Here is a 72,089-nt window from a genome sequence, read left to right on the forward strand (position 1 = left end):
ACCTCAATACAAATGTCGACACAACTATCATGGTTGATAATAATGTGTATCCAAATGTTGAAGAACTTCAGTTGGATAGAGAGGAGTTGTTTGGCTATGTAGATATATTGATGAATAGTCCTCCTGCTACTTTGAGTAAGACAACACAGTTGATAGGTTTGGTTAAAAACATGATGGATGATTCCAATGATCTTGATATTATGGAATATGACTTCACCCTTAGGCTGGGTGCTTATGAGTCATCTTTGAAGAGAAAGAAGAGTTTCCTTAGCCCTAAAAAGAAAAACAAAAGAGGAAAACAAAGTGGAAGCTTGGAAATTGATTTGAATGTCCCTGCATCTAATTATGAACCATTTTAGTTTCAACATCTCAACAAGCAAGGCCATCCTTGTTCCAACAATGCATCCTCTATTGTCCCGGGTAAGTTCCATAAAGTGATGAGATAAACATGTTTATATTAGTTTATATAGACATAACCATTTCTTAATGAAGTAGTATGCAAATGTTTGTAGTGGCACAACATCCCACTAGTGTGTTTGATCCTATGGATCATCCTTCATTGGAGTATGCTTCATTGGTTGACAACTATCCAATTGGTGATTTTCTAGGTTTGTTGCGATATCATTCCTCTTAATTTCTTCTTAAATGTGTGTATTGGATGTTATTGATGTTGCTAATGTAGTGTATGAATGTTTGCAGAGGTGTGACATCCCACCAGTGTGCCTTCAATTCAAGCACATAGATGGATGCACCATCGATCTAGTTATCACATCATTCAAGATGCATTGATGGGATTCCTAATTCATGTAGTCAATATTATGATGTGTGTATTACTTTACATGCCATTATTTTCTTTGATGAAAATTGCATTGTTATCTTACAGATGCAAGAGCTTCTCCTATGGATCATCCCCCACTAGAGCATGCTTCGTTGGTTGATAACTATCCAATTGGTGATTTGCTAGGTTTTTTGCTATATCTTTCCTCTTAATTATCTCTTAAATGTGTGTAATGGATGTTATTGATGTTGTTAATGTAGTGTCTAAATTTTTGCAGAGGTGTGACATCCCACCAATGTGCCTTCAATTCAAGCACATGGATGAATGCACCATAGATCTAGTTATCACATCATTCAAGGTGCATTGGATGGGATTCATAATTCATGTAGTCAATATTATGATGTGTGTATTACTTTACATGCCATTATTTTCTTTGATGGAAATTGCATTATTATCTGTTAGGTCCCTATACTACTAGTGTAGGCGCTTATTGTTATTAGTGCAACCCCCTTATTTTATTGTTGTTCCCATGTAGTCCCCATATTGTTATTATTATTCCCCATAGAAGCCCACTATTTTTATTGTTGTGCCCTTACAATATTATTGTTATGTAGTCCCTGATTACATTGTGAACCCTTAGACTCCTATATATAGAAAGGAGGTCTTGTCATTTGTATCATCTAAGAATTATGCATTTTTGTCATGTAAAGGAGGTTTCCCACTTGAAGAGGCTAATTTTTAAGTCATTGATCTTTCTCTTCTCTATTTTGTGAGCTAGTTGCATAACATTATCTTACAGATGCAAGATTTTTTTCTATGGATCATCCTCCACTGGAGCATGCTTCGTTGCTTGACAACTTTCCAATTTGTGATATTCTGATTTTTTTGTTATATCTTTCCTCTTAATTTTCTCTTAAATGTGTGTACTGGATGCTATTGATGTTGTTAATGCAGTGTCTAAATGTTTGCAGAGGTGCGACATCCCACTAGTGTGCCTTCAATTCAAGCACATACATGGATGCACCATCAATCTAGTTATCACATCATTCAAGGTGCATCAGATATGATTCCTAATTCATGTAGTCAATATTATGATGTGTGTATTAACTTACAGGTCATTATTTTCTTTGATGAAAATTGCATTATTATCTTACAGATGCAAGAGCTTCTCCTATGGATCATCATCCACTGGATCATATTTCGTTGGTTGACAACTGTCCAATTGGTGATTTTCCAAGTTTGTTGTTATATCTTTCCTCTTAATTTGGTCTTAAATGTGTGTACTAGATGTTAGTGATATTGTTAATGTAGTGTTTGAATGTTTTCAGAGATGCGACATCCCACCAGTGTGCATTCAATTCAAGCACATCCACAGATGCACCATTGATCTAATTATCACATTATTCAAGGTGCATTTGATGGGATTCCTAATGTAGGTGGTCAATATTATGATGTATGTATTACTTTACATGCGCTTATTTTCTTTGATGAAAATTGAATTGCTATCTTACATATGCGAGAGATTATCCTATGGATCATCCTCCACTGGAGCATGCTTCATTGGTTGACAATTGTCCAATTGGTGATTTTCCAGGTTTGTTGCTATATCTTCCCTCTTAATTTTCTCTTAATCTCACTAGAAATCAATGGTGGAGATTTATCTCCCTCTCCTAATGAAGTAAAGCACAAGGGGTGTATGAATATAACACAAGGGGTGTCAGAAAGTTATAATGGTTGGTTTCCAAAATTACAGCCAACACAACATAATGGATGTCATGTGTTTATTTTGTTCATCAATTTTTGTTCATTGAAGCTTTAATCTAGATATTGAGCTCGCAAAAGGTTTATGTTTCACGTGATTCCAAATTCTCATATTGGGAGCATTGTTCCTAGTATAATATTGACATGCATTATTGAAAACTTGTGACGTGTCTCAAGAGTTGGTTATGTTGTGCATGTCATTTTCCTGACAAACAAACAACATGCCAAAGATAAAGGTTTGGAAATCCAAAGAAATGATTTGGAGACAACTTGTAAAAAAACATTCATCTATTTTGATTCCTAGTTTGAGATCTCAACATGGAATACACATAATTTTGTCATAGGGATGACATTTGTTTAGTAACTTGTATCATAAAAATATTGTAATATTTTTTGGTTTCTTTCTCGAATATTATGGATATTAAAGTTTTGTACATTTTGATATATAATGTATGAAAAATAAAATCTAAAGGGTTCATAACTCTCTAGGAAAAACCTTGTGTGTATTGTAGGATTTTCAAGATCAGTATAGTCTGCTCTCTGCATAAGTTTGAAAGGTTTCAAAGATTCATGTGTTACTAGTTTTTTTTTTTTTTTTTTTTTTTCTGTCCTTCTTCTATGTGCTTGTTCTCCTTTTTGCTGCTCATATGTTCATATCTTCAGTATTGGAATATAGTTGTAATGAACTAGAATCCATGTTTCATTTCTCACTCTCATAATATTCAACTGTTCTAAGCATTTTTCCATCTAAAGGTTACAAAAATAACTGTGTGGTGATCTGCTTTGTTTTTAGATCAATAGGCTATTCTTCTATTACATCCTGATTTTTTCAATATGAACAAAGAAGCCAATACTCGTCTTGCCTCTACCAAAGTTTTGAAGGATTTGCAACTATTACTCATTTTTGTAAGCATAAGCACACATATGAGTACAAACATGAGTGGGGATGTTTGTCCCCTATTTTCAAAATTGTTTCCTTGTATATGCTAATAAAAACTTTAGAATATGTTTAATCCAAAGTTTGTAACATGTATTTTATTAAACATGAAACATGACCTTATCACTCTTTAATCTTTCATGAAAAAGAATTTTCCAATGCTTAATAACTCAATTCATACAAACTTTCTCAGTTTTATGATTTTGCAGCTTTCCTATAGGCACTGGAAAATGATTTTCCAATGCTCCCATAGGCACTGGAAATGATTTTCCAGCTCTCCCGTAAGCACTGGAAATGATTTTCCAGCACTCCTGTAGGCAATGAAAAATGATTTCCCAACACTTTTCTAAAGGATATTTTGAATACTTTTGACTAAAAAATTACCATTGGTCCAACATTACTAGAAAAGGTGGATGATTGCTTGCTATGAAAAGAAATAAATAACCCACCACCTTGCTACATTGCAATTGGTGACCGACCATAGAAAAAATATTTCTGATTCAATAAATACAACAGTATACCTGGAGGGAATTCTTGATACAAGGGATAATCATGAAGTTCTTAGGGGATCAAAGCATAACCATAAAACTCAATGCAAGGACAAATTACAAACACATACCACTTTTAGCAAGCATACAAGATAGAGCATTTTGAAAAGGGATACTCCCTCGAAGACAAGGCATTTGGATAACATGTCCATACTCATATGTGTGCTTAAACTCTAGTGGAAGGAAGCCATCATTAAAATGATTTTTATTTTAAACTTGTATTTTAATTTAAGCCCCCTTTTCCCATTAAAACACCTCACCATCCCAAAACCCTAAAAGCATGGTATAAAAAGTCATAACATTTAGTTGAGTTCCTTATAAATTCCCCCTCAGTCATCCCCTGCCTTTTTTGCCTTGAAACTTTGCTGAATAAATGCTTGGTTGTATTTGGTATTTTGTTTTCATGTTGTTGAAGTGTTAGCAATGTCATTTGCAGTCAATTCTTTCTAAAGATCAAAGTTTCTTCCAACCAACCCTGTAGGAAATGTATGTATCCTTCTCAACTATATGTTGTTTGAAGATAACATGTCCGAGTTCAAGCCATTCCCTGTAAAAGAATGGTTTGTAGGATCATGTTTAGATGACCTCATCTTTATGCCTCTTAAAGGAATGTCTAGGTATCTGAGGGGGTTTTTTCTTGTACAACCTCTCAAGAATTGTCTATATCATGTCTAATATGTTAAGGGATGTTCCAATGGCCTTTGAATTTGTAATTTTGTTTAAGTAAAGGATACTGGACATGGAATTATGCATGTTAGAATTTCATGTGTCTAAGTTGTTAAAATAGAACCCCATAATGTAAAATGTAAAGATCAAACCAGTTTAACTCAGAAGGGAATGGATGTGTTAAAGAAACAAAAAAGAGAGGATATACTTAAGATTTTTTCACAATAGTCATCATGTTAAGAATTGATATGTATTACAATGGATTACTTTTATTGAAATCAACCAAATAAAGGAAAGGAATATCCATGATATGGAACAAAAGGATTTGTGTTACATAACTAATTTTACAAAGGTATTCCCGTTCTCAAAAGATGGCCTAGAGTTTGCAAAAAATCACCTATAAACATTCTCCTATAAAAGTCGAGTTTTACGCTTAGGCATAGAAATCTACAATTATGTCCAACAAAAGAGTCCCATACATCAAGTCAACAAAGAGAATTTCAATAATAAACCGAGCGAAGAAAAATAGATACTATGACCTTGAATGGTACATATGGTGGGTTTCAGATTATCAACTGATTTATTTTTTTTCCAGTACTGTTTTTTCGCAAATTATTTACACTAATTGGTTTTTGGAAGGGGATGGTAACTTATGCACCCCTTTACAGTAGTTTTCCTCTAACAAGGGCCTTTTGCAAAATTTTAGTATATTTTCTTTTATGCATTGGGTGCTATCTTTGTATCAGTTCCTATGGTGGTTAATTTTTGCTTTATTTATTGTGCAATTTGTATTTCACATTGCTCTACTTTTCCTACAATATCCTCTCTTTTTGAGAATATTTTAAATTCCAGTTTTTTGGCATTCATACTGATGGTAAGTAATGCTTCTAATAAATAGTGCTTAGGTAGTTGTATGTTGTTGACCACTGATAGGTGATGTAAAGAAGGTATTGTTGTGATTCTTTCAGATTTAATACTTGGTTTGTTGCTTTTGATTTTCTGATTATTAAACAACCATCTTAGACTTTTTGAATTGCAAGCAATACATTTCTTGTTTTTGAATTTATCATTGTATACAATTTTTTCGTAGTAAAGTAAGTTTAATGAGGATTCTATTTTAAAAATATTTGTTTTATTACAGTTTGTTTTTTCTACATGTAAAATATAATCCTTGGCTGAAGAGGGACCATGTTGGTTAGGCCAAGTAGTTATGCAGTTGTCAAGTTGAAATTTTGTAGCGGTCATAATGAGCCATTCTATTCCTCATGTAATGAGATGGGCATCTAGAAAACATCTTTATTGGTTAATTTGAACTGCAATTTGTAATTCATTGAAATCTGCAAGCAAATATGAAAAGACTAATATGGATGTTTTGAATAATACATAACATTTGGATAGACTTATCATAATATTACTTACATTGACAAATTAATCCTGTTTGTGATTGAGACAACATGAGTTATATATTTCCAGGGTCACTTTCTTACATTTCACTTGTTTTAGTGTTTTTTGGAAAAAAAGATAAATCAAATTCTAAAAGAAACCCACTAAAACAATAGATAAAAACATTTTAAGCCATATTTCCTGCAATTTGCAAATGCCAAGGAAACATAACACACTGCAATGTGCAAATTGAGACTAAACCTGGATTTTGAGGCTCAACCTGTACTTCATAGATAAATTTACTATATTGAAAGCTTGAAGGTAAGACTACCTCTATACTCTATGGATAAAATTTTGGATTGTCAACTTGAAGGTGAGTATAAGGCTATATTTGATAGATAAAATTATGGTTTGCAGAATGCAAAAGTTGTGCACAATTTATATAGAAGGTTTAAATGTATAGCGTAATCCACATATTCTATTCAATTTTATGGATCTAAAAGTCATTGGATTTAATGTTTTCAATATTGTTTTCTTGCTTATAATTTAAGCGTAATTTTCCAATTCCAATAAAAAACATGAAATAGGGCAATGGATATTGCCAAGTGTTGTGTTTAACTCACAAAAATAAAACATTTTCACATTAATGTTGTGAACAGTTTTAGGCCCCTTGTAATAGACCCGGTGTGTTAATTGTTTCAACTTTATTTTGCTGGAAAACCAAACATTCCGCCACAAACTTTTGAATATCTGATTTAAGGCCATCCCAAAAAAATTCCTTCTTAACCCTGTGGTAAGTTTTTAAAAATCCTGAGTGCCCTCCTAAAGGAGAAGTGTGCAATTCCATAAGAATCTTTTGTTTTAGCTGGGAATTCTTACAGAGTTATAAGCGATCTTTGTACCATAACGAATCATTTTGCCAGCTAAATGTATCAGAAGTACTGGAATCTTGTTGTAGCTTTCGAATAAGTGCCCACACTTCTTCGTCATTCTTCCATTCCTCCCTTGCTTCATTTATCCAATCTGGTTGGATAATAGAAATGGCACACAACAATGCTTCCACATCCTCATCCTTTCTTGAGAGTGCATCTGCCACCACATTTTGCTTCCCTTTTTTGTAGATGATTTCAAAGTCATAACCCAACATCTTTGTGACCCACTTTTGTTGCTCTTCAGAGGATAATCTTTGTTCTAAAAAGTATTTAAGGCTATCATGATCCGTTTTTACCTTGAAGTGTCTTCCCATTAGGTAGGGTCGCCATTTCTTAAGTGCATGGAGTATTGCCAACATTTCCTTCTCATAAATAGCTTTGCTTAAAAACTTTCCCTTGATTGGACGACTTTCAAAAGCAATGGGTCTTTCATCTTGCATTAGAACAGCACCAATTCCATTTCCTGAAGCATCACATTCCACAATAAAGGTTTTTGTGAAGTCCGGTGTAGCTAAGACCGGTGCTTGGCACATTGCCTCTTTAAGATGTTCAAAGGCCTTTGTTGCTTCCGAAGTCCATGAAAATGAATCTTTCTTCAATAATGTTGTTAGAGGTGCTGCTATTCTCCCATAATTCTTAACAAACTTGCGATAATACCCTGTCAACCCAAGAAATCCTCGCAGATGCTTTATGGATGTGGGGATTTTCCATTCCTTAATGGCTTTAATTTTGCTAGGGTCTACCTTAACTCCTTCATGAGATACAATATGACCCAAATATTCCACCTCCTGGACTCCAAAGAAACATTTGGATCTTTTTGCATATAATTGTTTCTCCTCCAATAGTTGTAGCACCTTGTCAACATGTTCAACATGATCCTTCCAAGACTTGCTGTAGATTAGTATATCATCAAAAAATACTAACACAAATTTTCTAAGGAATGGTTTGAAAATTGAATTCATCAAACCTTGAAATGTTGAAGGTGCATTGGTAAGGCCAAAAGGCATGACCAAAAATTCATAATGACCCTCATGAGTTCTAAATGCTGTTTTTGGAATGTCTTCAATCTTCATTCTGATTTGATGATATCCCGAACGAAGATCCAACTTGGTGAAGTAAATTGATCCATGCAATTCATCCAGTAATTCATCAATAACAGGAATGGGGAACTTATCTTTAATAGTGAGCTTGTTGAGCTCCCTATAATCTGGACACATGCGCCATGATCCATCCTTCTTGTGCACCAATACTACTGGAGCTGAGAAAGAACTTTGACTTGGTTGAATTATACCAGCCTCTAGCATTTCTGCAACCATACGTTCAATTTCACTTTTTTGGACATAGGGATATCTGTACGGCCTGATGTTTGGAGGAACACTTCCTGGAATCAGATGAATAGCATGATCATGATCACGCATAGGTGGGAGACCCTTGGGAGTCTCAAATACCTTGGAATGATTGTCCAAGACTTTTTGGAGATCTGGAGAAATAGATGATTCCAATGTGGAAACATCTAGCGAGCATAATTGTGCAATTACACCTCTTTGCTCCTTTTTTAGAAGCTTTGTCATACCATTAGAGCTGATTATCTTTCCTGGTTTCCCTGCAATACCCCTTAATTCAACTTCCTTTCCTTCCGAAGAAAATTTGATGAAAAGTTCTTGAAAATTAAAAGCTATTGTACCCAAGGATTGTAGCCATTGGACTCCTAGTACAACATCAGCACCTCCCATTGGAATGGAAAGCATTGGGCTAGTCAATACATATTCTCCCATGGATAGCTTGATATTATGGCACTTTCCAGAGCAATTTATTGTTCCTCCATTTGCAATCATCACTTGACACTCTGGTGCTGGATATAGGAAGCAATTCAATTCTTTTGCTACCCTACAATGAATAAAATTGTGGGTGCTTCCTGAATCAATCAACACTATTACCTTTTTCTTCTTGATTTGTCCTTCTATCTTGATGGTTTGAGGAGTGGTAATTCCCGCCAATGCATTACAAGATATGGTCGGATTTATTTGTTCTTCATCTAGGCTTTGTTCCTGGAATATATCCTCTTCTTTTGACCTTTCTTGCTCCTTTTCTTCTTCCTCTTCACAATCTATGTAGAATAATTTCTTCTCAGCACACTTATGACCTTTTGTGTATTTGCTATCACAATTGTAACAAAGCCCTTTTGCTCTTTTTTCTTCCAATTGTTGTGGTGTCAACCTTGTAGGTTGTGGAAGACTATGGGCAACAACACTTCCATCTTTATAGTTGTGAATGGTATGCTTCCTAGTTGCCATAATTTTGCTTTCCATTTTTCTTGCTAACCTGAATGCCTTCTCTAATGAATCAGGTTCCCAAAGGCGCACATCATGTTGGATATTATCCTTTAAAGACCCTATGAACACATCAATCCTATGCTCCTCTGGAATATCTTTTACCCTTATGTTCAATTTTTGGAACTCCTCAATGTGCTCCATTATTGAACCCTTTTGTTTGAGACTTATCAATTGGCTAAAAAAAGTGTTGCTTTTTGTATCCTCATAATGTGCTATCAATTCTTCCGTAAAAATTGCCCAAGTGATAAATTTTTTACGAGAAAAAAGCCATTGATACCATACAAACTGATTTGGTTCCAAATATAAAGTTGCCATACGTACCTTTTGTGTGTTTTGCACATTATTGAGATCGAAGAATTGCTCCATCTGTAATATCCATGTGGCGGGATCCTTGCCATCAAACTTCCTCATATCGATTTTTGGAACATGGTGAGTCTTCGATCCAACATTAGAGTCTATGGAATCATGATTAACATTTATTTTTTTCTCATCATGAGTTTCCTTTACTACCTTTTCACCATTAGTGACCCTTTCTTATAGCAAGTTCTTCAATTCTTCCATGTCTGTCTTCAAATCTATCTTCAAATTTACCATCGAATCCTCCATCTTAGCTTCCATGCCCTTTATCTTAGATTCCATGCCATTTATCTTAGATTCCACGCCACTTATCTTAGCTTCTGTTAGCTTTTGTGAGCGTGACATTTGTTGCACTTGTTCTTGTAATTTTGATATATCATGTAGCATTTCTTCCTCTTCTTCATGAGTCATGCTAGAGCTTTCAGGTTCCTTACTAGGTGTTTGCATTTTCTTTCCTCGGGGCATCAGTTACCGATAATAATGCTTTACTATGCCCTTTGAATTCCGTTAAACCAAGCTTAGATAAAAAATTAAAAAAAAACTACACACCTTTTTTCACTTTATAGAAGCCTGATATTGAATCTGATGTATCTCTGTAATTTCAGATCATCCAGTTCTGAAATTGCTACCTGTAGTAGCCTTCTGTGTCCTCTTTCCAATGCCACAAGTCTGAGCCAAATTGGATTCTCCAAGTAAGAGTTATGTGAAATCTCCCACAGTGACTTGCTTTTAGACTGGTTCAGTAGAGCGAACTTGTACGACGTGCCACGAGTCACTGTTTCAACCTTTGAATCTGAAACACACATAAAAGAAACGAAATTCTATCCTCTTTCTGTACCTTTTTACGAAATTTCAATCCGATCCTCAGAGAGAGAGTTATGACGATTTTCCCCAGGTCATCTATTTTGAATGTAATTCAGGAGTCTGCAAAAAGGCCAACTTCCTCAGATCATATCTCTGAAAATATCGTGCGAAAAGCTCTGAAATTCGGACCCAAGATTCAACGCCAATTCTTCTCAAATGGGTTTTTTTTGAGACTTCTGAAACGTCACAAAAAAAAAGTTATAGCGAAAATGCCACGATGACCTGTTTGGAGCAGCGAAACCCTAGAATCCAAAGCTCCGATACCAAATGTTATGAAACCAGCTCAAGAAAAGATAGAAAAGATAGATCAACGCCTTATAATTCAGCCTCTTCGAGGGGTAAACCTCCTTTACATTACATAAATGAACAATTCTTGGATGATACAAATGACACAACCTCCTTTCTATATATAGGAGTCTAAGGAGTCACAATATAATCCAGCCGACCTAACAATAATAATATAAAGCCACAAAAATAACAATAGAGGGATTCTATGGGGCACAGAAATAACAATATGGGGTAATAGGGGAACAACAATATAAATAAGGGGTATAACTACAATAGTAATGGGGTAATCACTAGTATTATAGGGACCCAACAGGATTACTAGGCACAATTATTAGACATTCTTAATATTAAAAAATTCTAAACTAGATTTCTACTAAGATTGGTCCCTTGACCAGGTAATGCAGAATAATGTAAACCCTCTACTAACAGTTACAACAAACAGATAAGAAAATTTACTCAGGAGGAGATACAACTTCCCAACAAGTAAATGTATACAACTTATCTCGGACTTAAATGGAACATGTCAAAATTCACAATATAAATGATGTAAACTCATGCCATTGATAGTGGTCTCAATGCCAAGTTCTACAACAAAGAATTTCCACATCATATCATATGCATGAAAATAAACCAAAGAAGGAAAAACTAATGATGAGCTAGGGACAACAAAAATGAATATAGCATTATGTAGTGAATGGGAGATAAATTTCATTTTGGGGGTTTACATATCACATCCGCAAGGGATTGGTATCACAATAACTTAAGGATTTGAGTCCAAAAATAAAGATGAAATGCACAATTAATGGTGCCCTTAAAGTCAATCTTGCAAGAGAAAACTAAAAATCAACAGAGTGTTGCATGTGTTGGGATAGCGAAGGAAAAGACAAGAGTTTGTGTTTGTCCTCCTCCTGTGCCTTCAAATGGGAAATCCAAAAATGATAATAGAAAAGTAGTTTGAACAAGAGTCTCCTACTATGGACTGCTAGAAGAATCTGCAATGGAACACTTATTTCACCATTTTATCTATCTCTTTATAAAGACTGAACTACAGGACAAAACCAACACACCCATCACTATTTTGCCTTGCTCTGCACTTCTCATACCAATGAGAATAAGATACTTGTTCTTCTCTTTTCTAGTATGATGCATCTTTTAAAAACTGGACTATCTCATTCTTGGTAGTTTCCAAAGATATATAGCTTTTCTTTTCTTTCCTATGGTTTGATGATAATGCTATTTGAAAGTATATTGGGTTCTCATTCTATTAAATTTCTCCATTTCATTTCTTGCTTCTATCATTCTTGTGATATTTTATCGTTCATGTGTTTATTTGGATATGGAGTTTTCCCTTATATAATTCAACCAATCTTAATTACATTGAAAACTAATGTGTTAGTGGAGAGAACCAAAAGCCTAAAACTCTATTAATTTGGGCTTTGATGTCTTGACCCTAGCTCCCAGTCATATGGATTGCTAATTGCCATGATAGAGGGATAGTAGAGAAAAGGGGCTAAAGGGTGGAATCTTGATAAAGAATAAATGTTCTCATTATCTGGATACTCAAATAACCATAGATTTGGGAGTTTCTTAAGTGTAATACTGTTATAGACATTTTTGGGCCCTACAACCCCAAGCATGAAATGTCCATAAACCAAGGGCTCCTAAGTCCCTAAAAGTGTTGTTCTAACCCCTAAAGGAACAAGGTCAACAGATTATAGCTTCTCCCATAAGTTCTCCATGAAAAACTGCTCAGAATTGGTCAAAACAGGATCATTTCAGTTGCTCCACTAGCCAGGTGCGTTGCATCTCACCTAAATACACTATGTGGGTGCATTGCATTTCAAAAATCCCTTCTGTGGGGTGTGATGGGTGAGAAATGACAAATGGCAGTGTCATTCCACGAGGTGGAGAGGCAATGGAAGCTTCCAGAATCTTCTCCTGGGACACTTGCCTCACTGAATTCGACCAAGGATGAGTAAGAGACCATCAATGTCCAAGTGGAAGCAAGAACTATCAGAGGGAAGACACTAATCAAACCATGAGCTGACTCATCTCCATTAAAGACATCTATATATGGATCCCTCATCCCAGAGATCCAGAGGCTGGAATTTTTCATATTGTAAGGAATTGCTGTTGGTTTCTTGAGAAAAACATCAGATTGTTGGGTGATCTAAGCTTTGTTTGAGGTGAAGAGGGGCTTCTTTGCTGGGAGGTTGATGCTGGGTCAGAACAACTAGTTGTAACTCCTCTTGGCTCTTTCTTGTTTTATCAATAAAAGCTATTCAGGTTTTCCTCCATGCTCTTGTGTCATTGATGCTTGTTACATTTGTATGGTCAATTTACATCTGATCCTAGATTGTTTATGATTATAGATCCATGTCTTTGTATAGTACTATGCTTCTGTGATCTTACAGGTACTTTGTGAAGCTGGGCGTGCAAGGGAGCAGGTAGCTAAAGACTATCAAAGAAGAGGGGAATCAAATCAGGAGATTAGTGCAAGACAGAGGTTGGCCTTTCTGTTCCTCTCTATCTATAATTCAAAAGGAAAAACGAAAGTAGCTTTTCTCTGTTTGTTTCTAAGGTAGCTGTCACACCTTAGTGGGATAGAGTAGTTCTATATAGACACTTTTCCCTGTAACAAAATGGCGACTCCGCTGGGGAGATAATTAGTTTGTTTGTTTATCATTTTTTGTTGTTTGTTTCATAAACTTACAAGTAGCAGTCGAACTGCATTTGCCATAACAAATGCAAAGTAGATAACTACTATTTCAATCCATCTACTGGATCTATTTATGAGTTAAACAACTGATTCACAAACTATCTGATTGCCCTTGTGATAGCTCTTAGATCCTCCTTAGATCTATCCCTGATTGTTGCATTACTGATTGCTTTTTGCTCGGCCAAAACCCAAGAACTGAACTACAAACTGTGACTCGGAACCCAAACAGAGTCTCATTTCTGGCCCAGCGCAGGTACTGTTCAGAGAACCTGAACTTCAGCACACTTCTCGAGTGGACAAGGTGCGCTGCATTTAAAATTCTCTGTGTTACAGGTGCGCTGATCAGGCTAGGCTCTGTGCAGTTTTGGTTTCTGTGATTCATTTTTTCCAGTTCTATTCCTGAATTTTACTGCCTATGATCAGTATATGTCTTTTTGAAACCCCTTTTCCTTGTTGTTATTCCGCCTCCTTTTTACAAAAGAACTGTAGATGTTCTTGTGTGTTTGTTGAGTCATTTACAGTTCTCCTTTGCAAAAGTAGCATAATCGTACTGTCGTCCTTTGATTTGAAACTGTCGCAAGTGTCGATTTTAATCGTAGGAAAGAGTTTGATTGCTGTTGATGGTCGATTATCCTGTTGCTATTGTTTTTGGTCTGAATTTGTAATTTTCTATTGTCAAGAACAAGTATTCATTTTAAAATCGTAAGGTGTTGTGATTGTCTCCATTTTTAATTTCGGAAAGAAACTTGTTGATATTTGTCGCTTGAAAAGAAATTCAGATTTGTGCATCAACTTTATTTTTAGCATTCATATACTAAGAAAGTCGAAAACAAATACATGCATGTGCATTTGCATATAGACAGTCTGATTGGCTTGATTTAGGAAAGTGCATTTAGAGTGTGCTCTTTGCTCTTTGTGAAAAGATTCTGTCTTTCTTTTCCTTAGTAGCTAGGATTTTCATTGCACAAAGAAGATAAAAATTTTGTTTATCATCTTAGATTGCATTTTAGGAATTACATCTACATCTCGCGGTGAACCTGAAAGGCAAACTTCATAAACAAGATCAACTTAAAATAAATTCAATGAATCTAACAACGCTTTGGAACTTAACGCACAACATTTAGAAGTCTAGGCTAGAGACGTATTCCGGCGTCGTAAAGCCTGGTAACTGTTGTTCTCACTGATGGTTGGGTGATTCCTCCACTTTGAGACGATAAGTGCCAGTACGGACTTGTGCTCCCACGTATGGTCGAGTATATTTTGGGAGACCCCAATAGGTTTAATCCTTTATCCATAGGAAGCCGTGTCTGCCGCCCTATCGATCGCAATGCACTGAACACAACATTCGAGAAGATTGACTGCCGTACTGTAAAAAGTATTTTGCAGTTTTGTGATTGGTTTGGTAATCCCTCTACCTAGATTTCCATAGCAGTCCCTTTCGTTCCTTTTTAGACTCCTTAACAAAAAAGGTCCATCTGAGCACTTGTCACTTCAAGCTCATTAAAAATCGAAGGAGACTAGAGTCATCTTTTGTTTTTTCTCGACTCTTAAAAATTGAAAAATCAAGTTGTGTCAAAGCGTCTAAAATTTATTTTAAACGGAATACTCATTACCCCTTTCCTACATTGATCTTGGGTTGAGAAAATGGAGTCCACCAACCAAGGAATTTCCCTTGGAGGAGATCCTAGTCCCTTCTCCTCTTGGGTAGATGTTGGTGCACCCCATAGGGCCACATTGTCGCTTCGAAGACTGACAATTGGTTTGCCTGTATGGCTCTTCTCAACCTCTGTCGTTCAGAACACCACAATTCCTGAACAATCGAATCAGCAACTAGACGAGTCTAGAGTTACCCACCAACCTTCTACTTCCTCTAATTCTTCCTCTCCTCCTTCCTCTTCGCTTGATGGGGCTGGTAAAACCAAAAGTCAAGTACCTAAGGAGAAGAAGGAAAAGAAGAAGAAAGAGAAGAAGAAGAAGGAGCCAAAAGCGAATGAGGGCAAACGAGTGTCGTCTAGCGAAAATCCACACACTGCATCGACCAGGCCTAAATCACCATGTGTCATTTGCAAAGGAGACCACTATCACAGAGATTGTCCTTGCATCCCTCGGATCTTAAGGGACTGGTCTCCTCGTTTGCACAACCCGGTGTCATCAACCTCTGATGGTCATGTTGAAAACACACCGTCAACTAGTGAAAGTGAAGCCCCAAGACAAAAAGGAAAATATAGATTTCCTTGTAAACTGTGCGAAGGCAATCATGTCGTCCACCGTTGTCCCTTCTTTGACGAAGCTAAAAGAGTTTTGGACGATCGTCCAATTTCACCGTTACGACTTCCTCCTGGATATAAAAAACTCTTGCCGAGTCCGTCACCGGTTGAAAATCCAGCTGGCCCGCTCAAGTGGTCGGCTGAAGCATCTATCATTGAAGATAAACCATCTGAACCCATACCAAACGAAAGTCAAAAGGTCAATGCGGCAGTTGACCCGGTCTTGCCTTCAGAGGTTCCATCTTTAGATGATACAGTCACTGAAGAGAACAAGGATGACACTGTCCAAATTCTTTTCATAAGCACAGACTCCAACGAACATGGGGGAAATTTACCCGTTCCTTTACCGCAGGAAGGAAGTTCGTCAAAGTCGTACCCGGCCATCTATTCAGTCCCACCTCCAAGCAACCTAGTTGTCTCCTTTGACTGGAATCAACTAGGCAGACCCCGTTTACCAGCTAGTGTACCATTCCGAATCATTGTTCAAATATATAGAATGGTTATGGCTAGTACCATCATAGATGAGGGGGCTTCTGTGAGTATCCTTTCCTCAATTGCTTGGAAAGCGCTTGGTTCACCATCGCTTTTGCCTGAGATGAGAAATCTAACAGGTTTTGATAAAGGAACCAGTCGACCGTTAGGGATCCTTCCCAATGTGCCCATAACATTGAGAGGGAAAACAGTTCACATGAACATAATGGTAGTTCAAGGACCCCTGGATTACAATCTACTCCTTGGACAAGACTATATTTATTGCATGGGAACAATTGTCTCCTCACTCTTTAGAGTAATGTGTTTTCCGCATGAAGGAAGAGTGGTCAAGCTCATAGACCAGATTTCATTCCCCGGATCATACAGAGCAAATAGTCATATACCATCCCTAAATGGTCTTTTCACGCAAGAAATGTCTCAATCCCCGGTCCGTCCACCTGATGAGTGTGAGTGATTCGGGGGACATGACTGAAACCCAGGGGGCATGCACCCTGGTCTGCTTCGACAGGAAAACTTCGGGTATAGGGTAGGTTTCCGCGAGAAAATATGACTAGTATGTACTCACGTCCGTGATTGGAAGAGGGGGTTATTCTAGAACAAGATTCTCTTGTCAAAGTTATGTGAGTGGAGTACCCTCCTTCACTCACCTTTGTCTATTTCGGTAAACATCGCCGAAGAAGTGTTTTGTTTGCGCTGTGAATAGAACAATCTTTGGGTAACCTGTAAGAGGTAGGCCTCTCTCGGTAAAACAAATGTTTTAATGGACTAAAGAAGGGGTAACCTTGAAACTCTGTTTTATACCTGGGGGCATGCAAACCTTTTGGAGTGCAAGCGAAGAACGACTATTTATTTTTTAAATTTGTAGGTCCTCTAACCCTTTAAACTCGTAGGATTGGTCGTTTCCTAACTTGCATAAAGAAATGATGTGGGGCAAAAATCTAAAAGTTGTTGTTTTTATATGAGACATTCTTATCACATGACAGGATTAATCGAGCAATGTTACCGCAAGGTTCAAGCTCGTTAAAAAATAAACCTGCATCGAGCAGTTTTAGCACATAGTTCAAGCTCGTTAAAAAATAAACATAATCCATGAGCAAATGTTTCCCCCTGCGTTTAAGCTCGTTAAAAAATGAACTATTCCCCGGTAAATAACCATCGTGAATGTAGTACTTCAGCCATTAAAACCTTGGTCGTGTTTGCACCATCACCTCCACTTTTGCATTGGCCGATCATTCACCTCCATTTGATTGTTTACCCATTTTGAGGAACAGCTACGAAGAGTGATTTCACTAGCCATCCTTGTAACACTGTTGTGATTGGAAAATTCCAACCTTACCTGCAATCAGTTGCTACCCATTTTATCACTCGTTCCTCAAAAGACGAGTCTCCTTTAAGATCTTTTCAACTGACTCGTAAAATATGAAAAGATTTCTGAGCCATTGGCCTCTCCAGCTCGTTAAAGGGACAGGAAGTGCTATCCCTCCTCTAAATTTTAATCTTTTTGGACCTGAGGGATTATTACACAAAAAGATCGAGCGCTTGTTTTGTTCGGCTCGTTAAAAGTATCGAAAATTCATCCCTTTTGTAATGTTTTATACTTTTTCGGACTTAAGGGATTAGATGACGAAAAAGGAATTTTGGAGTTACCTTTACGTTCCTTTTCAAACTCTCTAAAATTGAAAAGGATCGAGTTATATTTGTCGTTAAACTCGTTAAAAAAAATAATAGCGACAAACTTGTCTATAGACGAGAACGAGTTTCACTATCGCTAGGCTCGTTAAAACATAGCGATGGGTTTGATCGAAGGGAAAATTATAGAACAAGAATATGTTATCCTCCTCAAGCTTGACAAAAATAAAGAGGTACTGGTCAGCAATGACTGGGGAAAAATTGGGAAGAAAACTTGAAGAAACTTTGTTGGTAGCAAGTCGCTCTTGAACATGACACTTCCACTCTGTGTCCGAGTCGGGTTGGGTTGTTTCATTCACTGGTCACATCACCATGGTCCCATCATACCATCCACATTTGGGGTTAATGCTAGCAATCCATCACATCAGTGTCGCCGATATGTTCAAGAGAAGTCATTCAGAGAATTCACCGGTGTCTCACCCACTACCATACATTTATACTCCATTCTTTCATGACCGCCACCCTGAACCTTATATCACTAGATCGTTTTCACCTCCATTAAAATCATTTGCTCCGTTCCATGTCATTGATGTGGGATTCATTAAGGCCCTCCTGTGACGGATCACTTCTTGTCGACATCAGCTCATTATCCAAGAAGTTGATCTAGGAACACCCCATTCAGTACTTTGAAGCTTGCATGCCTCAATGGCAAGTTTATCACTTCCGGCGACAGGTTTACATCAATGGCCTTCGACCGAAAGATTTTGCGTGGTTTTCGACGCCAAGTCCTTTATTCACACCACATGAATTGTACTGCAGTACCTTGAGGGTCATTATCATTATCGGTGATTCCTCTCGCGCCTGTTAACAGCTTACATCATTGGCTGGTAATCAGGCGATGTCTTTCCATGTTCAACTCCATAACAACTTTCACATGGATCAACTTGTACTTCGAGTGAAGATCGAACGAGATTGAAGACCCTGGATCTAGTTTCATCCGTCCGGGCTGCGATATATATTCAGGGAAATAAAGACATCAAATGTACATCATTGCCGCACAGATAATCATCCAATCAAAAGGATGATGGCTCTATCAGAATCATCAGTCTACACTCAGACGATTGTCTGTCCTATGTACATGAAAACGAATTTATAAAGCTGAGCATGGGAATGCCCACCTCAGCTAGATCATGAAAATATTATGAAGATAATGTATTGTATTGTATCTTATTACAGGTCTCCTCCCAGCATTGAAAGAACTTCGGATCCTCATAATAAAGCATTTCACCCGACACCAAAAGATTAACGACCTCATGCTTTAGGGGGCAACTGTTATAGACATTTTTGGGCCCTACAACCCCAAGCATGAAATGCCCATAAACCAAGGGCTCCTAAGTCCCTAAAAGTGTTGTTCTAACCCCTAAAGGAACAAGGTCAACAGATTACAGCTTCTCCCAGAAGTTCTCCATGAAAAACTGCTCAGAATTGGTCAAAACAGGATCATTTCAGCTGCTCCACTGGCCAAGTGCGTTGCATCTCACCTAAATACACTGTGTGGGTGCGTTTCATTTCAAAAATACCTTCTGTGGGGTGCGATGGGCGAGAAATGACAAATGGCAGTGTCATTCCGCGAGGTGGAGAGGCAATGGAAGCTTCCAGAATCTTCTCCTGTGACACTTGCCTCACTGAATTCGACCAAGGATGAGTACGAGACCATCAATCTCCAAGTGGAAGCAAGAACTATCAGAGGGAAGACACTAATCAGACCATGAGCTGACTCATCTCCATTACAGACATATATATATGGATCCCTCATCCCAGAGATCCAGAGGCTGGAATTTTGCATATTGTAAGGAATTGGTGTTGGTTCCTTGAGACAAACATCAGATTGTTGGGTGATCTAAGATTTGTTTGAGGTGAAGAGGGGCTTCTTTGCTGGGAGGTTGATGCTGGGTTAGAACAACTGGTTGTAACTCCTCTTGGCTCTTTCTTGTTTTATCAATAAAAGCTATTCAAGTTTTCCTCCATGCTCTTATGTCATTGATGCTTGTTACATTTGTATGGTCAATTTACATCTGATCCTAGATTGTTTATGATTATAGATCCATGTCTTTGTATAGTGCTATGCTTCTGTGATCTTACCGGTACTTTGTGAAGTTGGGCGTGCAAGGGAGCAGGTAGCTAAAGACTATCAAAGAAGAGGGGAATCAAATCAGGAGATTAGCGCAAGACAGAGGTTGGTCTTTCTGTTCCTCTCTATCTATAATTCATAAAGGAAAAACGAAAGTAGCTTTTCTCTGTTTGTTTCTAAGGTAGCTGTCACACCTTAGTGGGATAGAGCAGTTCTATATAGACACTTTTCCCTATAACAAATACATGGCGAAAGTTTAAGAGTGTTCCAAATATCTACATATTTGGATATCTAGACATATGAAAAATCAATTAAAAGGAAACCCTTGAAAGTTTGAAATAGAAGAGACTTTACAAGGTTGGTATCTTAAATCTTGGAACCTAACATAATGGAACTCTAAGTGTGAAATTTATCAACATGTACTTCATTCATTCCTTCGCATGTACAACCTATTCCTATTGGATATGCTTCTACCTTCTCATTATATTAGGAATGAGTCATACTCATTTATATATTCAGTGAAATTGGAATGTTTCCATGTATCATTTATCTAGTTTTTGCTCAATGGGGAAGTTGCTCACAAGTTTTGTGTTTGGGCCAGGGGGTAGAGAAGATGAGGAAAGGAAGTCAAGAATTGAAACATTGCAATGTTATTATGGAATCACAGGTGCATAATCCCATTTGGGTTTTTATCTTCTTATTCTCCCCTCTTTTACTTGCAAAGAGGAAGAGACGTGGCTCTTCATTTTTACTGAAAGATTGTTCTTGATGGGTTTTGTAGTTGGCATTGCACCTTGAGAAAAGGCAACAAAAAAACATGCCTTACACACCTTGGTCATCATCATCTGGTTTAGACACCAGACAAAAAACATAAATAGTTGCCTCATGTGATGATTTCCAAAGATGTGATGAGCATGGACATTTTGAGAAATGTTCAGACAGTTCAGATTTAGTGTCGGCATATGACAAGCTCTAGAGGCTTGGAAGAAAAATGTATCCTTGTTCCTCTAAGGCCTCATTTGTGTCTGAGAAGGATGGAACAATTCCTACAAAGTATACTGTCTGGTCATGTTACCTTGATCTAAACACTCCAAATGAATCTTTGTTTGGCGCTAATTCAGGGTTTCTTGACCTGAACACTCCAAACGAATCTTTATTTGGCACTAACATTTCAAATGATCTTCATGACCAAATGTCAATGTTAGAGAGAAAATTTGTTGTTGCAGAGACAAAGAGGCAAGTGATAGAGGCCGAAAGAGACAAATTCCTTATGTAAAGGATTCACTTCAGTTTTTATAACCTTATGTTATGATAGTCCAAGGTTAATTTTTCCATAAATGCAAAATATGTAGCTGCTATGCTCAAATATATTACAGTTTAAATGCCAAACACAAGGCACTGTTGAGGGATTTGTAATCTATATCTAAGAAGGAAACTAGTTTGAGTATGAAAAAATATATCTGAAATAACCAAAGAATTGACCCAAATCTTTTTTTGTAAGTGCTAATTTTTTTTAATGGTAAGAACTTTGCAACTATATTTTTAGGCCGATAGGCCTTCCTTTGAAAGAGACTTTCGTCGTCCTTTTGATTCTCAGGCTGACACCTGGCGGAGTGGGCAATTTGCTTCGTATTTGTTCAGGCTTGATTCTCAGGCTGACACCTGTGCGCATTTTCAAAATATTCGTCATGGTCTCCTTCAATTATTCGTTTCCGCTCATTCTGGAACCGTCTGCATTAACTTGGGCGATGTCGGTCAAGACCACGTCGAGGCCGAGCAAGGCACAGAAAGCATGCTTGGGTGTGAGTAGAGGCTGGCTCGAGTGACTGCAGGCCATGGGAAAAGCTCGTCGAGAGGCAGCGGAAAGGGGTTGTTGTCGGTAAAATTGTTCGTGTTGTCGATGGCAGACATGAGGGTTTGAAGGGTGAAGTGATTGAGGTTTTGGATAATGGGGATAAGGGTTCTGCTCAAACGGTGACTTTGAGGCTTTCCAGGAGCGAAGAGAAGGTCCTTGTGGGTTTCAGGGAGGTTGCTGATTTGGGGTCCGTTGAAGAGGAGGATTGCCTGAGGAGGCTTAAAAATATAGCAGTTCGAAGCAACGAGCGAAATACAGAGGGAGGTGGTAGACACTCGAGGGTTCGAATGGAGGAAGATTATAGGAATAAGGACGAAAATCGACTGAATTATGGTGGTATCAGGGTTGAGGAGAAATCTGAGGTTCAGAGGAACGACGTGGGTAGGGACTTTGGAAGTAGGGATGAGAAAAGAGGGGATTATAGAGGCAGGGATGAAACAAGGGCAGATCCAGTGAGCAGGGAGGATAGAAGGATCAGAGAATCAGAGAGCAGGCACCGAAGAATGGCCGATGATGGGAGGGATGGGAAAAGAGATGACAAGAGGGGGGAAGATAGAGAGAGACAGAGAAGAGAGTTGGAAGCGCAGAAGGATCTGGATCGTGGTGAAAGAGGTTATCGGAAAGTGGATGATGGGCACGGATATGGCGGAATCGAGAGAAGAAACAGACGGGAGGATGGGGAGGAACAGAGGGAATTTCGACATCAGAGTAGTAAGAGTGAGAAGCCTCCTAGTAGAAAAGAAAAGCGAGTGGAGGACGACAGAAGAAAGATTGAATCTGAGATTGGAGGAAATGAAAAGAGTAAGTTCGATTGTAACGTTGCAGAGAGGAACACAGAAATGCCTTGGCTCAGGAGCCACATTCGGGTCAGAATCATCAGCAAGCACTTCAAGGGGGGAAAGCTCTACTTAAAGAAGGGCAGGGTCATCGATGTGGTCGATCCTATCACTTGTGATCTGTTGTTGGATGAGAATGGGATGGTGGTTCAAGGAGTAAAACAGGATATTTTAGAGACTGCTATACCAAAGAGAGGGGGACCCATTCTTGTTGTGCAGGGAAAGCACAGGGGTGTTCTTGGCAAACTAATGGAAAGAGACTCGGACAAAGGAGTTGGAGTGGTGCAGAAAGAGGACACATACGAGATGTTGACGTTGTCTCTTGACCATATCGCGGAATTTGTGGGGGATCCGAATGAATTAGGTTACTGATGCAAACTGACCGAGGACCTCGGTAATGGCACGCTATTCAGCATGACCCTCAGAAGTTGCTGGATTTAATATGCAATTGAGACAATGCTCAATATGGAATAGCGTCTTTCTTCAGGCTGTCAAGTAAGTTCATTGAAAATAGCATTCAAGTGTATTTGTAGTAGCTTTCTAACCTGTGAAGGAGTACTAGCTTTCTAACTTGTGAAGGATCAAAGATGAATCCCAACTTTTGCCAAGATTTGGCCTCGTTCTGAATACAACACTGAATCAATCTTCACATATGTTTGACAAGAATATATTTTTTCTTTTGCGGGAAATTTACTTGAAAAGCACGGTATTTTAATTATGTAGCTCAATTAAAGAGGAAGCTTGAGGGGTTTGTAGTTGAGTCACTAAACATCATGTTTGCCTTTGTTTCTTCATTTGTGGTTTCTATACTAACTTGATGAGTATCAGAGTTATCAATTTAATAAACTAATAAATTTTTCTGGAAATACTGAACATCCCTCTAAAATATATCTGACATCGAGGAAACTTGAGGGGTTTGTAGTTGAGTCACTAAACATCATGTTTGCCTTTGTTTCTTCGTTTGTGATTTCTATACTAACTTGATGAGTATCAGAGTTATCAATTTAATAAACTAATACATTTCTCTGGAAATACTGAACATCCTTCCCCGAAGTAGATTCTTATACTATACTTCATGACGCAATGTTTTCTGACTCTGAAAATTTGGAACATTGTCGAATGTGAAGGTTTTTATTTTTTAGAGGAAAAAACGTTGGATTTCTATTAGAGAAATATAAGATCCAGTACATTGTTCAGAAATGTCATCCAGAAATTTCCATCTTGTGTGACAAAATATACCCAAGAGTATCAAACAAGAACAACTTGTAAAACAAAAAACTAGTAAATAAAAACAACATGTACCAAAGTGGCCAAAGTTCAGTATATAGGCCAGTGCTCTACCTAGAACAAAAAACATTCTCCAAAATATCTGGTATCAAAAAAACATATGACAGGCATGTCATTTAAGGTAATATTAGTGTGCCCACCTCCCTGACGGTGCCCTCCACAATTAATCTGAAATTCATAAGACCAAAGGTACCCCAAAGGCCTTCCTTCAACATCACATCCGCTTCTTTGTTCGACTCCCTGTAAATGTGAGAAATTTATCTAATATTGATGTTTGCCATAAGGAGCCTGATCCGCTCAATCCATCTAGAAAGGGAGGGAGGGTCAAATTCAGTAAGACCCTGGATGCCCAGAATGACAGGTCTGGAGTCCCCTTTTACATATTGTGATCACTGAATCGTTTTCAGGGTAAATTTCAGGGGCTAAATTTCACCCATGGGCTGATTTTCCGATTTTTTTTTCAAAATAAAGATTTGCCAATTCCAATTTGCCCAATTTTTATAGGATAAAACTATTTTATGTTAAAAATCACCAAATTTTTCAAAACTATTTATAATATTTGGAAATTTGATTATTTTTACAAAAATATCACCAAACACATAAAGTTTGCATATCAAGGATTAGTAAATTTCACCAGGTTTCTACACTTATAAATAAATTTCCATGCTTAAGATTTCCGTTGCTCATTTTCTTGAACATTTCACAATTCATGTATTATCATTGTCTTCTGGCATTTACTTGTACCCCAAATAATGGTCAAAAGTGAATATTGCAGTTTGGAAAAATGCTTAGTCTTATAAGTTAATACAAAGAAGAAAGAGTAGGCCCTTACATCACTGCCACCACATTAAGAAAGCCAACGATATCCAATAGAGGACACAATGTACTAGCGAAGAAAGGTGCTTAGCATAAATTTTAGTTTCTTAGTCATCCCAAAAAATTGGAAATCCATTCTATCGAAACCCTTTAGAGAACCCTCGAAACATGTCAATTTTCATGAATAGGATAGAGTAGTGAGCCAAAGGACATGGCAACACCACCACACCTATCTTCCTATGGAGTTAAGGATCACCATAAGACTAGCTCTCCATTGTATATGGGTCTATAGAAATTATCATGAATCCTTGCCCTTCATAAGACAAATATTGTCTAGTGCACTTGCAATACCAAAATATGTGTAATAATTCCCTCCTTGCCACACTAGATGCACATGCTATTTTTCAGACTATATCTGGCCAGTCTGAGTTTTTTGATTCTTCAGTCTTTAATCCTGGATTTACCTTTTTGCGTTTTAAGGAAATAGATTTTCTTTTTGGTAAATTTTGGAGTGCACGTTGTCTTGTGTTTTACCTTTAAGCTTTGATCTCCTGTAGTCTTTTGAACCTAAAACCAGCTAGCAGGATTTCGAATGCTTTAGTTTGCGGGTTAAGGGTTAAGAATCTGCGGTTTTGTTCTAAAAGAGTAAATGTTTGGACAGATTGTAGAGACAATTACAAGAACTGAAAAGTTTCAGTTGGATCCGCTTGGATTTCCTAATTTGAAGCTTAAATACATTCCGGCTGCATATTCTTTAATTTTGAGCAAAAGCTTGTCATATTCTTCAGCTAGAAGGCAGAAGGCTCAAAGCAAGCAAACGTCGAGCTGTTTTTTTATTATCATTGAACTGAAACACCTTGGTCCAGTTGTTTTCCATTGCAAAGGCATTAAGAAATTTGTCGGCAGCTGATACGATATTGACAATTAAAATGGATAGTTCCACTGAAAGCCTTTTGTGTGAAGAGAATCTGCAGATTGATAGTCCATGGTCAAAAGATTTGAATACTCATTGCATCGACCACAGTGATTCAACGCCGTACCACGATTTTCCCTACTACACCGGCCACGTCGGTTCTTGTTCGACATTGCCCTTTGTTGTACCTGAAGATTACGATGAAGCGATTAAAATCTGTCTAGAGAAGGAATCGACCTTTATGCCAAGTGCAGGCTATTATTTGCAACATCTTAGGGCCAGTGAATTATGTGACGCAAGGAGGAGGGCCATTTACCTTTTTTTTCTTAATATTTTAACTTATCCATGTTGATTATAGTCTGCAGATAGAACTCTGGATGCACCAGACCTTGTGGATGATTATTACTTGAACCTACTAGACTGGAGTTTGAACAATGTGTTGTCCATAGACCTTGGCAATACTGTATACCTGTGGAATGCTTCAAATAGTTCTATATTGGAGCTTCTAATTGCAGATGATGAAGAAGGCCCTGTTACTAGTGTTCGCTGGGCACCTGATGGGAGGCACATTGCCATTGGGTTGAATAATTCTGTTATACAGCTATGGGACTCTTCATCTGATAAACACGTAAATAAAATCTCCTTATCTCTTCAAGGTTTTTTCATTCCAATGTAATGGAAAACTCCAAATTTTGACATGGATAAAATTGCAGTTAAGAACATTGAAAGGTCATCATGCACGTGTTGGTGCCCTTGCTTGGAATGGTCCTATTCTTACAACAGGAGGACGGGATGGGATCATAATCAATCATGATGTTCATATGTGAGAGCACATTGTTCAAACATACAGAGGGCATGACCAGGAGGTTTGTGGATTGAAATGGTCTCTTTCTGGCCAACAACTTGCAAGTGGGGGGAATGACAATCTACTGTACATTTGGGATCAGAGCATGGCATCCCATAATTCTACCTCTCAATATCTCCACCGCTTAGATGAACACTGTGCAGCAGTCAAGGCCTTGGCATGGTGCCCCTTCCAAAGCAATCTTTTAGCATGTGGTGGAGGGAGTGCAGACAGGTCTATAAAGTTTTGGAATACTCACACAGGTGCCTGCTTAAATACCGTAGACACTCATTCCCAAGTTTGTTCATTACTCTGGAATAGGCATGAACGTGAGTTACTGAGTTCACATGGATTTAGTCAGAACCAGTTAACCTTATGGAAGTACCCATCTGAGGTGAATATTACTGAACTTACAGGTCATACTTCTCGAGTTCTTCATCTGGCACAGGTATGGAAATTGATTTATTTTTATGAGTACTTATGCATTCATCTTTCGTTTTATGAATGGATTTGTCCTCATGATCCTTCTTATGCCTTACCTCTTCATAGCCCTGATGGGTACAAAGTTGCATCAGCTGCAACAGATGAAACACTCAGGTTTTGGCAAGTATTTGGAGTTACTGATACCTCAAAAAGGGCGAAGAGTAAAGATGAAAATGGGGCTTTCAGTAAGTGTCATACTTACATTCAATAATAAGCATCTTTCTATATTTATGAAAGGAGGATGTTTAACTCAAGGTAGTAATTAAATGTTCTGTTTTCTATTTCACATAGCTCTTCTGCAGGCTGTTGGATTGCCATGGAGCATGTTCCACTTTCTTCAATGTAATATGCTACAGTTTCTTCTTTCTTTCTTCTCATATACCATGAACTTTGAATTTATTTTTTGTGAAACCTGATGGAACAATGTTGCAACAGCTTTCTGAGACAATAACCACTCCTTCAGCTGCATCGTAAAAATTAAAATGGTTTTGGCAAGTCTTTGGAGCCCCATATTCTTGAATGCAGGTTCTGAAAATGATACATTATGAGTGTTAGCAAGTATGTCATTCACATCAACAAAGAAACCTCCACGCCTCCTCCACTCATGGAATGATTCACATTCTACAAAAAGCCTTCACGCCTCTACTCAATCTTATAGGTAATTCTTGAATGATTTATCTTCTTCATTTTTCTATGACGCACTTATTATGTAATTTCTTACCTGAGATAAATTCTATATCTATATTGCTATAGAATTTTAGTTCTGTATCTATATTGCTATTTCATTTGTATAATTTTTTTGTAATATTTTACATTGTACCGTAGTTCAGTTCCTTAGGCTTGTACTGTAGTTCAGTTCCTTAGGCTTGCAAAATTCATCTCTCACATATATTCATTCAAGAGATCAGTAAAGCGTTTTTTAATAGACATTAATCAGAAAAATAGTCACATACATAGGTGCTTGAAACTTGAAAGAACTCCATGAATTACCCTAACTTGTGGCTACAACTCTCAACCTTACAAAAATATTGACTGCGACAGAAGAACTGAAAAACTTACTAAAGACCTCCATGCATACCAGGTATTGATGATATAGCCATGAATGAGTAGACACTAAATTGAGAGCTTCTAATGTGCTGCTAGGACAAGCGATATTCATCATCATTTGCTGTGCCCTTGTTGCAAGATCCTGTCTCATGGAACTGTTGGTATGATCAGTTATCTTTGTCCTCTAACACCTTGCATATTTTGAATGTTTGTTAAAGAACTGAAAAACTGACTAAAGACCTCCATGCATACCAGGTATTGATGATATAGCCATGAATGAGTAAACGCTAAATTGAGAGCTTCTAATGTGCTACTAGGACAAGCGATATTCATCATCATTTGTTGTGCCCTTGTTGCAAGATCCTGTCCCATGGAACTGTTGGTCTGATCAGTTATCTTTGTCCTCTGACACCTTGCATGTTTTGAATGTTTGTTAAAGTTGTTCATGCTCATTGGTTCTATGATCTATCATATCATTCCTCCCATTTGCTGGTATCTGTTATTGGTCTGTTGGACTGATAGACCATATTTATCTTTTTTTATTAAAACAACCATATTTATCCTATATTCATCTGCTTCCCAAATTAGTTTAATTTGTGGCTTTTTTGTTTTGTTTGATTTCCATCCGGTGCCTGTGCTTTGATTTGGAACTTCGTTGTTTGTGTTAATTGTTGCGACTGCTTTCTCTGGGACCCTTGTCAGATTTTGGCCTCTCATACTGTCTGCCCCACTAATTGATCTTTTTGCTGGTACTAAAATTTAACATACCCACATGTGTTTTCCAATACCTTTCTTTATGCAAAATAGTGTGGATTTCCGTGCCAATAAAGTAGATTAAGTTCCATCATGGTTTCATCTATTTATTGCCACTTTCCAGTACATTTTGGTAATGAATTCATTTATTGATGAGTAAGAAATAACCAGATGAAAACCTTGTTTTCCCTATTCGTAAAGTTCTAAGGTAATTAAAAGGAGATACTTGTTAGGTTTCTTAAATTTAATGTGGCAACATTTAGTCACTTAGTTTTATTCAGAGTTTGCAGATGATCTGTAATTTATTATGCATGGCTGATTGGTACTTCCTTTTCCCCTTCTTTGCAGGGGAAAGCTACAGGTCTATACTGTCGATGGCTTCCACAGTGCAACCGTGGCGGCAACAATTTCTCCTTACCCCGGAAGTGAACCAGGTCATTCTTGTGGCCATGTTTCCTCTTAGTGGCCAGGCTTCTCCATCGCTTACCTCGCATTTTCTCGTTCCTTTACACAGGACAATTAAAACAAAAAGTAGATTCTTTGGTTCAAATTTCTTTGGAGATTTGACCAAGCATTGAAATTTCAGAAGTTGGGTTTATTGTGCATATGAAATGGCATGTGTTCATGCTTTTGAAATTTTACTCAGAGAAAAGAAAAGATGGATTTAGTATTGCATATGAATGAGATGTATTCTTCGTATATGCTTGGCCTTCTATAGAGGTTTCTTGATTTTGGGTAATTAACTTAACCCTTGATTTTGGGCAATTAACTTACTCTAAAATGAAATAAGACATTCAATGTGTTCCTGAAAATTAATTGTACAATGCTCCAGTCCAAGAAAACAAGGTTTTCCACAAACCAATTAACTCTTCTAGAAAAGTTCACCAATTCCAATTTAATAATCCTATCGGCCTCTCTTTGTACCTTTTGGGACAATTGCTAGTTTTAATTGGCGTAGTGCATACCAGTGAATTCTCCGACAACAAGGGAAACTGTGGTGTTGTGTCAGGAGAATAGGTGTCGCAGGGGAGAACAAAGAGGAGCAAGGCTCGAATTTTGAACCTAGATAAGTTTGAATGTGAAAAAGGAATGGGCACGATGAAGTAGTTTGAATGGGAGGGGTCATAGTTAATGCAAGGTGTGGGCAGGGGAGGAGCGGATGATGGGATGGGAGAGGGAGGAGGAGGCAAGGCCACAGATGGTGGGGCCCAGCGCGAGGCAGAGGGTGAGGGGAGGGGAGGGTCGGAGAAAAATGTCTCGAGAGTTGGAGAAAATCACCGGAATGGATGTCAAAACATCCATTCCTTCGCATGTATAGCCTATTTCCTTAGTAGATCATCCCATTAAAGGAATGTGGACTTTTTTTTCCTTTGAGAAAGATGTATTTGAATATTAACCAGGTGAATATTTCTCTTGGTGCTGAAAAGGTTGTAGGTTCTATGTGTGTGTTTGAATTTCTCCCAAAATATTTTATGTTTTAAGTACTATAGCTTTGCCCCAATAAATTGTCCTACAATTTACATTCATTTTGCTACATCCTTGCATTTGACGTTCCTTTTTCTTTTGGCGAGTCATTAAATTACTAGATTGTGCTTAGAATACAAGAATTTTACTTAGAGAATATTTATATACTAATATGTTACCACCAAAAGTATATTTATAGTATCACGAAAGTTTGTAAAGTCCATATAATCCAAATTTTCAACAAGGATTCAGTTTTAAGCATATACACTAACCACCCAATTTCACTGCAGTTTGAAACAATTCTACGAATTTAATAATCTTCAATATGGCTATGTAAACCAGTAATTATTATGTCATTTCTTGCGCAGTGACATCTATGATAAGCACCAGCCTATTAATCTAATCCATATCGTGATTTTTTTTCTTCGAATTTGCTAAGTTAAAATAGATTTTGATCTTTTTATAAGTGGTGACATCGGTGCGCCGCCACATCCCTGTCTATTGATTTCGAGGATGAATTTCATCCTATACGACATCTCATTAATATCCCATGAATAGTTTATCATCATCAACTACATATAATGTTGACGTGATTCCAAACTAAATGTGACCCTTATCTTCCATCTTCTTTTCCATTTAATAATGACATGATTCTCAATGGAGCAGTCAGGAGGTTAGAACAAATTCAAGTCAGGGGTCGGTATCATTTCTCCATTCCATCACTACTTCGGGTCCTCCTTTCTTTATTTGCTTGTACCCAACTCAAATTCAAGTAAGGGGTCGGTATCATTTCCCCATTCCATCACTACTTTGGGTCCTCCTTTCTTTATTTGCTCGTACCCGACTCCTCCAAAGGCCTGGTAAGTGTGACCTCTAACTGTCCAAGTAGACTTGCGGAATCTCTACGTAGCTTTAGAATTTCAAAAAACGGTATATTTTATGGATAAATAAATTTAGAAAACCTGAAACTACAAAAAAGACTCATTTTAAATTGCTTAAAACTGTTTGAAACTTTCTGTTAATTAAGAAAATTCAAATTCTAAGAATATAGAAACAATAGAAAAAACAATATGTAATTAAGAAAATTCAAATTCTAAGTATACACAAATAACACTGGAAAAAATATTTAATTAAAAAAATTCAAATTCTAACGGTATACAAACAACAATGGAATCAATATACAAAGCCCACCAACACTCGAAATAACGTTGGAGTTAGGGGAGTCTATGCATGTACTAGTACATTGAAGAAACAAAACTCCTCAATTAAAGAAAAACTTGATGATATAATTTTACAGTCGTAAAAAAAATTCCGAATAATTTAAGTAATAGCTTAATACAAGAATATCCATTCTCACTAGCATTAATTCAATAGGGAGAAATTGAAAACGCTACCTAATTAGTAGAGAGAAAGAGAACATTTAAATACCTCAGCTTAAGTTTAATTGAAAAAAAAACTCCTTATTTCAGAAAACTTATAATATATTTACTTAATTGTAAAATCGATTGCAAATACAAAATATTTTAATGTTGAAATGTTTGCAACATGTGAAAAAAATTACAGAGGAACAAGCAACAACATATTCACTGACAATGATAGAAAAGCTGAGCAACATAATAGATATTCATGCCCGAAGTAAGCTTAAGGTGAGAATCTGACGAGTCTTCAACATCTGCAAGTTGATCCATTTCCCTGCTAAAAAACAAATTCGGACTAAATCCTTGTGCACTTGGCAACAATTCAGACTAAATCCTTATGCACTTGGCAACAACACTTTTAAACCTGCTAAAAAACAAATTGGAATTAAATCCTTGTGCACTTAGCAAATGAATTTTGAACATGTGGTTTTCACAATATATCTTTCAGAGAATGAAAGTCATCCTTATCAGATCCATAGTGATATTCACATAACATGCGACAAATACGTATAATTTAGTAATTTGTCACCTGGAATTTGTTATGCGATGTGTCAGAGTTATGGACACGTGGACAAGGACCTAGGTATCAGAATAATGTCGATGTAAATATCATAGCACAGTGGATAGGTAGCAAAGTGGACAGGTAGCATAGTAGACAGAGACTTAGTATTCAAAAATCTCATAGATTAGGATTGGCAGTTACCGATTCACCATGTGATTAAAAAAAAAATATCATACCACATTTCTAGTCCACGAAAGGGAAAAATGCAATGGGAGTTTTAATATTGATTTATTTATTTTTTAATATTGATTTATTTTCATTAGTGTGGTTTTTATGTTGTGTATAAATAATTTCTTTCATCGGAAGCATTTAATATTGGATTCTGCTTTTGAAATAATATCAAACGTAATTTGTTTCTAATTGAAAGACTATTTCATTATGTAGTATGAAAGTTCAAAACAATGGACAATGGCCACTTGGAGTGAAGTATTGATTTCATGACTTAGAAAATGTGGCACTCAATGAAATTTTGTGTGTGTGTTGTTTTGCGAGTATATATTGAAGACTAAGTCAGTCACTTCCAATTAGATTTTCTTGTAAATGTAATAGAAATTGTTTATATAGCCCACTTAGAGTTACCTATACATAACTCGTGCCTCTTTGTAGCTTCCATACCAGGTCGGGTTCCTCGCTTATTTCTAGTCCAAGCACCCACTTCCTCGCCTTCGACTAACTCTGAGGCCCTCAACATGAGGTTGGGAGGTTGGCCCAACTAAAAGTCGGGGTTAATTTCCTTACAACTCTTTCCACCCGCACCTGAATTCTCCTCAAGCTCGACTATGTCAATGATCAAGTCTTAAAATTTTGAATATTAAAATTTTCAATATATTATTCTCTAAAATTTTAGAAAATAACATATTCTTTTTATTGATGAGATGTATATGCTCAAATTTTGTCCATACTGAATTTTTGATAAACAATTTTTCCCCATAATTGAATTCAAACTAGAATTTTAGCTTATGCTATGATTTATTGTAGTTAAACAAGGAATAGTTTAATTAATTTGTTTTATTCGGGGTGTACAAATCTCATAGTCTCGATATAGTTCCATTAGATACGTTTTTGATGCTGCGTTTTCTAAGTCACAAGTGTTTGATATATCCCACTTACGAGTTATTGGATGCACTATTAAGTTATTGACACCCAATAAATTTGATCTCAAATATAGTCTAAATCATTCAGATGAATTTTCCATTTCCATAATTCAAAAATAAAGACAAAACAAATATTTTCACTATCACTGTGTGTATGTGTGTGTGTGTATATATATATATATATATATATATATATATATATATATATAAACATTTATATAGTAGTAAGAGAGGTAAGAGTAAAATTATAATTTTAAATTGCAAAATAAAATTTTAAATTGTTTTTAACAATTAGAAATTTCAAACTTTTAAATAAAATTCAAAATTGTTTTTAATGGCATGGTCTGTTATGACTAATAAATAAAATGATTTTTTTCACTAGTTAAGACTCTAATTTCTTGTTATTTAAAATACATTTTTCAATGCATAAATGACTTCAACACCTTAGTTATTTCACCCATTAGTTACTTAGATTATGCTATTTTTAATTGGTTAAAAGTTCTTTTTTTAAACACAATAATCTTTAAAAGAAATTACTAATAATCTAAAAATTTTGCTACAAAATTATCTTAAATAGTTTTATTATTATTATAAATAATAGTAATTATTTAATATTAATTAATAATATTATTAAATAATATTAATTAATAATATATTTTTTTGTGTAAGTTTGGCATGACTACATTTTCAACTTGTCCAATATCTCACCCCGACCAAGTGGGGAATTGAACCAACATCAAAGAGTGCTTTCACAAAGTAGAGGGAAAATTGATCCAGTTCACATGCAAGACCCATAAATTTTAATTAATAACAATTATATTTATTAATAATTATAATTAAATTTAAAATTATAATAAATTTTATTATTTAAAAACAAATAACAAAAACATTATATAAATATGTATAAACACAATTTAATTTTAAAATAATAACAAAAATAATTTGTTGCTAATTGAAATATTTCATTATGTAGTATGAAAGTTGAAAATAATGGCGACTTAGAATGGAGTATTGATTTTATGACTGAGAAAATGTGCATTTAAATAAATTTTATTGTGTATTGTTTTTCGAATATATATTAAAGATACTAAGTCGTAGTCTCTTATTAGCTTTTCTTGAATGTAATAGAAATTTTTTATATAACCCAGTAGAAAAATACTAAATCGTAGTTTCTTATTAGCTTTTCTGGTTAATGTAATAATTTTTTTTTATTTAACTAAATAAAAATCACATATACATCACTAATATCTCTTTTACAACTTCCATACCATTGAGTCTCACCGGATTCTTTACTTAGTTCCAGTCCAAACACCCACTTTCTCACCTCCGACTAACTTCGAGGCCCTCAATGATCCAGCCTTGGAAATTTTGAATATTAAGTTTTTCAATATGTTATTTTCAAATTTTAGAAAATAACATATTCTTTTTATTAATGAGATGTATATGCTCAGGTTTTGTCAGTACTGATTTTTTGATAAATAATTTTCAAACAGCTTTTCCTGGGGGCATAACTGAATCCAAACTCGAATTTGAGCTTATGTTATGATTTAGGGTGATTAAATAATGAAAAGTTTAATTAAGTTGTTTTATTCCCGGTGTACAAATTTCATAGTAAGATGGAGTTGATTAGATATGTCTGTGGTACTTTCTTTTTTTTAAATCACTAAATATTTGATATATTTCACTATGCACTATTAAGTTATTGCCACTCAGTGAATTTGATTTCAAATATTATTTAAATCATTTAGATGAATTTTTTATTTTTCATAATTTAAAAATAAAAGCAAAACAAATGTTTTCACTATCACATTATATATATATATATATATATATATATATATATATATTCATAGCCAGGAAGAGAGGTGAGAATAAAATTATGATTTTAAATTGCAAAATAAAAATTTACATTGTTTTTAATGGCAAAGTCTTTTATGACTAATAAATAAAATGATTTTTTTACTAGTTATATAGTTTCAAGTAAGACTATGATTTATTTTATTTAAAATAAAAATTTTAATGTATAAATGAATTCAGCACCTTAGATCTGGTGTATTAGAATTTTCTAGATTAAACTTCTTAAACTCTAAGCTTTTGAAATATTTAAGAAAAAATTATTTCATTCATTAGTTAGTTAGACTAACTATTTTTAATTAGTTAATTTTTTTTAAACATAATAATCTTTAAAGAAAATTACTAATAATCTAAAAATTCTACTAGAAAATTAATTTAAATAGTTTATTTTTTAATAAATAATAGTAATTATTTAATATATATTAAATAATATTAATCAATAATAATTTTTTTAATAAGTTTAGCAAGATTATATTTTCAACTAGTCACGTCAAAGAGTTCCTTCACTATCTATCCAAAACTCTATAAACATTAATTAATAAAAATTATATTTATTAATAATCATAATTAAATTTAAAATTTTATTACTTAAAAATAAATAACAAAAACATTATATAAACATATAAAAAAAATTAATATTTTTTTTCCTTTCCATTGTAATCAAAAACATGAAAATAAGAAACTTCTCGAAAAACATTAATGTAAAAATATGGAAATAGAAATTAATATATTTAGCACATTACTTGCAAATGAAAAAAGAAAAATTGATAAATATTTTTCTTTGTATTGCTTAATATGGAGATGAAAAGTTCTATGAATATGGTCGGGACAAGATGAAGAACTAGATCTTGACATCAAGTAAAATAGATGAAGATAATTTTTGTTAGCTGATAGATATAACTAAATATATAATATTTTAATATAAGGAGATATTTGTTAGAATATATTTTTTCGTTACATTTTTTTAATGTATAAATAATTTCAAAATAGTATACATTACTCAACCAAAATATATAAATTTCCCAAATTTGTATTAAATTTTGTCAAACTGGAAAAAAATTGTAGTAAACAAAAAAAAATCCTAAAATATCAAAAATAAAACAAATTGAGAATTTTATAAATTTCACAAATCCCTATTAAATTTTATCAAAATTGATTTAAATAATAATAATTGTTGACCCAAAAACAAGAGAATGGAAACATCAAAAAGTAAAATTAATTGCAAATTTTAATTAAATTCACATCTTAACATATTTATTATTTGGTCATGACATACAAAATTTTAATTAATCTTTATTCTTTTAACTTTTATGTGTTTAATGATATTCATATTTTTAACATTAAATTATAAATATAAGTGACAAAATTTACATTTTATTTGGTATATTTTATTTAATACATTTTTTTTGAAATTTAAATTATCTTTATATCTATCATATTATTATTTATGAAATAGTTTTTTTCAGGTCGAGAAAAGCGTCATTGTATTTATATCAGAAATATAAATATAATATTATACCAGTACAGTTGTTCCTCATATATATGAAACTATACATAGGAATGGAGAATAAACACCAAAATTAACACCAAAATGAGCTCCAGCCAAAACTGGAAAGCATCAAAACAGAGCATGCCAAGAGAACAGAAAACTAATAGCCATTAAAGGCCAGAGTCTAAAATGATCTCCCTGATCATAGAGAAGACTAAAATTAACCACTGAGAAACAAAAAGGACCATAACAATATGCTCCCCGCCAAACAGAAAACCAGATTGCAGACATCAAGCTTGGAGAACCTGCGTTCACTAGAAATAGCAACATTAGAGGATGACAAACTTCAGCATCCAGAGAGAATCATCTGAACTTAATAGAAAAACAAAACCAAAAATTGATGAAAGAGCCAGAACCGAAGCAAAAGCAAGGTTAGAAATCAGGAGGAAAGAAGTCCTGAATGGAGAAAATATTGCCCTCATAGGAAACCTGCATGAACCATAAGCCTGGAGCCGCCTGAAGACCCCTTTTTGATAAATCATCTGCACGCTAGTTAAGGTCCCTTTTGATGTGATGAATGGAAACTCCCTTGGATCTGTTCCATAAATATTTGATCCTGTCAATCCATCCAATGAGCTGCGGCTTCCTAATGATATTCTTACCAAGAACACCATCAACCATGACCTTTGAGTCACCAAAAATGGAAACATCCTGGAGATTGATAAAGAGGCAGAAATGAAGAAGGCCAGCAAGGGCCATCGCTTTCGCCTTGCTGTTTGATCCTCTCCCCCCGTTCCAGTAAATGAGAAAATGACAATTTTCATTTACCAAGATGATGACCCCACAGCCACATTGACCACCCTGTTCAGCCCCGTCGAAAAAGGCCCTCGGCATAGGAGACAGTTCCTGCTGAACCTCATTTCCTTTCTGTTCTGGTTCCTTGGATAGGCACTGCGGAATCGACTCATAAATGGAAGTGATGATGGAGATGATTTCCAGAAAAGGGGAGGCCTTACTGTTGAAAATAAACTTATTGCGCCACTTCCAGATACACCATACAGTAATGATGAAGATTGATCTCCATGATTTTTTTTGAAGACTGCTCCATAAAAATGCATCTGAAATAGAGGAATGAGACATATGCTGGATACCATGGGATTCCTCCAGAGTCCTCCAAAGAAGACGAGTTTTCTTGCAATCTAGAAAGAGGTGGAAGTTGGTTTCTTCTTCAGACCAGCAGATGGGACAAACACCAGGACCCTGCCATCCGCGTTTTCTTAAATTTTCCCAAGAGAGATTTCTATTGTGGAAGGACAACCAGGAGAAAAGGATCATTTTAGAGAGACATCCCGATTTCCAATTAAAAAGAAACAGCGTGGACATATTTATTGTGATTTATTCCCTCTAATATATCACACTTTAATTTTATTTTCCATGAATTTGAATAAGCATATTAAATAAAAATTCCACCAAGTTTATTAGATTACATGCACAAAATCCACCTATACAAAAAAACAATAACATACCACCTATACAAAAAAAATATACAAAAAAAAAAAATAGTGTTAAAACTAAGCAACAATATAGTGGTAAAACTGCAAATATACAATACCAACATAGAACTGGAGCAACAATATAGTGGTAAAACTGGAAATATGCAATAACAGCATATGCATATCAAACGCATGTATCTACCTTCTATTGGGTTATTATTTGAGTCCAACGACATCGGGCCTAGTAATTATTTTTGAGCTTTACATCCAACAACATATGGCCTGGTAATTATAGAGTTTATTGCCACTAATAGTACATCCTTGGTTCAAATCTCATGGTCATCGAAAAGATAATTCGTACCTTACCGTTTTTATTTTATGCAGTTTTTAGAATCACAAAAGAATATAAATTAATATATTATATGAATCAAATTATTTTGAATGATAACTAAAAAATTTTCAAATCGAAAACTCATAATTTACTTATTTTTATTATATGTGTTATAAAACATTTAGTTTTTTCTTTTAATTGGGTATTAGTTTGTTTTTATCAAAAATTTATGACACTTATCCATAGTTTAACATTAAAATTCAATTTTTATTGTTATTGAAATTTATTTATTTGTAAGGTGATTGATTGAGGTCTTATTATGGGTTGTTTAGTAAATTCTATTTATTTTAGTTACTATTTTTTTTTTAGTTTTATTTCATTTTTATTTAACATTTTTATTTTTTCTTTTTCTATTATTTCTATTTTCATGAATTATAAATTTTTTACAAAATTTTCAATTTAAGGCGACTTATTATTATATTAAAAACATATTTTAATAAATTTAATTATAAATAATTATATATTAATAAAAATAAAACACACATAGATGTATGTATTTTAATATAAACAATATTAGTTAATCATATTTTTTAATTTTTGGTGATGGCATTTAACAATATAATATTTTAATAGTTGTTTTATTTTTGTGATGAATTTTTTGCCTTCGTTACTTTTTTGTTTCATTAAGCTATATTTAAGCTAATACTAACTATTATGTAACCCTTGTTTTATTCACATGTATGTGTCTATATATATATATATATATATATATATATATATATATTTTGAATGATTAGTATTGTAAGTTTTGTTATTTGTGATATTTTTTAATAGAATAAGGTTTATTATTTTTATAATGAATGATATTATATCTTAATGTATATGTATGATATTTAATGTATAAAATTGTGAAAGGGTTCATAAGTTTTCAGAGTTGCAAAATCACTTAGTCATAGGTTTGGTTGCACTATGATGTTGTTGTTGTTTGTTTGTTTGCTTTTTTTGTTTTTAAATTGGTTATTTTCGAGCCCTCAATCAACTATCTCTACAAGTGACTAATTATATTTCACATCCCCTTCTCATTTATTAAATGAAATAATTTATTATTAAATTAAACAATTTATTCTAAAAATGAAAAGAAAATTTTCATGCACAAAATCCATACGTGGCCATATAATTTTTATTTTTATCTTAAAATTTTCATTTTTCCATAAATTTACTCTTAGTTATTTTACTTTTTATTAACTTGATTTTTTCATAAGTTTGCTCTTATTTATTTTCTCTTTGTTTTTTCATTAAATAAAAATAGTTTCTTCATTTTATTATTTATTTATTATCATTATAATCCATTTTTCATTTATTTGTTGACTATTATTCTCACTTTTATTTATTTATTATTATTATTAATTTATTATTATTCATTATGTTTTTTTTGTAACTTTTCTCAAAGACAAAATTGTAATGCAACATTTTTAATAATATTAATATAATTAATAAATTAATTTTGATATTTTATTTTGGAATGTGATAAAATCTATTATAATTCAAATATCAATTTATAATAAAAATAGTTATTATTCATGATTTTATGCTTTATCATTATTTAAAAAACCCATATTACTCATAATGGTAGGTTTTATCATGATTTAAAAGACCTATATTACTCAACATGAGATGATATATTCTTACTCCTATGGGGTGTAATGCACCTTGAGTCTTTAATTTATTTTAATATAGAATTATTTTCTATAATATTTTAATTTTTATATGAAAAATCGATTTTATATTAATACTTTTTCTTAGAAATAAGTAATGGATAAGGCATAATTAAAAGCATAAATCTATCTTAGGGGAGGTGTTTAATGTTGGCACCGAAGTTGATGAACATTAGACATGCTAGCCAACCCATTTGACTGTAATCAACACGCTTGTGTCCTTAGACATCACACTCACCACCTTGTATGGTAGCTCACATTAATTTTGCCTAAATATTTCATTATGGGTTTTATTGTTGCGCTCCTCGGTTGGCTTGTTTTTTATGCTCAATTGACCTCTTTGTTGTTGTTTCCTCTACTCGCCATGGGCTTTCTTGATATTTCCCCTCTGTTCTTGTTAAGTTCCATCAATTTTCTCCACCCTCTCTTCTTTCCCTTCACAGAATTTGATGGTCATTCTTTGCATCTCTTGCTCAATGCAGGCACCTTGCTAGATGTTACTGAAGGCTCCACCATCTTTTCCTAATTCCATGTAGTCTATCCTTAATATTTGGGGTTATAAAACCACAAGAATATTTCTCCCCATTGTTACCATGGTGGTCATTCTTTGCATGTCTTGCTCAATGCAGGCACCTTGCTAGATGTTACTAAAGGCTCCACCATCTTTTCCTAATTCCATGTAGTCTATCCTTAATATTTGGGGTTATAAACCCACAAGAATATTTCTCCCCATTGTTACCATGGTGATCATACTTTGCATCTCTTGCTCAATGCAGGCACCTTGCTAGATGTTACTAAAGGCTCCACCATATTTTCCTAATTCCATGTAATCTATCCTTAATATTTGGGGTTATAAACCCACAAGAATCTTTCTCCCAATTGTTGACATGGTCTGTCACTGGGCAAGCAGTCATAGAGGAGGTGGAGGGTGAGGGGCCATTAATGGTTTAAGAGCTCGATTTCATGCAAAAGCATCAACTTACCACTTTTAGAGCCATATCCCTCCAAAAATTCAGTTAAATATTAACAAAGATAGATGGATGTCAGTCACAACTATCTAAAAGGACTTTAAGTACAAATGTTATAGATAACATTGTACTATGGATTCCCAACCTAGGGAATACTAGAGGATGGCAAAATCATTATCTTTATAATATGGATTTGTATTGGCATTTATAAACCCTATGGGGCAAGATGTTGTTAGATTATAGGGATGCAAAAAATCCAATTCTAAACAAGCTAGAGAATTTGGAGTTGTTGCTCTTGGATATTGAAGCTCACCTTGCTCGTCTCGAGCTTGGTCACTTCTAGGCCTAGGTAAATCTCCTCGCTACAAGACGAAGCTCGATCCATTGAGGTGGATACATCTTTATCTTCCCGATGTTTATGTTATAGTTACTTTTTGTTCTAGTTAGGAGGCCCAAGATTATGTTTACTTTTCTTGCTATTTTCCTAGTTGGTTTTCCCTCTATAAGGAAAACTTTCGAACTTTGTAAATAATCATTTTCCTCTTAGTTTTCTTAATGAATGATAATATGTTATTCTGTCTTTAGTCTGGTTTCCCAAGTGGTAGGCCAGAGACAAGAAGTAACTTATGGTTTTTGTAATTTTGGTGAGAAACCAATGAAAGTTTAGCTTACCAAAAAAAAAGGTACAAATTTATTAAATTAAAATTTTTACACTCAAAACCCACCAACATGCCTTAGAGTTAAAAAGTGGATCTGAGTTGGAGTGGGATTGAGGTGGGAGACATTAACTTTATTAGTCCCAACTACCTATATTACCTCGGGGTTAGTCCAATTAAGTTTCACTAGGCATCCTGTGGTTTGTGATTAAACAGTCCTTCATTCAAATATTTCTCGAAAGAAGCAAGATCCCATGAATTTTTCCTTCAGAAAAAAGAGTAAGCTCTCAAGAATCTATTTGAGAATTTATGAGAGAAATTAGGTTTGTTGTTGAAAATGTTTATGTTGGTAAGGTGTTTTCTCTAAGAACTCTATGTGATTATGATGGACATGTCTATTACACTAATGGTCATCAATAGACACTAATGGTTGTGCGCAAGATCATCCATATATTTTGTCCAAAACTCTACTGGGAAAGATGTTGTTAGATTGTAGGAACACAAAATTTCTAATTCTAAACAAGCTGGAGAATTTTAAGTTGTTGTTCTTGGATATTGAAGCTCACCTCGCTCGTCTTGAGCTTAGTCACCTCTAGGCCTAGGTTAATCTCCCGCTACAAGGACAAAGCTCAATCCATTGAGGTGGATACATCTTTATCTTCCTGCTACTTATGTTCTAGTTAGGAGGCCCAAGGCTATGTTTACTTTTCTTGTTATTTTCCTAGTTAGTTTCCCCTCTATGATGACAACTTTCAAACTTTGTAAACAATTAATTTTCCTCTCAATTTTCTTGATGAATGATGTTATGTTATTTTGTCTTTGGTATGGTTTCCCTAGTGGTAGGCTTGAGACAAGAAATAAGTTTTGGTTTTTGTAATTTTGGTGAGCAATCAATGAAATTTTAACTTACCAAAAAAAGCACAAATTTATTAAATTTATTTTTTTACACTCAAAGCCCACAATCGTGCCTTAGAGTTAACCACGAGTTAACAAGTGGATTTGAATTGAGGTGGGATTGAGGTGGGAGACATTAACTTTATTAGTCCCAACTACCTACATTGCCTCAACTTTAATCCAATTAGAGAAAATAATCCAATTAAGGTTCTCTAAGCATCTTGTGGTTTGTGATTGAACCATCCTTCATTCAAATATTTCTCGAAAGAAACAAGATCCCATGAAGTTTTCCTCGGGAAAAAAGAGTAAATTTTCAAGACTATATTTGAAAATTCATGAGAGAAATTAGGTTTGCTATTAAAAATATTCATAATAATGCGGTGTTTAAACTCTGTGTGATTGTAATAGACATGTCCATTACATTAATGGTCATCAATAAACAATAATCGTTGTGCACAAGATCATCTATATATTTTTGTCCTTTCTAGTTTTGTTCGTTGTTAGCAATTGAAAAATCCCGATGCATGTGGTGCATTCCATTGATGTAAATTACGCCAAACCAAAAATTAATTCATAAAAATGGAACAATAACAACAATAGATTGACTATAAATAAACTTCACTTCAATTGAAATGTTTTTTAATTAAAAATTTGAATAAATTGAACGCTCATACCCTACCAATTTTTTTTTGAAAATATATAATAAATAACCAAACTTTATAGGATTAAATTCACATGTAACAACAATTCTAGAGAGCCCCCTCATTAGAATTCTATAGTTTAATGTTTGTTAATACCAAGTACATTGTTTAAGTTAATCACCAAGTACATCATTTATTCTTATCAATGAAGTTGGAATCATGAAAGCAAACAAGTAGACAATTTTTTCATTTTTTTTTTTTTAAATCATTAAATATCTAATTCAAAATCAACCTAATCCATGCCTTGGTCGAGTTGTAATAAATTCTCATTGAAAAAACAGCCGAGTAAGAGTATAGGATATACATACAAAATCCATTTGCATAAGGGATACCTAAACAAAAGTGCGTAAACTTATAATTAAATGGATTAATGTTGAATTAAAATTTGGAAAAAGAAATAAGTAGAGATAGAATTACTTAAACATAGAAGCCGAGAATAATAATTTAACATTTGCATAGATATATTTAGTTAAGAGTTATTTTAAGAAATTAAGATAATGTTTTTTATATCTTTTTAAATGCTGTAGTTTAATTATGAGATGTTTTTTATTTTTTATATTGTGTTTGTTTAAAATTTAGTGGGGATTTATTGGAATGGAAAGTTTAAGCTTATTTACTTGTACATTTCAAGTGTCTCAAGGGTTTTAAGGACGTCGAGTCTATTTATGTATTTAAAAACACATTTTAAATAACAAAAATACACAATCTTGTGAAATTTTTTATTTCTAAATTCTGGTAAAAATGTTAAAAATGTATGATTACTTATTTTCAAATATTTTTTCCTAAATTAAATCATAAATGCACTTTTTATAAATGGAATCTTGAAACCAAATCATAATATTGTATTAACAAGCACATATTCCTAATTTAAGGTAAAAATACACCCCTGGTTGTTAAAAATACCTCATTTCTCTTTCAAAACATAGGTAGAGAAATTTTAGCACAACAAATGTGCTAGTTCATCAAATCTAATCATAAAGTATGTATATAATTGGGATGTGACCCTATAATTGCTCACATCATTGACACCTAATATGCTTACATCCACTTAGGTTGTATATCCTCCAAAGAAGGAAACGAGTTCAAAACTCATTAACAACACCTACACATCAATCCAAGGTTACAACCACAACTTAGTGTTTTCTATGTGTCAAAAAATTACTGGAGAGAAAATAAATTTACTAAGAGAAAAATTAAATTAACCAACAATAATCATAAACACATGCAAACCTAAGACCATTTTTACACTGGGAAATTCCAACTCTGGGGAAAATCCTATCTAACATAATTCCATTAGATCAAGTGGCCAAATCCCTAGCTAAGCTGGCCAAGTGTGTCTTCATCGCTCACATCCCCTGGCCCATTACAATGAAGTTTTCAAAGGCTTCATTACATGAATCCCATGGGCATGAAACCATGGGTACTCTAAAACACATGCCCAAGACCACTAGCATTTGACCCAATCAACTTTCACTCTAGTCAATTTTACCTAACAATCCCCCCTTAAACTTTGACTTGGGGTTTTCTTCACCAAATCCAGCCAAACTAGTGAAGTGAGCCAGACCACCCTTACCTTCTTAAAGTTTATATCAAGAGTATTTGTTAACCTGACATTCCCCCTATCACTTAAGCCTAACACAATACTTTACCACTCATTTTGACACACTTCTCTCATGATGCTCTCTTGATGCAACTCAGTGCAACCATAACGTGTCCTTGATACTCATCACCATTTCTCAAATCCCTCACTTGTATATTGCAACAAACTTTCATGATCAACATATGCCCCATGGTAGACATAATTATGATAGAAATTGTAGATTTTCTTTCTTTACAAGATCTTCGTCTCCTCTTTATCCTGAGACAACCTCGAGGCTTTAATCTTGAGCTCTTTCCGAGCTCAGTTCCACTGTGGGCCTCTTCGTCCCTGTCTTAAATTTTAACATGGAATTAGGGTTGAGGATCCACATTTCCTCTCCCCATTCCTTCTCCTCCATGACCCTGTCAAAATTTCCATGGCGCTTGACGACATTGAGGAGTTTGCACGATCCATCTCCTACCCTCCTACCCTTTTAAAACCACCAGACAACTCTACAGTCGGCACCCGTCATGCTTATGCAAGAACCACTTGTATCCAACTCAAAGGTGCTTGTATCATAAATGATGGGCCGCTTTTGCCTTGGAAAAGTCCATGTCGGGTTTGTCACTCTGTATCATAAAAAAATCTTCTTCTTTCATGCTTGCTAATTACTCTGAGGGTTATAACGACAATCTAGATGAGTTACTAAATTCATGTAACATCTGCAACAAATTCCAATCTTTTTGTTTAATGATGACAATCCAAGGCATTCCCCCTCTACAGGAATGCAACTCATATGCTTCCTAGCTACAAAGAGATACACCCTCTTTCAATATCCATGGATATCTTTTGTCAGACTTCCTCCATTAATGTTTTCTCCACTCCATCCACTATGGACAGAGAAGCGTTAAGGAGAGAGCTCCCCAACCCCAACTTGAATGTCTCCCAAGCTATATTTTATAGAAACTTCATTGCGCTTTGGAAAATTCACATACCAAAATGGTAAATTTATGTCTTTTCCTTGATGTTTCAGTGAGCTTTACGATGGGAGGCGTTGTGATGACCTTGAATTTAAGGATCTATGTGTACTAGCTTCAATTCCCTCTTCAAATTGTATTGTCAGCATGCCGTGCTTGGGATATTGCTTTCATTATTTAGGGAATTCCATCTTTAAAATTATTAGAGTACAAATAAGGATCTAGCTGAAATAATTATACAAACTCGTAAAAATTGAGAAATAAAATTGGAATAGAGAATGCTTTCGATGATCCAATATTGGTTTGAGAATTAATTCATAAAACAACTAAGTTAAGCAGTTAGTTGTACATGCAATAACTAAGGATAATTAAAGCTAAATGAATTTAAGTGTGCTTTATGTTTTTTTAATGTCCACATGCACCACATGCAAGCACTAGAGTTAACTAACTAAAGCCAAGAGCACACCACATGTAAGCACTCGAGTTAACTAACTAAAGCCAGGTGCACATCACATGCAAGAACTAGAGTTGAACTGAATCTAATTAAGCTAACTAGGTGCATGTACATGGTCAACACCCCCCCTTTGTAACACCCTCCTCCCACATCTTCCCAAGCAATTGACCAACTCGGGTAAATATGCAACGAGAGGCCACTATGATATGATTCGACTTCCTAAGTCACATTAAGGAAGTTGAATCGATGAAACACATCAACCAACCTATCCACATCAGCAACATAAGCCTTTGGAGACTTTTCAACCACTCAGAGATCTTGTCCCTAGGTCCCACTAATGTTCTGAACATCTTAAGCCTCAGTTTCTCTCATGATATAGGCATGATAACTTCCAAAAACCCATAGTCACTCTCACAGGCTTGCTTTCCAGTGTCCAGAGACCCAATTTTCCAGTGTTATGCTAGTGTCACAGGGATTTGAGCCACTTTTTATGGCCTAGAGCCTAGGTCAATGGCCATAATTTCATGATACCTTGAGAACAGTAAAATAACATGGTGTATTTGGGGTATGTGGTCAGTGGAGGAGAACTGAAGATAGATCCTTCCATGATGGAGGAAATGAAATGGTCGGTGCCTACTAATGTTTTTGAGGTTAGGAGTTTCATTGGGGCAACACAGTACCTAAGGAAATTCATAGCCTCATTTTCAGTGGTAGCAACACCGCTCCACATCATAACAAGTGGTAAGAGTTTCTAGCGAGGAAAAGGTTAGCATAAGGATTTCGAGGAGCTAAAGAAGAATATCGATCAAGCATCAGTTCTGGGATTACCAAACTTGCAATGACCTTTTGAAGTGGAGACATATGAGAGTGGGTATGTTATGGGAGATATTTTGATGTAGGGAGGAAGGCCTGTATGCTACCATTCTGAAGTATTTGATGGGGCAATTCTTAACTACCCTACCTACGATAAGGAGCTTTATGCCATGGTACAAGCTATGAAGAAGTGGAAGCACTATATGATGGAAAAGGAGACAATAATCCACATAGATCACCAATTTTTACAGTACTTTCAGGCCTTGAGTAAGCTACAACAAACAAGGCATTACAAGTGGATGGGATTTTTGTAGCAGTTTCATTTGGTGATCAAGTATAAGAAGGGAAAAAAAACAAGTTGGATGACATGCTTTCAAGGCCACCCACATCAAATATCACTGCTTTGGGGACTCTTATGCACATGGATCCATTCACCCATGATGCATACAGAGAGGCATATTGAGAGGATGATGACTTCAAGGAGGTGTATCAATAGTTGCAGAGTCAGAGTCATGTGCATGATGGAGACAACACCATTGACTACTATCTCCAGGGTGGGTTACTCTACAGACAGGATAAGATATGTGTTCCTAAAGGTGAGCGAATGCCGCTGATTAGAGAGGCTCACACCTCTAAGGTTTCAGGGAACTTTGGTGTAGGGAAGACCCTAGCTAACTTGTAGAAGCATGTGTATTGGCCCAAGATGCAAGAGTCGGTAGCTAGGTTCATAAGAGGATGCATGCTTTGTTGTACTAGCAAACCTAGCAACAGGAAATAGGGTCTATATCATCCATTACCTGTACCTACTCGTCCATGGGAAAGCATTTCCATGGACTTTGTGGCAGGTATACTAACAACTAGGAAGGGACATGACTACCTATTCGTGGTAGTTGACAGGTTCAACAAGATGTGTGTTTTGATGCCCTGTAAAAAGTCCATCAGTGAACTCGAAGCAACAAACTTGTTATTTGGACAGGCCTAAGTGCATTTTGGGATACCAAGGAGCATCATTTCATATAGGGATACAAGATTTCCGAATGCATTCAGGACTACATTTTGAGAGAAGATGGAGATAAAGTTGCAGAGATCTACAACATTCCATCCATAGACAGATGGGAAGACATAAGTAGTCAATAGGACTTTGGTGCAACTTACAAGGGGATATAACCAGAAGCATCCAAAGACGTGGGATGAAAATATGGTATATATACAACATTCTTACAACAAATTAGTCCACACTTCTACAAGAAATTCCCCATTTGAGACTTGTTTTGGCTATTTTCCACCTTCACCTTTGGATATTGCATATGGGCAACAAGGAGGAGTGAGGGAAGATCTTACAGGAGATACTTTGAGGGTTAATTTTTTTTATAGAGAAGATCAGGTAGATCCATTTACAGGTACAAGACACACTACAAAGGTCACAAGAGAAGTATAAGGCTAGGCATGATTGATACATAACAAAGAAATCATTCAAGATGGGAGATAGAGTATGGCTACAATTGAACAAGGAGAGGTTGCAAGTGCCTAGTAAGAAAATAAGGCTCTGAGGTATGGTCCCTTTGAGATATTAGAAAAGGTGGGTGATAATGCATATCAACTTAGTTTACCACTATATATGCACATTTACTCAGTTGTGAATGTAGAGAATTTGAAACTCTATGATCCTTCCATGCTAGATTAGGAAGAGGAACAAGTCCTACCTTCTGTGGGGGATTTTACACCTGATGCTCAGGTAAAGTTGACAGAAGATACAATTTTGTAGAATAGGTCCAGACCTACAAGACAGGGGCATCATGACCTTTGGTAGATTAGGTTGAAGGGATAAATTCCAGGCAAAGCTAAATGGTACACCAAAGAGAAGGTGGAGGAAAAAATTCCTCACCTCATTCAGTAAAAGCTTTTGGGGACCAAAAGCCTCCAAAAATGGGGAGGTGTGATCTAGATTGGATCATTATATTGTTTTTCATCCATATCGATGCATTCATAGTGGAAAAAGTGGAGGAATAAGCTCACGAGACCATTTTTACCGACAAGACCTAGTTTGGCAAAACGATATCTGAAACCTTCTGGGAACATTTTGAGGCATCAAACTATGTTTTTTGGGGGTAAAAGTTTGTTGCTTTAGCATGCACCTTCTCACACTATTCTACACACAAAGATATTTCCAACAACTCAAGAAGCATGTTAATGGGTGTCCGTATACAAAAGTTATTGCCACTCAGAGGTTGGCCTTCTTGTTTTCACATCTATAGTTCGGGAGGATGTCGCGTCAGCCACCCTTATTCATGGAAAAGGGGATAGCCATGTGTTTTTGATGTTAAAGAATCTAGAAGATCCTATATTGTAACTCTAGTTAAGAGTTGATGTAGTCAAACTTAACCACTAATAGGCTACCAGGTTGTGTTATAACTAGACCACTAGGAGGAAGAGGCATTCCATTCCTTCGAGAGAATTTTGTTCCATATTTGAGCAAATATATCCAGAAGAGATAGGAGGTAGAGCACATAGAGAGGATCTATGCAGTATAACAACTCTCGGGCCACAGACATTACTTCTTTACACTTTCAACCTTATTTTCTAGACAAAGAAAGAGGGCAAAGCGGCCTCACCTTCCGGCTAGGTTTTCTCCCAAAAGGTTTTCTGAGAGCATATCTTGTGTCTTATATATGCGTGTGAGCTTATTTTGTCATTCTCTTCTTTTCTGCATAATTTCCATTTGCTTGCATGCACTAATTACAATTAAATTTACAGATAGAGAAGTTTAATAAAACTGTAATAGCGTAAAAATTCAGAATTTAAATGTATTATTATCATATATGTTGTGAAGAATTGTCCATTGGAATATCCATGACAATTTACGGATCAGTTAAGCTCAATATACTAGTGTTTATTTTTATCTCCAACTTCACTCCTCTCCTTAAGCCACATTTTGGCCAAAACTTCCTCCAACTCAGGGAAACTTTTAGGGGCTAATATTCATAGGTGGGCTCATATTCCATGTTTTTTCCAAACAAAGATTCGCCAATTTGCATTTTTCTAAAAGTGAATTCGCCCAAATTTTATAGTATAAAATTATTTTAGCTTAAACATAGGCAAAATTATATATTTTCTAATATAATATAATTTGAAATATAAACATTTTTACAAAATTATCATCAAACATTTTAAAATTTTAGATATTAGGGACTAGTAAGATTCACCAAGGTTGCTAAACTTCCATCCTTAAAATTTTCCTTGCTCCAACTGTTGGTTGCTCTACCATTAAGTTTCTTTGCCATGTATGATGGGAACCTTTAATTACTCAATATAGAAGTGGATATTGCTGTCTCCAAAAATTGGTGGGCAAGTTGCTAAGAAGTTTCAATCAACTGAACATCTTTAGGTCATTAATTAAAATCATGAGACTAGAAAAACTAAATTATCTTTTGAATGGAAGTTTACTAAAAATTATAGAATCTTAGTTGGAGAGGAAATTTTCCAACCTAAATAATTCCTTCTGAAAATCGATAAATACATTGTATATGAAACAATGTTAATCATGCACTAAAGTATGCGATGAATGATTTTTTAATTCTAATACTTTATTCGTTCCTATATTGAAAGACAAACTCTGACAATTGTTTCAGTATTTATATTTCATAAAATATTTTTTCTATTTTTGTTCAGTGAGCATTGCCCTTGAAATCATCCAAGTGCCCATGAGCTCAAAGTTTTGAAAGCTAAATATCTTGTGATGTTTTCATAATATTTTGATTACCTTACCCATTTCAATTCACCCACGTGACTAAATGATAAGTAGTGAGTTTTTCCAACTAAATCAAACTCCTTTGTTCCATAGTACAAAGTTGGAAAGTCACAGGATTGCAAAAAGAATTGACATTGAATCATGGCAATATTGCCTGATGCCACCTATTCTAATAATTGCCAAATATTTTAATTTTTAATTATTGAATTTGTTTTCTTATTAGGATCTTTTTCTCCAAGATTTCCTACACAAAAATATAATGTTTCGATGGTGCTACCAAATTGAAAGAGTTGTTTAAAGATGACTCTAGGTACAAAATAAAACAAATTGTTTTCCTTAAAACATTTTTGTTCATTTCAATTTCAATTAGACATACTATAGTCCTTTGTTTCAAAACATGATCACTCATCTAGGGACACCGTCTCCTATTGCAAGGAGACTCCAAATAAGAAATGTATAAATTTAGTAAGGGTTGCAATTATTGCTAGGATTTTGAATGTACTCATTGAGGGACGTAATCTCCTCTTGTAATGAAATTCCAAATAAGAAATGCACACTTTACTGGTTGGAGCTCTTTGGACTTAACAAGCTCAAAGAGAAAAATGTAAGCTTTTGTCCATAATGCTTCTCATTCCTTGGAATGAACATTACCTAGTTCAAACACATTCTATCATATTCTTCCTTAAGCCTTGCGATGTACAAAGTCACAAATATCTTGGTCACCATTGCCATTCCCTATTTGGATTGACACAAATTGCTATTACAAGAATTAATATCTAAAAACATTTGTACATCAAGACTCGGTACTTCATTCTATATACGAGATATGTGAAACAACATCAATAGCATCTATTTGTGATATTCTGATTTTGTTGTTATATATTTCCTCTTAATTTTCTCTTAAATGTGTGTAATAGATGCTATTGATGTTGTTAATACAGTGTCTGAATGTTTGCAGAGGTGTGGTATCCCACTAGTGTGCCTTCAATTCAAGCACATACATGGATGCACCATCAATCTAGTTAACACATCATTCAAGGTGCATCGGATAGGATTCCTAATTCATGTAGTCAATATTATGATGTGTGTATTAACTTACATGTCATTATTTTCTTTGATGAAAATTGCATTATTATCTTACAGATGCAAGAGCTTCTCCCATGGATCATCATCCACTGGATCATATTTCATTGGTTGACAACTATCCAATTGGTGATTTTCCAGGTTTTTTGCTATATCTTCCCTCTTAATTTGGTCTTAAATGTGTGTACTAGATGTTAGTGATATTGTTAATTTAGTGTTTGAATGTTTTTAGAGATGCGACATCCCACCAATGTGCCTTCAATTCAAGCACATCCATAAATGCACCATCGATCTAATTATCACATCATTCAAGGTGCATTTGATGGGATTCCTAATGTAGGTAGTCAATATTATGATGTCTGTATTACTTTACATGCGATTATTTTCTTTGATGAAAATTGAATTGCTATCTTACATATGCAAGAGATTATCCTATGGATCATCCTCCACTGGAGCATGCTTCGTTGGTTGACAATTGTCCAATTGGTGATTTTCCAGGTTTGTTGCTATATCTTCCCTCTTAATTTTCTCTTAATCTCACTAGAAATCAATGGTGGAGATTTATCTCTCTCTCCTAATGAAGTAAAGCACAAGGGGTGTCAGAAAGTTATAATGGTTGGTTTCCAAAATTACAGTCAACACAACATAATGGATGTCACATGTTTATTTTTTTCATCAATTTTTGTTCATTGAAGCTCTAATCTAGATATCGAGCTTGCAAAAGGTTTATGTTTCATGTGATTCCAAATTTTCATATTGGGAGCATTGTTCCTAATATAATATTGACATGCATTATTGAAAACTTGTGACGTGTCTCAAGAGTTGGTTATATTGTGCATGTCATTTTCCTAACAAACAAACAACATGCCAAAGAGAAAGGTTTGGAAATCCAAAGAAATGATTTGGAGACAACTTGTAAAAAACATTCATCTATTCCGATTCCCAGTTTGAGAGCTCAACATGGAATACACATAATTTTGTCATAGGGAAAAAATTTGTTTAGTAACTTGTATCATAAAAATATTGTAATATTTTATGGTTTCTTTCTCAGATATTATGGATATTAAAGTTTTGTACATTTTGATATATAATGTATGAAAAATCAAATCTAAAGGGTTCATAACTCTTTGGGAAAAACCTTGTGTATATTGTAGGATTTTCAAGATCAGTATAGTCTGATCTCTACATAAGTTTGAAAGGTTTCAAAGATTCATGTGTTACTAGTTTTTTTTTATGTCCTTCTTCTATGTGCTTGTTCTCCTTTTCGCTGCTCATATGTTCATATCTTCAATATTGGAATATAGTTGTAATGAACTAGAATCCATGTTTCATTTCTCACTCTCATAATATTCAACTGTTCTAAGCATTTTTCCATCTAAAGGTTACAAAAATAACTATGTGGTGATCTACTTTTTTTTAGATCAATAGGCTATTCTTCTATTACATCCTGAATTTTTCAATATGAACAAAGAAGCCAATACTCATATTGCCTCTACCAAAGTTTTGAAGGATTTGCAGCTATTACTCATTTTTGTAAGCATAAGCACACATATGAGTACAAACATGAGTGGGGATGTTGCTTCCCCTATTTTCAAAATTGTTGCCATGTATATGCTAATAAAAACTTTAGAATATGTTTAATCCAAAGTTTGTAACATTTATTTTATTAAACATGAAACATGACCTTATCACTCTTTAATATTTCATGAAAAAGCATTTTCCAATGCATAATAACTCAATTCATACAAACTTTCTCAGTTTTATGATTTTGCAGCTTTCCTATAGGCACTGGAAAATGATTTTCCAACGCTCCCGTAGGCACTGGAAATGATTTTCCATCTCTCCCGTAGGCACTGGAAATGATTTTCCAGCGCTCCCGTAGGCACTAAAAAATGATTTCCCAACACTTTTCTAAAGGATATTTTAAATACTTTTGACTGAAAATTACCATTGGTCCAACATTACTAGCAAAGGTGGATGATTTCTTGCTATGAAAAGAAAGAAATAACCTACCCCCTTGCTACATGGCAATCGGTGACCCAACATAGAACAAATATTTCTGATTCAATAAATACAACAGTATACCTGGAGGGAATTCTCGATACAAGGGATAATCATGAAGTTCTCATGGGATCAGAGCACAACCATAAAACTCAATGCAAGGACAAATTATAAACACATAGCACTTTTACCAAGCATACAATATAGAGCATTTTGAAAAGGGATACTCCCTTGAAGACAAGGCATTTGGATAACATGTCCATACTCATATGTGTGCTTAAAATCTAGTGGAAGGAAGCCATCATTGAAATGATTTTTATTTTAAACTTGTATTTTAATTTAAGCCCCCTTTTCCCATTAAAACACCTCACCATCCCAAAACCCTAAAAGCATGGTAGAAAAAGTCATAACATTTAATTGAGTTCCTTATAAATTCCCCCTCAGTCATCCCCTGCCTTTTTTCCCTTGAAACTTTGCTGAATAAATGCTTGGTTGTATTTGGTATTTTGTTTTCACAGTGCTGAAGTGTTAGCAATGTCATTTGCAATCAATTCTTTCTAAAAATCCAAGTTTCTTCCAACCAACCCTGTAGGAAATGTATGTATCTTTCTCAACTATATGTTGTTTGAAGATAACATGTCTGAGTTCAAGCCATTCCCTGTAAAAGAATGGTTTGTAGGATCATGTTTAGATGACCTCATCTTTATGCCTCTTAAAGGAATGTCTAGGTATCTAAGAGGGTGTTTTCCTATACATCCTCTCAAGAATTGTCTATATCATGTCCAATCTGTTAAGGGATGTTCCAATGGCCTTTGAATTTGTAATTTTGTTTAAGTAAAGGATACTGGACATGGAATTATGCATGTTAGAATTTCATATGTCTAAGTTGCTAAAATAGAACCCCAGAATGTAAAATGTAAAGATCAAACAAATTTAACTCAGAAGGGAATGGATGTGTTAAAGAAAAAAAAAAGAGAGGATATATTTAATATTTTTTCACAATAGTCATCATGTTAAGAATTGATATGTATTACAATTGATTACTTTTATTGAAATCAACCAAATAAAGGAAAGAAATATCCATGATATGGAACAAAAGGATTTGTGTTACATTACTACTTTTACAAAGGTATTCCCATTCTCAAGAGATGGCCCAGAGTTTGCAAACAATCACCTACAAACATTCTCCCATAAGAGTCGAGTTTTACCCTTAGGCATAGAAATCTACAATAATGTCCAACAAAAGAGTCCCATACATCAAGTCAACAAAGAGAATTTCAATAATAAACCAAGCGAAGAAAAATATATACTATGACCTTGAATGGTACATATGGTGGGTTTCAGATTATCAATTGATTTATTTATTTTCCAGTACTGTTTTTTCGCAAATTATTTACACTAATTGGTTTTTGGAAGGGGATGGTAACTTATGCACCCCCTTTACAGTAGTTTTCCTCTAACAAGGGCTTTTTGCAAAATTTTAGTGCATTTTCTTTTATTGTTAGGATATTCTGACACAAAGGAAATAGTTAAGTATAACTTGGTCTAGTATAGAGTTAGGTAAAGTGTGTTTCTTTACTATGTACATTTTGTAACTTACAATCCGACGGTCACGATATGTAGTGATCCGACGGTTCATTCTCTCCTCGGTATTACCGACACTTGATTCGTGGCTTAACACCCGATTGGTCCATGATCTCTATTTAAAGAGCATGGAGGTTGCATTTGTAGGTTAATTGTTCATGAGAGAAGCTTATGTAAAATTTCATTCTTTTATTAATAAATTGTCTAAAGTGGCCGCATTGGCTCAGGCCGTGGACTGTTTCCTTCTTTGAGGGTTTTAACCACGTCAAAATACTGGTGTATTGATCTGTGATCTGTGTGTGAGCGGTGTCCTTTGGTGTTCTGTCTGAGGAAATTACCCTGTAAATTCCTAGTCAGAGTTTGGCTTTCAGTAGCAACATCCGACTACACTTTGGTGTGATAATCAAAGTGCCATTCAATTATGCAAAGATCCAGTCCAACATCAGTGCAGCGAACACATTGAACTGCACATGCACTTCATCAGAAAGCTCATACATGACCATGTTCTTGAAGTGCAATATTGTTCAACAGATGATCAAGTTGCGAACATCTTTACAAAGGCTCTCACAGAGGCGAAATCCACTAAACTTCGATTTATGGTTGGAGTTCAGGAAGTTGTCACTAGGGGGGATAGGCTCTAGTGCCTCCTTCCTTCTCCTAGTGTGTCATATTTGTAAATCCTTCAATCCTATCCCAAGTTGTTCTTAAGGGGGGATGTTAGGATATTCCGACACATAGGAAATAGTTAAGTATAACTTGGTCTAGTATAGAGTTAGGTAAAGTGTGTTTCTTTACTATGTACATTTTGTAACTTACAATCTGACGGTCACGATATGTAGTGATCCGACGGTTCATTCTCTCCTCGGTATTACCGACACTTGATCCATGGCTTAGCACCCGATTGGTCCATGATCTCTATTTAAAGAGCATGGAGGGTCATTTGTAGGTTAACTGTTCATGAGAGAAGCTTATGTAAAATTTCATTCTTTTATTAATAAATTGCCTGAAGTGGTCGCATTGGCTCAGGCCGTGGACTGTTTCCCTCTTTGAGGGTTTTAACCACGTTAAAATATTGGTGTATTGATATGTGATCTGTGTGTGAGTGGTGTCCTTTGGTGTTCTATTTGAGGAACTTACCCTGTAAATTCCTACATTTATGCATTGGGTGCTATATTTGTATCAATTCTTATGGTGGTTAATTTTTGTTTTATTTATTGCGCAATTTGTATTTCACATTGCTCTACTTTTCCTACAATATCCTCTCTTTTTGAGAATATTTTAAATTCCAGTTTTTTGGCATTCATATTGATGGTAAGTAATGCTTCTAATAAATAGTGCTTAGGTTGTTGTATGTTGTTGACCATTGATAGGTGATGTAAAGAAGGTATTGTTGTGATTCTTTCAGATTTAATACTTGGTTGGTTGCTTTTGATTTTCTGATTATTAGACAACCATCTTAGACTTTTTGAATTGCAAGCAATACATTTCTTGTGTTTGAATTTATCATTGTATACAATTTTTTCGTAGTAAAGTAAGTTTAATGAGGATTCTATTTTAAAAATATTCGTTTTGTTACAGTTTTTTTTTTTTTTTTTTACATGTAAAATATAATCCTTGGCTGAAGAGGGACCATGCTAGTTAGGCCAAGTAGTTATGCAGTTGTCAAGTTGAAATTTTGTAGCGGTCATAATGAGCCATTCTATTCCTCATGTAATGAGATGGGCATCCAGAAAACATCTTTATTGGTTAATTTGAACTGCAATTTGTAATTCATTGAAATCTACAAGCAAATATGAAAAGACTAATATGGATGTTTTGAATAATACATAACATTTGGATAGATTTATCATAATATTACTTACATTGACAAATTAATCATGTTTGTGATTGAGACAACATGAGTTATATATTTCCAGGGTCACTTTCTTACATTTCACTTGTTTTAGTGTTTTTTGGAAAAAAAGATAAATCAAATTCTGAAAGAAACCCACTAAAACAAGAGATAAAAACATTTTAAGCCATATTTCCTACAATTTGCAAATTGCAAGGAAACATAACACACTGCAATGTGAAAATTGAGACTAAACCTGGATTGTGAGGCTCAACCTGTACTTCATAGATAAATTTACTATATTGAAAGCTTGAAGGTAAGACTACTCCTATACTCTATGGATAAAATTTTGGATTGTCAACTTGAAGGTGAGTATAAGGCTATATTTGATAGATAAAATTATGGTTTGCAGAATGCAAAAGTTGTGCACAATTTAAATCGAAGGTTTAAATGTATAGCGTAATCCACATATTCTATTCAATTTTATGGATCTAAAAGTCATTGGATTTAATGTTTTTAATATTGTTTTCTTTCTTATAATTTAAGCATAATTTTCCAATTCCAATAAAAAACATGAAAGAGGGCAATGGAGATTGCCAAGTGTTGTGTTTAACTCATAAAAATAAAACATTTTTACATTAATGTTGTGAACATTTTTAGGCCCCTTGACTAATTTAAACTTTAAGTCTGGACATAATTGCCTCAATGCATTAGAAAATTCAAATAACTAACATGGTAAAATAACACAAGAAAATATTTATAACCTCAACATCATTCGATTATTTATTCAAAAACCATGAAAATAATACATTTCTCCATATACTTGGAATATATCACATTTTTTCATTTACTTGTCACCCATACAAGAGAACCCAATCATTGTAGGTTGGGGGAAAATAATACATTAATGGGTTCTTCTTTAGTGAAAGAACCATGCCATGCGAGCCCCCACAAAAATGACAACAAACACGCATTCCCATAATGGGGACCTATCTTGTTGTTGATTAATGAGTTTTGATGTAACAGATGATGATCCTATGCCATCATTGACAAATCCACACAGTAGATGAGTGGGCATTCTTTCTATATCTACATGGTAATATATGTTAAAATGTTGAAATTCATAGCTCCAGATTCTGGCTTCTTTGTAAAGGGGTTTGAGATTTCCCTTTCGAATTTGATATGTGCCTTACATCTGGTTGTAGATTAACTCTAAATTTGTGAATATGGTGATATCATTGACACCAATCTTTTTTGCCTCTTTTATTCCTTCGATAAGGGAAATATAGTATGCCTCGTTATTTCTAGTCCTTTCATGCACTTCTTTCTTTCTATGCAACACATGTTTTGTTTCACTATTATGAAGAAAAAATTGAACGATTGCTCATCTCGGATTAGGATAACAAGAGACTTCAATGCACATTATCCACTTTTTCACCATTCTTTATGCTTACAATAGCTGGAAAATAAGATGACAATAAAATGATATTAGAATTAAGCATTTAAATTTTAACCTTAAACAACCTGTAGTGCCAATAATAAATGAGGATACAATGCATTTAAGCGCATGCCCTAAGAAAACCCAAGAAATACATATTGCCGAAAAACTCATGGGAACATTACAAAAGAATAACTCCTTCATCCATTCACAAAGGATAGTTCTTCAAATATTCATAAGCAAAAAGCCAAAATGAAAGTTGAAATAGTGGAACAGAATAATTAAATATGCATAATTTGTAAGATTACACGGAGAACAAAAGAGAAAAACATACAATAAAATTACTAGTCATTCAGAAGTGGCACCAAGGCTTGGGTAATAACATAAGAAAATCACTCAAGAAAGCATACAAATTTAGCAGATTTTGCTACATAACTATAGAAAACTGCCATGAAAGGATCAACAAGACACATTACTATGAATGCTTTCCAGTACAAACCAAACATATTATGGACATGATTTCTGCTAAACTGGATTATAGAGAATTGGTTGTCCTCCTAGGTAATGCATAATAATGTATGGCCCTAGAAAACTCAAGAAAGCATACAAATTCAAGAAATTTTTCTCCATAACTGTAGGAAGAACTTCCATTTAAGGATTACCAGGCATAATTACTAGGCATGCTTAATATTAACAAATTCTAAACTAGATTTCTACTAAGATTGGTCCCTTGACCAGGTAATGCAGAATAATGTAAACCCTCTACTAACAATTACAACAAACAGATAAGAAAATTTACTCAAGAGGAGATACAACTTCCCAACAAGTAAATGTATACAACTTCTCTTGGACTTAAATGGAACATGTCAAAATGCACAATATAAATGATGTAAACTCATGCCATTGATAGTGGTCTCAATGCCAAGTTCTACAACAAAGAATTTCCACATCATATCATATGCATGAAAATAGACCAAAGAAGGAAAAACTAATGATGAGCTAGGGACAACAAAAATGAATATAGAATTATGTAGTGAATGGGAGATAAATTTCATTTTGGGGGTTTACATATCACATCCACAAGGGATTGGTATCACAATAACTTAAGGAGTTGAGTCCAAAAATAAAGATGAAATGCACAATTAATGGTGCCCTTAAAGTCAATCTTGCAAGTGAAAACTAAAAATCAACAGAGTGTTGCATGTGTTGGGATAGCGAAGGAAAAGACAAGAGTTTGTGTTTGTGTTTGTGTTTATCCTCCTCCTATGCCTTCAAATGGGAAATCCAAAAATGATAATAGAAAAGTAGTCTGAAAAAGAGTCTCCTACTATGGAATGCTAGAAGAATCTGCAATGGAACACTTATTTCACCATTTTATCTATCTCTTTATAAAGACTGAACTACAGGACAAAACCAACACACCCATCACTATTTTGCCTTGCTCTGCACTTCTCATACCAATGAGAATAAGATACTTATTCTTCTCTTTTCTATTATGATGCATTTTTTAAAAACTGGACTATCTCATTCTTGGTAGTTTTCAAAGATATATAGATTTTCCTTTCTTTCCTATGGTTTGATGATAATGCTATTTGAAAGTATATTGGGTTCTCATTCTATTAAATTTCTCCATTTCATGTCTTGCTTCTATCATTCTTGTGATATTTTATTGTTCATGTGTTTATTTGGATATGGAGTTTTCCCTTAGATAATTCAACCAATCTTAATTACATTGAAAACTAATGTGATAATGGAGAGAACCAAAAGCCTAAAACTCTATTAATTTGGGCTTTGATGTCTTGACCCTAGCTCCCAGTCATATGGATTGCTAATTGCCATGATAGAGGGCTAGTAGAGAAAAGGGGCTAAAGGGTGGAAGCTCGATAAAGAATAAATGTTCTCATTATTTGGATACTCAATTAACCATACATCTGGGAGTTTCTTAAGTGTAATACATGGCGAAAGTTTAAGCGTGTTCCAAATATCTACGTATTTGGATATCTAGACATATGAAAAATCAATTAAAAGGAAACCCTTGAAAGTTTTAAATAGAAGAGACTTTACAAGGTTAGTATCTTAAATCTTGGAACCTAACATAATGGAACTCTAAGTGTGAAATTTATCAACATGCACTTCATTCATTCCTTCGCATGTACAACCTATTCCTATTGGATCTGCTTCTACCTTCTCATTATATTAAGAATGAGTCATACTCATTTATATATTCAGTGAAATTGGAATGTTTCCATGTATCATTTATCTAGTTTTTGCTCAATGGGGAAGTTGCTCACAAGTTTTGTGTTTGGGCCAGGGGGTAGAGAAGATGAGGAAAAGATGCTCACAAGTTTTGTGTTTGGGCCAGGGGGTAGAGAAGATGAGGAAAAGAAGTCAAGAATTGAAACATTGCAATGTTATTATGGAATCATAGGTGCATAATCCCATTTGGGTTTTTATCTTCTTATTCTCCCCTCTTTTACTTGCAAAGAGGAAGAGACGTGGCTCTTCATTTTTACTGAAAGATTGTTCTTGATGGGTTTTGTAGTTAGCATTGCGCCTTGAGAAAAGGAAACAAAAAAACATGCCTTACACACCTTGGTCATCATCATCTGGTTTAGACACCAGACAAAAAACATAAATAGTTGCCTCATGTGATGATTTCCAAAGATGCGATGAGCATGGACATTTTGAGAAATGTTCAGACAGTTCAAATTTAGCTCTAGAGGCTTGGAAGAACAATGTATCCTTGTTCCTCTAAGGCCTCATTTGTGTCTGAGAAGGATGGAACAATTCCTACAAAGGATACTGTCTGTTCATGTTACCTTGATCTAAACACTCCAAACGAATCTTTGTTTGGCGCTAATTCAGGGTTTTTTTACCTGAACACTCCAAACGAATCTCTATTTGGCACTAACATTTCAAATGATCTTCATGACTAAATGTCAATGTTATAGAGAAAAGTTGATGTTGCAGAGATAAAGAGGCAAATGATAGAGGCCGAAAGAGACAAATTTCCTTACGTAAAGGATTCATTTCAGTTTTTATAACCCTATGTTATGATAGTCCAAGGTTAATTTTTCCATAAATGCAAAATATGCGGCTGCTATGCCCAAATCTCTTACCGTTTAAATGCCAAACACAATGCACTGGTGAGGGATTTGTAATCTATATCTAAGACGGAAACTGGTTTGAGTATGAAAAAATATATCTGAAATAACCAAAGAATCGACCCAAATCTTTTTTTGTAAGTGCTACTTTTTTTTTAATGGTAAGAACTTTGCAACTATATTTCTAATTGGCGTAGTGCATACCAGTGAATTCTCCGACAACAAGGGAAAGTGTGGTGTTGCGTCAGGAGAACAGGTGTCGCAGGGGAGAACAAAGAGGAGCAAGGCTCGAATTTTGAACCTGGATCAGTTTGAACGTGAAAAAGGAATGGGCGCGATGAAGTAGTTTGAATGGGAGGGGTCATAGTTAATGCAACGTGTGGGCAGGGGAGGAGCGGATGATGGGATGGGAGAGGGAGGAGGAGGCGAGGCCACAGATGGTGGGGCCCGGCGCGAGGCAGAGGGTGAGGGAAGGATCGGAGAAAAATGTCACCGACAGCTGGAGAAAATCACCGGAATGGATGTCAAAACATCCATTCCTTCGCATGTATAGCCTATTTCCTTAGTAGATCATCCCATTAAAGGAATGTGGATTTTTTTTCCTTTGAGAAAGATGTATTTGAATATTAACCAGGTGAATATTTCTCTTGGTGCTGAGAAGGTTGTAGGTGCTATGTGTGTGTTTGAATTTTTCTCAAAATATTTTATGTTTTAAGTACTATAGCTTTGCCCCAATAAATTGTCCTACAATTTACATTCATTTTGTTGTATCCTTGCATTTGACGTTCTTTTTTCTTTTCACGTTCTTTTTCCTTTTGACGTTCTTTTTCCTTTTGACGAGTCATTAAATTACTAGAGTGTGCTTAAAATACAAGAATTTTATTTAGAGAATATTTATATACTAATATGTTACAACTAAAAATATTTATAGTATCACGAAAGTTTATAAAGTCCATATAATCCAAATTTTCAATAAGGATTCAGTTTTAAGCATATACACTAACCACCCAATTTCATTGCAGTTTGAAACAATTCTACGAATTTAATAATTTTTGATATAGCTATGTTAACTAGTAATTATTATGTCATTGCTTGCGCAGTGACATCTATGATAAGCACCAGTTTATTAATCTAATCTGTATCGTGATTTTTTTCTTCGAATTTGCTAAGTTAACATAGATTTTGATTTTTTATAAGTGGTGACATCAGTGCGCCGCCACATCCCTGGCTATTGATTTCGAGGATGGATTTCATCTTATACGACATCTCATTAATATCCTATGAATAGTCTATCATCATCAACTACATATAATGTTGACATGATTCCAAACTAAATGTGACCCTTATTTTCCATCTCCTTTTCCATTTAATAATGACGTGATTCTCAATGGAGCAATCAGGAGGTTAGAACAAATTCAAGTCAGGGGTCGGTATCATTTCTCCATTCCATCACTACTTCGGGTCCTCCTTTCTTTATTTGCTCGTACCCAACTCAAATTCAAGTTAGGGGTCGGTATCATTTCTCCCTTCCATCACTACTTTGGGTCCTCCTTTCTTTATTTGCTCGTACCCGACTCCTCCAAAGGCCTGGTAAGTGTGTCCTCTAACTGTCGAAGTAGACTTGCCGAATCTTTACGTAACTTTAGAATTTCAAAAAACGATATATTTCATGGATGAATACATTTAGAAAACCTGAAACTACAAGAAAGACTCATTTTAAATTGCTTAAAACTGTAAAACCTTCCGTTAATTAAGAAAATTCAAATTCTAAGAATATAGAAACAATAGAAAAAACAATATGTAATTAAGAAAATTCAAATTCTAAGTATACACAAATAACACTGGAAAAAATATTTAATTAAAAAATTTCAAATTCTAACCGTATACAAACAACAATAGAATCAATATACAAAGCCCACCAACATTCGAAATAACGATGGAGTTAGGGGAGTCTGTGCATGTACTAGTACATTGAAGAAACAAAACTCCTCAATTAAAGAAAAACTTGATGATATAATTTTACAGTCGTAAAAAAAAATCCGAATAATTTAAGTAATAGCTTAATACAAGAATATCCATTCTCACTAGCATTAATTCAATAGGGAGAAATTGAAAACGCTACCTAATTAGTAGAGAGAGTGAACATTTAAATACCTCAGCTTAAGTTTAATTGAAAAAAAAACTCCTTATTTCAGAAAACTTATAATATATTTACTTAATTGTAAAATCGATTGCAAATACAAAATATTTTAATGTTGAAATGTTTGCAGCATGTGAAAAAAATTACAGAGGAACAAGCAACAACATATTCACTGACAATGATAGAAAAGCTGAGCAACATAATAGATATTCATGCCCGAAGTAAGCTTAAGGTGAGAATCTGGCGAGTCTTCAACATCTGCAAGTTGATCCATTGTGCACTTGGCAACAATTCAGACTAAATCCTTATGCACTTGGCAACAACACTTTTAAACCTGCTAAAAAACAAATTGGAATTAAATCCTCGTGCACTTAGCAAATGAATTTTGAACATGTGGTTTTCACAATATATCTTTCAGAGAATGAAAGTCATCCTTATCAGATCCATAGTGATATTCACATAACATGCGACAAATACGTATAATTTAGTAATTTGTCACCTGTAATTTGTTATGCGATGTGTCAGAGTTATGGACACGTGGACAAGGACCTAGGTATCAGAATAATGTCGATGTAAATATCATAGCACAGTGGATAGGTAGCAAAGTGGACAGGTAGCATAGTGGAAAGAGACCTAGTATCAAAAATCTCATGGATTAGGATTGGCAGTTACCAATTCATCATGTGGTTAAAAAAAATATCATAGCATATTTCTAGTCCACGAAAGGGAAAAATGCAATGGGAGTTTTAATATTGATTTATTTTCATTAGTGTGGTTTTTATGTTGTGTATAAATAATTTCTTTCATCGGAGGCATTTAATATTGGATTCTGCTTTTGAAATAATATCAAAAGTAATTTGTTTCTCATTGAAAGACTATTTTATTATATAGTATGAAAGTTCAAAACAATGGACAATAGCCCCTTGGAGTGGAGTATTGATTTCATGACTGAGAAAATGTGGCACTCAATGAATTTTGTGTGTGTGTTGTTTTGCGAGTATATATTGAAGATACTAAGTCGGTCACTTCCTATTAGATTTTCTTGTAAATGTAATAGAAATTCTTTATATAGCCCACTTAGGGTTACTTATACATAACTCATGCCTCTTTGTAGCTTCCATGCCGGGTCGGGTTCCTCGCTTATTTCCAGTCCAAGCACCCACTTCCTCGCGTTCGACTAACTCTGAGGCCCTCAACATGAGGTCGGGAGGTCGGCCCAACTAAAAGTCGGGGTTAATTTCCTTACAACTCTTTCCACCCACACCTGACTTCTCCTCAGGCCCGACTATGTCAATGATTGAGTCTTAAAATTTTGAATATATTATTCTCTAAAATTTTAGAAAATAACATATTATTTTAATGAAATGTATATGCTCAAATTTTGTCCATACTGAATTTTTGATAAACAATTTTTCCCTTTGCATAATTGAATTCAAACTAGAATTTGAGCTTATGCTATGATTTATTGTAGTCAAACAAGGAAGAGTTTAATTAAGTTGTTTTATTCAGGGTGTACAAATCTCATAGCCTCGATATAGTTCCATTAGATACGTTTTTGACGCCTGAGTTTTCTAAGTCACAAGTGTTTGATATATCACACTTAAGAGTTATTGGATGCACTATTAAGTTATTGGCACCCAATAAGTTTGATCTAAAATATAGTCTAAATCATTTAGATGAATTTCCCATTTCCATAATTCAAAAATAAAGACAAACAAATATTTTCCCTATCGCTATATATATATATATATATATATATATATATATATATATAAACATTTATATAGTAGTAAGAGAGGTAAGAGTAAAATTATAATTTTAAATTGCAAAATAAAATTTTAAATTGTTTTTAATGGCACGGTGTGTTATGACTAATAAATAAAATGATTTTTTCACTAGTTATATAGTTTCAAGTAAGATTCTGATTTCTTGTTATTTAAAATACATTTTTTAATGCATAAATGAATTCAACACCTTAGTTATTTCATCCATTAGTTAGTTAGACTATGCTATTTTTAATTGGTTAAAAGTCTTTTTTTTTAAAACATAATCTTTAAAAGAAATTACTAATAATCTAAAAATTTTACTACAAAATTATCTTAAATAGTTTTATTATTATTATAAATAATAATAATTATTTAATATACATTAAATAATATTAATTAATAATATATTTTTTGTGTAAGTTTGGCATGACTAAATTTTCAACTTGTCCAATATCTCACCTTAATCAAATGGGGAATTGAACCAGTAACTTCACATTAAGGAGTGCTTTCACAAAGCAGATGAGAAATTGATCCAGTGAATTCACATCCGAGACCCATAAATATTAATTAATAACAATTATACTTATTAATAATTATAATTAAATTTAAAATTACAATAAATTTTATTATTTAAAAATAAATAACAAAAACATTATATAAATATGTATAAACAAAATTTAATCTTAAAATAATATAAAAATAATTTGTTGCTAATTGAAAGAGTATTTCATTATGTAGTATGAAAGTTGAAAACAAAGAATGGAGTATTAATTTTATGACTGAGAAAATGTGCACTCAAAGAAATTTTATAGTGTATTGTTTTTCGAATATATATTAAAGATACTAAGTCGTAGTCTCTTATTAGCTTTTCTTGCCAATGTAATAGAAGTTTTTTATATAACCCAATAGAAAAATACTAAATCGTAATCTCTTATTAATTTTTCTTATTAATATAATAATTTTTTTTTTTTTATTTAACTAAATAAAAATTACATATACATAACTCATACCTCTTTTACAACTTCCATACCGTTGAGTCTCACCGGATTCTTCACTTAGTTCCAGGCCAAACACCCACTTTCTCACCTCCGACTAACTTCGAGGCCCTCAACATGAGTTCGGGAGGTCCACCCAACTAAAAGTTGGGGTCACTTTCCTTAAAACTCTTTTCACGCACGCACCTGCCTTCTCCTCTCCTCAACCTCAAGCTCGAGTATGTCAATGATCCAGCCTTGAAATTTTGAATATTAAGTTTTTCAATATGTTATTTTCAAAATTTAGAAAATAGCGTATTCTTTTTTATTAATGAGATGTATATGCTCAGGTTTTGTCAGTACTGATTTTTTGATAAATAATTTTCAAACAGCTTTTCCTCGGGGCATAATTAAATTCAAACTCGAATTTGAGCTTATGTTAGGATCTAGGGTAATTAAATAGTGAAAAGTTTAATTAAGTTGTTTTATTTGAGTTTAACTAAGTTGTTTTATTCATGGTGTACAAATTTCATAGTAAGATGGAGTTGATTAGATATGTTTGTGGTACTTTTTTTTTTAAATCACTAAATATGTGATATATCTCACTATGCACTATTAAGTTATATTAAGTTATTGCTACTCAGGGAATTTGATTTCAAACATTATCTAAATCATTTAGAAGAATTTTTCATTTTCTATAATTCAAAAATAAAAGCAAAACAAATATTTTCACTATCACATTTTATATATATTTCATATATATATTCATAGCCAGTAAGAGAGGTGAAAGTAAAATTATGATTTTAAATTGCAAAATAAAAATTTAAATTGTTTTTAATGGCAAAGTCTTTTATGACTAATAAATAAAATGATTTTTTTTACTAGTTATATAGTTTCAAGTAAGACTATGATTTCTCGTTATTTAAAATACAAATTTTAATGCATAAATGAATTCAGCACCTTAGATCTGGGGTATTAGAATTTTCTAGATTAAACCTCTTAAACTCTAAGCTTTTGAGATATTTAAGAAAAAGTTATTTCATCCATTAGTTAGTTAGACTAACTATTTTTAATGAGTTATTTTTTTTTTTAAACATAATAATCTTTAAAGAAAATTACTAATAACCTAAAAATTCTACTATAAAATTAACTTAAATAGTTTATTTTTTTAATAAATAATAGTAATTATTTAATATATATTAAATAATATTAATCAATAATAATTTTTTTAATAAATTTAGCAAGATTATATTTTCAACGTGTCATATCAAAGAGTTCCTTCACTATCTATCCAAAACCTTATAAACATTAATTAATAAAAATTATATTTATTAATAATCACAATTAAATTTAAAATTATATTATTTAAAAATAAATAACAAAAACATTATATAAACATATAAAAAAATTAATATTTTTTTCCCTTTCCATTGTAATCAAAACATGAAAATAAGAAACTTCTCCAAAAACATTAATGTAAAAATATGGAAATAGAAATTAATATATTTAGCAACATTATTTGCAAATGAAAAAATAAAAATTGATGAATATTTTTCTTATGAAAAGTTCTATGAATAAAGTTTATATTAATTTGAAAAATAATGATTTTTTTAATCAAGAAAATGTTATATAAAAATTGAAATTAATGTTTCAAAAAGATCTAGTGAAAAATGGAAGAAGACTTTGTTGGAGAGATCAAATTTAATTAAATATATTAAATTTATAATTTGAATTTTGAAAAGTAAGAAAACTTTTGGTAAAAATCACATTATCATAGTTCTCACATCATCAGAATTCTAATGTGATTTATGGTTGGGACAAGATGAAGAACTAGATCTTGACATCAAGTAAAATAGATGAAGATAATTTTTTTTAGTTGGTAGATATAACTAAATAAATAATATTTTAATATAAGAAGATATTTGTTAGAATATATTTTTTCGTTACATTTTTTTTAATGTATAAATAATTTCAAAATAGTATACATTACTCAACCAAAATATATAAATTTCCCAAATCTGTATTAAATTTTGTCAAACTGGAAAAAAATAGTTGTAAACAAAAAAAATGCTAAAATATCAAAAAGTAAAACTAATTGAGAATTTTATAAATTTCACAAATCCCTATTAAATTTTGTCAAAATTGATTTAAATAATAATAATAATAATAATAATTGTTGGCCCAAAAACAAGAGAATGAAAACATCAAAAAGTAAAACTAATTGCAAATTTTAATTAAATTCACATCTTAACATATTTATTATTTGGTCATGACATACAAAATTTAAATTAATCTTTATTCTTTTAACTTTTATGTGTTTAATGATATTCATATTTTTAACATTAAATTATAAATATGAATGACAAAATTTACATTTTATTTGGTATATTTTATTTAATACAATTTTTTTGAAATTTAAATTATCTTTATATCTATCATACTATTATTTATGAAATAGAGCGTAATTGTATTTATATCAGAAATATAAATATAACATTATATCAGTACAGTTGTTCCTCATATATATGAGACTATATATAGGAATGGAGAATAAGCACCAAAATTAACACCAAAATGAGCTCCAGCCAAAACTGGAAAGCATCAAAAGAGAGCATGCCAAGAGAACAGAAAACTAACAGCCATTAAAGGCTAGAGTCTAAAATGGTCTCACTGATCATAGAGAAGACTAAAATTAACCACTGAGAAACAAAAAGGATCATAACAATCTGCTCCCGCCAAACAGAAAACCAGATTGCAGACATCAAGCTTGGAGAACATGCGTTCACTGGAAATAGCAACATTAGAGGATGATAAACTTCAGCATCCAGAGAGAATCATTTGAACTTAATCGAAAAACAAAACCAAAAATTGATGAAAGAGCCAGAACTGAAGCAAAAGAAAGGTTAGAAATCGGGAGGAAAGAAGTCCTGGATGGAGAAAATATTGCCCTCATAGGAAACCTGCATGAACCAAAAGCCTGGAGCCGCCTGAAGACCCCTTTTTGATAAATCATTTGCGTCCCTTGGATTTGTTCCATAAATATTTGATCCTGTCAATCCATCTAAAGAGCTCCAGCTTCCTTATGATATTCTTACCAAGAACACCATCAACCATGACCTTTGAGTCACCAAAAATGGAAACATCTTGGAGATTGATAAAGAGGCAGAAATGAAGAAGGCTAGCAAGGGCCATCGCTTTCGCCTTGCTGTTTGATCCTCTCCCCCCGTTCCAGTAAATGAGAAAATGACAATTTTCATTTACCGAGATGATGACCCCACAGCCACATTGACCACCCTGTTCAACCCCGTCGAAAAAGGCCCTCGGCATAGGAGACAGTTCCTGTTGAACCTCATTTCCTTTCTGTTTCGGTTCCTTGGATAGGCATTGCGGAATCGACTCATAAATGGAAATGATGATGGAGATGATTTCCAGAAAAGGGGAGGCCTTCTTGTTGAAAATAAACTTATTGCGCCACTTCCAGATTCATCATACAGTAATAATGAAGATTGATCTCCATGATTTTTTTTGAAGACTGCTCCATAAAAATGCATCTGAAATAGAGGAATGAGACATATGCTGGATACCATGGGATTGCTCGAGAGTCCTCCAAAGTAGACGAGTTTTCTTGCAATCTAGAAAGAGGTGGAAGTTGGTTTCTTCTTCAGACCAGCAAATGGGACAAACACCAGGACCCTGCCATCCGCGTTTTCTTAAATTTTCCCAAGAGGGCCTTCTATTGTGGAAGGACAACCAGGAGAAAAAGATCATTTTAGAGGGACATCCCGATTTCCAATTAAAAAGAAACAGCGTGGACATATTTATTGTGATTTATGCCCTCCAATATATCACACTTTAATTTTATTTTCCGTGAATTTGAATAAACATATTAAATAAAAATTCCACCAAATTTATTAGATTACAAATTCCACCAAATTTATTAGATTACATGCACAAAATCCACCTAGACAAAAAAAACAATAACATACAACCTATACAGAAAAATAAAACTTACACTATAGTGTTAGAACTAAGCAACAATATAGTGGTAAAACTGGAAATATACAATACCAACATAGAACTGGAGCAACAATATAGTGGTAAAACTGGAAATATACAATAACAGCATATGCATATCAAACGCATGTATGTACCTTCTATTGGGTTATTATTTGAGTCCAACGACATCGGGCCTTCATTTTTGAGCTTCACATCCAACAACATATGGCCTGGTAATTATAGAGTTTATTGCCATTAATAGTACATCCTTGGTTCAAATCTCATGGTCATCGAAAAGATAATTCGTAACTTACCGCTTTTATTTTATGCAGCTTTTAGAATCACAAAAGAATATAAATTAATATATTATAGGAATCAAATTATTTTGAATGATAATTAAAATTTTTTCAAATCGAGAATTCATAATTTACTATTTTTATTATATGTGTTATAAGATATTTAGTTTTTCCTTTTAATTGGGTATTAGTTTGTTTTTGACCAAAAATTTATGACACTTATCAATAGTTTAACATTAAAATTCAATTTTTATTATTATTGAAATTTATTTATTTGTAAGGTGATTGATTGAAGTCTTATTGTGGGTTGTTTAGTAAATTCTATTTCTTTTAGTTACTAATTTTATTTTTTTATAGTTTTATTTCATTTTTATTTAACATAATTATTTTATTTTTTTCGTTTTCTTTTTCTTTTTCTATTATTTCTATTTTCATGAATTATATTTTTTTTACAAATTTTTCAATTTAAAGTGACTTATTATTATATTAAAAACATATTTTAATAAATTTAATTATAAATAATTATATATTAATAAAAATAAAACACACACATATAGATGTATGTATTTTAAAATAAACAATATTAGTTAATCATATTTTTTAATTTTTGATGATGGCATTTAACAATATAATATTTTAATAGTTGTTTTATTTTTGTGATGAATTTTTTGCCTTTGTTACTTTTTTGTTTCATTAAGCTATATTTAAGCTAATACTAACTATTATGTAACCCTTGTTTTATTCATA

At 34.1% G+C, this 72,089-nt stretch overlaps 1 protein-coding gene and 1 pseudogene across 1 annotated transcript; both read left to right on the plus strand.

The window, feature by feature from the left end:
* Nucleotides 1-21,773: 21,773 nt before the first annotated feature.
* Nucleotides 21,774-23,356, plus strand: LOC149227852 (protein MOS2-like). Its single transcript, XM_089380606.1, has 2 exons — nucleotides 21,774-21,814; nucleotides 21,918-23,356. Exons 1-2 carry the CDS (start codon nucleotides 21,774-21,776, stop codon nucleotides 23,146-23,148), a joined length of 1,272 nt encoding a protein of 423 aa, XP_089236732.1. The 3' UTR covers nucleotides 23,149-23,356.
* Nucleotides 23,357-24,333: 977 nt separating this feature from the next.
* LOC149227853 (cell division cycle 20.1, cofactor of APC complex-like) lies at nucleotides 24,334-27,465 on the plus strand (annotated as a pseudogene).
* Nucleotides 27,466-72,089: the final 44,624 nt, after the last annotated feature.

Source organism: Pinus tabuliformis, chromosome J (assembly GCF_031772625.1).
Source record: "Pinus tabuliformis cultivar Carrire ecotype Pingquan chromosome J, CPIR1, whole genome shotgun sequence".
NCBI classification, from domain to species: Eukaryota; Viridiplantae; Streptophyta; class Pinopsida; order Pinales; family Pinaceae; genus Pinus; species Pinus tabuliformis.

Excerpts from the sequence above, each read along its gene's own strand:
- LOC149227852 (XM_089380606.1), top strand. The coding sequence starts at position 21,774 with ATGGTCTCCTTCAATTATTCGTTTCCGCTCATTCTGGAACC. Across the intron at positions 21,815-21,917 it reads TTTCCGCTCATTCTGGAACC|GCCATGGGAAAAGCTCGTCG; the intron begins GTCTGCATTAAC and ends GAGTGACTGCAG.